The following is a 72,089-nucleotide window of genomic DNA, read 5'->3' as shown; positions in this document are numbered from 1 at the left end:
TAAACTTCAATTAGTTTATATGATGGTTTTATGCTATTTTTCAGCATTATCCTTTTCCGGATTATACACCATTATTATAATATTTAAGTAGCTTTAAAATGTTATGCTTTTTAAAACTTAAAAATAAACACGCAATTTCACAATTCTAGTAAAATCAAGACACTATTTTTTTTATTTATCTTAAGATTCATTTCATCAATTATTCAATTAATAACATTTTAATTCATTTCTAACAAGGGCAACTATATCCATCTGAATAGAGCGTAGCAACACAAAGGATATATTTTTAGTAGCGAAGCTGGAAGTCCTTGCTGTGCATTGTAGTGGGTTGCACCTGTTTAAGAGTCAAAGCATTTCCCATCATAATCTAATTATTATTGTGACGTGTGCCAGATATAGCAGGAGTAGATCTTTCCCCCCGAAAGATATTCAAAATGAAAAAAGACATATATATATTTAATTCTTATTTTTCACTTAAAACTGCATGAAAATGATGATTTTTTAAACTAGTGAAACAATTAAGTATTCCATGAACAAAATTAGAAAAATATATCTATAGACTTAGATTTTAAGCAACTTAACGGTATGACGGATAAGTAGTTATAGAGTAGCTAAACTTCGGATAACTTGATTATTATGTAACTCTCACAACAATAACACAAAAACAATCTAAATTCGATCATAATACGTAGTCAGGGATCATAAGGGAAAAAGTAACAGGATGATTGTCTGTCTGAAGGATCTTGCTAACCGAATTACCGATATGGTTTTCCTTTACAATGATAGTACACAAAATTACCAGTTTGTAAATTAAATTAGTTGTTGAAGCGTTTCAACACTCAAGTTAATGAATCAACCAATCAAAATTCACTACAGTCCCTAAAGTTGTTAAGCTAACGAATAAGAAAACGCTATAATAAAACTTTGGGGACTAGTGTAATAAACAGCTCTCTCTTTCTGAAGGTTGATACTACCAAAGTTAGGAATAAGTTGAATTATCTTTCATCTTTAGAAATATGATAAAAAGAAAGGAAATGAGAAAAAAAGGTTTTTTTTAACATTTGAGAAAAAAAGATATTCTGAAGAATAAATAATGTTATGAAAAAAAATAATAGGAATATCAGAACAAATAATTTTGTTAATGATGGGGGGGAGGTATTACCATTAACCCTTCCCCCCCCCCTTCCAATTAAGGACAATTGAGACAAAATGAAAGAAAAACACGGGGAAAATTTAATCATAAATAGAAATTATTGTAAGTTATGAGGTTATCTATTGATATATCATTACTTGGATGTTGCACCAGATTTTCATGGGCTTTGATCAAGTGAACCACGCTGCTGTCTAAAATAACGATACCTCCTACTCGATGAACGAACAAACCAATATATGAGGTCCATATTAGCAAGCAAAATTGATGACAAATTTCCCCCTGACAATAATATCAACGTACATACTAAATACATTTTTGCTAACAAAAATAATATTTTTACTAATTGGTATGCAATCACTTGCGCAAATAAAAAAACATTATTTGGGTACTTTTTAGCGAATCTTGATAGTTTGTAAATTTAGCAGTGTCCAAACTTTTCCGCCTATTATTTTAACATACATATGGGGTAATTTTTATAACAATTGGGGATATAAATCAATTCGTCCATTGTCTTATCTTTTAATATCTATGCTTAAAAAAATACAATCGTATTCAGCAGAAATGATCACACAACCTACAATACAAATGTTTATATAATCTTATTAATGAAGAAACTAATCTATAATTGACTTGGTCCGTTTGTTTACCAACTTATTAGCATTTTTTCATGTGTATTCACGATACTGATTCCTGGGACGAGTAGACACAATGTTAAGCTATTTAGTTACATATTAATATATTTTTATAGAAATAATATTATATTTCTTTAAAGTGAAGTTACTCAACGTTTGTAAATGTCTGATTTGTGGAGCTTTGCTGTTATGTCTTTTTCATCCTTGTTTTTGTAAAAAAACTACTCAAAAGAAAAAAAGAATACTCTTTAGAATTAACAAGTACTGAATTAAAATTCAAATAACATAGTCTAATTTATTTGTTTAACATACAATAATCTTTTTAAAAAGAACATTTATTTTACTAAGTAATGCAATAATAGGCATTTAAGTTTTTCGATGAAATAAAAAATAATAATTTTTTAAAACGTCTGAAGACTATATTAACGAAATAAGGCCATAGTAAAACGGAAAAACGAACCAAATTACAAGTGGATATATTATTAAAGTTATAAGGAGAACAAGAACCTAGATAATAAAAACCTTTTATATAATCAGAGAAGAAGGGGAACGTTGGACTATAAAATTGTCCTTGTTACCCATACTTTAATAAGACACTTAATGATTTTCGCTGGCCCAAAAACTTTGCGACTTTGGTCTTTACTTACTACATTGGCAAAATTTAAGAAGATATTCATCATTAATTTCAATCTGCAGAAGGGGTTATTTTGTTAATCATAATTGAAGGTGAACATAATTAATTATTCTGATATTCTTATGGAAATATGCATTCTTCTGATATGTCAGTTGCGTGACATTAATAGTTATAGTTGAATGTCTTGGCCAACATTATGACTCTACTAATTAACATACATATTATATAAAACTTTTAACATATGATTAAGGTTATTAACCTTCTATTAAGATAATAACTATGTTACACAATGCTGACATATATGCAAACAACAAGTAGATATAAAGAGTTGTTTCGCTACCAATAAAAAACATCAGAAAAAAAAAAGTTATTGTCTATAAATCACTTTCTTACCCTGCATGAAGCTAGTTACAAAATACACAATAAAAGACTAAGACATAAAAGCTCCAAGATCCAAAAAGAACTAAAAATCTGGTAAAACAGAAGGAAAGTCACTGCGTTTGCCCTAGCTAAAAAAAAATGGGGAATGGAATAAGTATTTCGATTAACAATTAGTAGACAAAGCAGACGATTAAATCATTTAATGGGAGATACGGAAAGTGTCATGTGTGACGTCATTAAAATACCTATGGAAAGTAAGGATAAGAGGAGAAGTGGGAAAGGAAACCCCTAAAAAGATATTAATAGATTGATTTAGACTTATTTTAATGACGCCACACTTGGCACTTTTCGTATCTCCGATTTCATGTTATAATATAAATTTAATGTATCTATATTTTGGATTAAAAACTGCATTTGCTACCAGTAAAATACCAGAAAAATAATACAATTTGTATTAATATTGATCGTTTTTTATATACTTTTTAATTGTGTAATGAAACATAAAATTAAATATTTGTCCTTGCTGTTTGTATACTAATTATTTTCCAAAACACCTTTCCCTCCCATGTTTAAGAATAAACTAAATTAAAATGTAGTAAGACTAAGGATCAAAAAACTGTGTGTCTTAGAGTATACAAGAGGTAGGGGCTATAGTTATTTTATAATAAAACTATGACAGTATAGAAATAGACTAATCACCACAGAAATCATACTGTTATTTTAACAAAGTAAAAGAATGTGGGAATAGACGTAGTATATTACATATGGACGTATTTTTCCGTCGACGCGATTTTATATAGAGAGAAAGAGATATAGGGAAATAAAATAGAGTGGAGAGGGGATAGTGAAAAGTATGGGGGAAAAGAAAGCACGAGAGAAAGAGAGAGAGAGAGAGAGAGAGAGAGAGAGAGAGAGAGAGAGAGAGAGAGAGAGAGAGAGAGAGAGAGAGAGAGGGAGAGAGAAAATTACATTATAGAGATAGATAGATAAAAAAGGAAATAGAAAAATGTATGTACAGAAAAACATCTGAATTAAAAAAAGTAATTAATGTTAATACATTGATAAACAAAGTAATTTGTTTATATATATCAAAACTAGCGACTTCGCCCCTAGCCTCCAGGGGCTATACCCCAAGAGGTAATTTAAAAAAAAAATAGAAATAAATAAATAAAAAGAAAAAGAAAAAAAAATAAATAAAAATTTGAACTCCCCTCACCAATTTTTCGATAGAAAAAAAATTGAGGGGGAATTTTTTGTTTTTTGGGGGGGTTGGGGTGTCCCACCTCCCAAGAAAATACCCTAAAACCACCACAGGACCAGTAGGTATATTCCCTGAAGAGTAGAATCCGATCGGTTCAGTGGTTACCGAGATCTTAAGGGACGGGCAGACTGTTATGGTTATAGGATATTTTATTTTTACATTTAAGTATTGGGATGGTTTTAGGCTATTGTATAACACCGCTCTGTCCCTCTCAGTACAGAGCCTCTGGGGGCGTAGTCGCTAATTGTATATAATCCTCCGTGTTGATAACATTGAGGACAGTTATTTGGCGTAGCGTATTATAAACAGCTTTCCGCGGATATTAAAATAATAAGCATAAGATTAAAATCAGTTTTGTTAGCCCGGAGGGGCCTTTTATCTTAATATTCGTATAATATCTATGATACGATGCTATACATAATTTTTAAATTGAGAATCGGTTCTAATCCAGCAAATATTGATCGGTTTAAACCCATACTGGAATAGTTATTTCTCGCATAGTATTATAAACAGCTTTCCTCGGATAATGAATGTACAATTATAAGATAAAAACCAGTTATAAAAGCCCTGAGGTGTCGAAGACACAGGATAAAATAACTGGATTTAATCTTATGATTGTACATTCATTATCCGAGGAAAGCTGTTTATAATACTATGCTAGACATAGTTTTTTTGTATGGATGAGAACCGCTTCCTATCCAGAAAAGATTTTGTTGGGTTTTCAAGTGTGAAGTTGTATTTGAAATTAGAATTAACAGCACCAAAAATTTATGTTAATTTTGCCCTGGGATGAAAAGCTGCCTCTATCAGAGAAAGGGCAAATTATCGGAAAAAAGTAATTGAAGGTATTTTTGTGTGTCTATTAAGATCTTGGGAACTACTAGAACTTATATTTGGATCTTCATAATTTCATATCCCATTAAAGTCTTCCATAATACTAAAGTAGTCGAATGTATTGTGTTTTTATTAAGATTTCTGAAACCACAGGACCTACCTATAGACCAAAGGTAGGTTTTAATCTATTTTCCAATTGGGTATTATAATTTCCAATGAGCCAAAATTATTATTTCTTTATTGAATTTCAATTTGAAAAAAATATATATATGAATCTTTGTTTTTCATAATATGTATTCATATGTATGTTTGGGGTCAAAAAGCTTTTATTAGGGAGCGCCCTTAATATTTAGATTTAAATAAAAATCCCACATTTCACTTTTAAACCATCTTCAGTGCCCACCCTGTCAAAATTTCGTTTTAAATTAGGTATGTTCTATGTAGTCCATATGACATATGAAAATCGTTAAGTCAATGATTTAAGCAAATCCAGTCGACTAATTAAAACTATATGTCAATAAAATTGTTAGTGTACTGTTGTCGACAGTATGAAAATAAATAAAAGTGATTATTGCTGACATGTTATCGACACAATTTTATTTTAATTATTGAATACAGTCTTATGTTGATAAATGAGAGCAAAAATAGTGCTTTGTTAGACATATTCTCCTATATTAAAAAAAATATTTGTATATTTAAATGATGTGTGGGGGGGGGGCATATTTGGTCCATTTACAAAAACGGGGATATTGCCTCGAATAGTATCTAAGTATGTATATATCTAAGTATGTAAGTGCGTACATAAAGTGCTTTCAAACGCACGCACCTATTTATTACATTCTTAAAGGCAAAGCTACTCTAAAAGTATGAATATTATTATTTATATCTTTCTATTTTTTCTTCATTTCTCTCTCTCTCTCTCTATCTATCTATCTATCTTTTCCTCTCTCTCTCCTTCACTCTCCCTATTTCTCATTCTCTATGTCTTTCTCCATCTGTCTTTTTCCATTTTTTTTATTCTTCTCTTTCTATCTTTGTCTATTTTTAAAGCTTTTCTATAATTATGATCTCTTACTTTATATCTTTTTTATTACTTCCTTCCTTTAAATTCTATCTTTCTTTCTCTGTCTTTCTCTACCTATCTATCTCTCTCCCTCTCCCTCTCCCTCTCCCTCTCACTCTCTCTCTATCTCTCTCTCTCTCTTTCTCTCTCTCTCTCTATGGCACAAAATAGCAAAGATTGTTTCAAACATCTACTGGAAGAATTCGCCTAATAAAATAATTATTAAAATCTAGGTGTATCATGTTTTACAAAAAATATCTTAAGAAATTGTTTCCCCATGAATTTGCCTTAAAGGTGAAATTATTCATTAAATGCTTTCAAATTTTGAGCGCAAGTGTTTTTGGGCGATTTGGCTTTATGTAATCAGTAAGCTACGTCGATTTTTTAGATTTTTAAAATTCCTACAAATTTTGGTTTGCCCTGTGTCCATGGGTTTCTTAGAGGCATGTGGGTTGATTTAAGAATACAACCTCCTGACAAATGTTATTGTTGTCCAAGCACCTCATACAGCACCCAGTACAGCAACACTTCCCCCGTTTTTTTTTTTCAATTTCAATTGAGAATCCTGGTTAAAAGTTGTTGTTGCATAATAGACATATAATTTTTTAACAAATCTTAGGTGACATTAACTTGTATAAGTGTAACTTAATCATGGTAATTGTAGCCTTGGATAGAGGATAACCTAAAGATAACCAACCCTTTGATTGCAGTGCCTTGGTCTGGAAGTCCTAACTATGCATGGTAAGGATTTGCGTCTGATTTAAGCTTAGGCATCTGCATGACTTTAACTATATATGTCATGCACATTACATAGAAGCAGTAGGAACCATTTTTAACATCTTTAGTCATGCCATGATGTGATGTCAGTGATTCAAACATATCACCTTCATGACATGAAGCTGATGCAATTCATTTTAAGCCATCTTGGGTTTATCTTAATCATAGAAAAGTTTTGTGTCTAAATACAATTATGTCATAAAAGGATTCTTTCTATCTATATATCTTAGAGAAAATGAAAATAAATTACTTAATTAATCTAATATAGTATAATAAAGGAAGATACATTTTCCAATATTGTATAACTTTTATTTTGTAAATGCAATATATAAATTTAACTGTTTATATCACTAACCACTTAAATGTTGGAGTTCTCAGGATGGTTTTCGACAATTTTATTTTCAAAATTGGGGCTGATCTGATCCCCCTCCATCCCCCTTTTTAAAAATCTATTAAACAAAAGGGGCACAACCATTATAGAATATTAGAAATGGCTTACCTTTTCTTACAATTCTTTTAAAAACATAAGTTATGTTTCCTTTTTTTTCAAAACTTAAACATTGTTGTTTCACAAAATTCTCTTTTCTGTCATTTAAGTTTAATTTTGTTTTGTCACCACAAAAGTCTTGTGGCTCAACTTGGATATACTTGTCCTTGTTATCAAAAACAAAATTAATTTTTCAAAAGTAGTATTTCAACTTTGATAACACAAAGTTCAAATTTTAGGCACAAGATGTCTATTTTATTCATAAATAATTGCCATTAAAGATAACACAGAGAAAAAATTATAATTTTTTTGAGGATAATCTTTATTTTCTAATTACTTTAATGTAATATCAATTAATAATACAATAAATATATTATTAAAGGTAAAAACATTGAAAGAATTTTAAAGTTTTAATATACTTGACAAGATTACATTCTATAGTAGTGCCATCAGACCATACAAAGGAATCTTCTTTTCTTACACAAATTTTGTTTGGATTTAAAATCCACATCAAGTAAACTAAATCATAACTAAAACCTTAAAGGAAGCCTGCAAGAAATACCACGCATTAACTGCTGAAAGACTGCCACAAGTAGACCAAATACTCAAAATTTGAGGCCTTCAGCTTCTATAACAAAAAAGTTTTAGGCATTTTAAAATGACATTTTATGTACAATGAAAATTTTGAAAGAATTGCAATGCTCATGTTGAAAACTTTGAAATTAAACTACATGGCCTAGAAACAAAATTATAAGCTTATTTTTGTCATAAATCTAGGTTTCCAGTAAATAATTATATTTTTACAATAAAAATACCCATTTTTAAAGTCAAAATCATTAAAAAAAAAAAAGTTTAACTTGCGTTTTACCGAGTGTACTGTAGCCAATCAGAAGGCTGAATCAGCTTAACAACCAATCACAGCTAAGCTTGTATTAGTTTTCCCCTTTGTTTCCACTATGATTTTTGTTTAAAAATGCAATTTAAATCGAATTTTTTTCATAGATTTTGACTATGAAATGTGGTGTTTTTATTGTAAAAATGTAATCAGTTACCGGCAATCTAAGTTTCTGACAAAGATAAGGTTATAATTTTGTGTCTAGGCGACGTAATTTAATATTGTTTTTTCTTTTATGAGCATTGGAAATCTTTCAAAAATTTCATTGTACATAAAATGCTATTTAGAAATGCCTAGAACTTTTTTGTTATTGAAGCTGAAGGCTTTAAATTTGGGGTATTGGGTCTACTTGTGGAAGTCTTTCAGCAGTTAAAGCGTGGTATTTCTTGCATGCGTCCTTTGAAGATTATACCTCTAGATAAAGGTCATTCAATTAAAATTGTGTTTTTTACAGACATTGTTATTCAGGTTTACCACCCCTACCATGTAATTTAGGGCGGGTAACCTATGCATAGATAAAAATTTAGATTTTTATAAAGAGTGGGAAGAACAAAACCTTATCTTTAAATAAAAAAAAAGATATTCATTTCCTTGCAATACAGATGTTACAAATACATGAAACAAGTGTGATAGTGATTACATAATGTATTATAAGGTAAACATTAAATAAATAATAACATGCCATGTAATATTTGCATCTTATCATCATGCTCAGAAAACATGCTTAAAATGCATTTATATGAAAGCCTTAACAAGGAAATTTATATGTAAATATAATTTTTAGTAAATCTATTTCAATGCAATGTTTGATCTGATTGTTGATGTTTGGAACGTCTTACTATTTCTTCTACCAATAACATGTAGTAGATTTAAATTTCTTTACATTTATATCAACTTACAATCTCCGATTAAAGAAAGATAAAGGGCTTAATGAGTTGAAATGTAAATAATCATCACATTTCAAAATCTACCTCTTGTTTTGACTAGTATTAAATTCAAAATTTAAAGGTTGATAAAAGTGTCTTCAAAGAGGGGGGTGCGAATTAAAAAAACTTTTGACCGATATATCCCGCTTGACATCATATTTTGTTTTAATAAAACGTCAATCAAAATAGTTTTGCCAAATGTTGCAACATTTGTCCCCTTTTTTTGGTAATCACCAAAATTCAAAATTCAAATTGGCCAATTCTTGAAATGTAAAAAATCGCTGCAGCCTAATATCTACCCACTGTTTTAACCAATTACATGTAAAAACTTGAAATCAAAACAATTTATCTCTGAAAGAGAAAGGCAAGGCTTTATAAATCCAAATCAGGGACGAGGGGATCGCAATTTTGAAATAGCTTTATAGAAGTTATGATACTCTACATGTTTTTATGGTCTGTAAGTCTGCAACATTGGCAGGCATTCGAAAGGAAATTGAGATTATTAGTTGGTAATAAAATTTAAGTATTAGACAAATTTACTATTACAGTGTCATGTAGAAAAAATTATGCCATTGGTATTAAATGCCATTTTAACTTTGACTAGCAGCTGTGACCCTAGCAACTTATTGCTCTTTTATTCAAAGGCGGACTGATGATGTCAGAAACAGTCCAAACAGATCCAAAGACTTCAGTTAGAAGATAGTTTAAATTAATATACTACTCTATATATTTAAGTAAAATAATAGAAGGATCATGCGCTATATCTAACTTTCTCCACAGGGACCCTTTCCCGATTTTGTATTGGGTCTTCTAAATCAGTTAATAGCATTGGAAATACAAATAAAATTATAAGCAGGCGAAAAGGGTATCTGCCACTTGGGGCAGGAAGTTTTTGAATTATACATCAATACATTACATTTATTCTCTATTATTTATATAATAAGTTTAATAAGATTTATTTTCCATCCGCCAATTCGTGGATTTATAATTACTCTTAAACATTAAATTCTTAAAAAGGCAATTTCAAATTAAACGTTTTTTTATCATCTATAATAAAAAGTAGAATGAGGATTGTCTGAAGCTTAAGATCTCGGTAACTGCTGAACTGATAGAGCTCGAACCATCATGGGAATATAGCTATACTGGTCTTGTGATGGTTTTTAGCTATTATTGAGTTGCTGCGCTTTCTAAATAGTACCTTACTGCTAAAGTAATTATCATGAAAACGTTTTTTTTAATTCTTGTAGGTGAATAAAATGTATCCAAGACAGACAAAGAGACTGATGGACACATTTAGCGGATGATGATTTTGATGATAATATTCAATAAACTTCCTAGGCCTGTGTTAAGATATTTAATATCTAGTTAAAATTCATTTCCTCCTATTGTATTACGGTTATATGACTTTGCCAAAGGACTGACAGACATTTTGATTTATGAAGTAGCTTCGCAACTAAAAATTGCTATGCGAGGGAAAGTCTGTTGGCTATAATTATTATACGCTTATGTAACATTAGATTAACGTGTTTTTTTTTAGTACCGTATCAAAGATACTATATGTACAAGTCTTGTTTGTTAGTATATAATCAGAGGCGTGCAGAAGGAGTGTGTAGGAGAGTGTATCCCCACTAGGAATCCATCATCCCCGTACACCTCATGATACACCCCCCTATTACAGCCAAGGGGGGTGTCAGAGTCACACCCCTCTTAAACTTAAGAGGGTTGTTTAAAAAAATTACAGGGAAGCTTTTTTGACTTTACAGTGAATGGGTGGACAACAAAGGGATTATATCCACCCCCTAACACTAAAAATACACTTTAGCTTGGTTTGCTCTTAGCTTTGCTAATAAGACCCTATAATTTCCGATAAAAAATCTTTGAAAGAAGGTGTATTAACTTTTTTGCTTTTTAGTTAAGATAGCTAGCCGGTTCTTTTAGTAAGTAATAGATGTAAAATGGTCCATAGAATTCAAATATGCAATCGGTTTTTTTGTAGACCTCTTATTTTTGAAGTAATTTAAGTTTTTTTACAAAATAATTCAGTCAGTTTTAAGGTAGTAAAACGCAAAAAAATAAAAGAAGAAAATTGCCAGTATGAACAAAAATAGTAAGATCTTTAATTTGACACCTTACTTTTAAAATTCTGTTGAGTAATTATTGAAAAAATCTATTTTTTTAACCTCGGTTTAATAAAAACTTTAAACCTAAATATTTTCTCAAACAGACATAAAAAATATGGGTTCATAAATACCTTTAGAATCAGAAAAATATTACGAATCCATTCTAAGCAAAATTGAAAAAGTTTTATAATACTATAATAAAAAATATAAGTTTATTTTAAGAATCATAATTTTCGGCTTTAAAGGGTTGACTTGAACAAAACCTAAACAAATGTACATACACTGCACACTGGTCCGAAAACGGAGATTTGGGTCAACAATTCGTTTTTAGCCGTTTTTTGGCCGATTTCGATGCCCAATACGGCAAATTGGGGGTTTTAGGGGTCAGGGAGTCCATTTATGAGAAAAAAAATATATGACCTCGAAGGTCAAAGACCTTTAAAATGACCTTTAAAGTCTGATTTTGCCGTTCTCGTGGTTTTATTGGACATTTAGGGGGGGAAGGAGGTGTCCAATCAAGGCGACACTGAAATACGTTTTTATAGGGGATTGCATTAGCTAAATTTCATGTGAAGTAAAAATTTTTGTAAAATAAACTGGTTTTGCACCAGCTGAATTTCAAATTTTCGCCTTTATTTATAGTTTTAACCCATTTATATAAATATATATATATATATATTATATTATTAAGACATACTTTTAAAAAAGAATTTATTTGATACTTTAAAGTCTTGCAAATTGTAATTTTTAATTAATGAAATATTTAAAATTATTAAAGCCCAAAAAATGTGTTTATGTTTAAATAGAAGCAGACGAACACACACACGAACGCACACACACGAACACATAGTTTCGACCAATCAGAGGCAAGAGATTTTTCTTAATTGTCCAATGAGAACTCAGTATTTTGGCTTTGACCAATAAGAGACAAGGACCTTTGTTTCGACCAATCAGAGGCGAGATTGGCTACGCTAGATTGTGTAGGCAGAAGATTGAATTAATATATGTATGTTTTACGACACGTATATTATTTTTTTTTATAATGCAAAAAACGAACAAAATCGGATGCCATATATATCGTGAAATATGAAGCTAATTACAATATCAACAAATTCTCTTTAATAAAAATGCGGGAAACTCGGAGAGCACTCAATAAGAAAATTTTGCCAAACTTACCCTTATCTTAAAAACTGAGAAAAAAACCACATTTTTGCATTTTGTACCATTTTTTGTGTTATAAATAATTTTTTAACTTATATAGGACTTATTTTAGTTGGACAATTTCCAACATGCGGATATTTGATTTTATCACATTTAAGCAAGTATAGCCAATTTAACAATGTCAATAATACGTTCTTAGATTTTAGAGTTCTGCAGCTTTGGCCACAAATTATTTCAAAAAACATATTATCAACATGGGTTGATATTTAAAATATAGGTGGCCCAGGATGTCTTTGAAGGCTGGCAGGTCAACTTTTGTCTAAATTGATGGGTAGGAAAAATTGAATTGTTGACCCCTCCAGACCAGTGTGCACTGTAACAGATATTTTTTAAACACAAGTAACAATAATGCATTTTTAACTGCATTGTTTTGAAGTTTATAAACAGACTGAAGCATATTTGTTCATAATTTTTCATTCTTTACATGTTATGTAAGTATCACTATTTTTATTGTAGTATCTATTGTATATATTGTATGAACATTATCCTATTTTGTCAATTCTATTGGTTAAGTTTTGAGGTGAAGCTTCCTGATTCGTCAATTTTTGAGATTTTTGATTAGCTAGTTTAATAGTTAAAATTAAGTGTTGCCTGTAAAAATATAATATTTTAGGCCATTTTTATTTTTTTAAGTTTTTACTTTTTTTCAATTTTGCTTAGAATGGATTCGTAATATTTTTCTGATTCTAAAGGTATTTATGAACCCATATTGTTTTTGTCTGTTTGAGAAAATATTTAGGTTTAAAGTTTTTATTAAACCGATGTTAAAAAAATAGATTTTTTAAAATAATTACTCAACAGAATTTTAAAAGTAAGGTGTCAAATTAAAGATCTTACTATTTTTGTTCATACTGGCAATTTTCTTCTTTTATTTTGTTGTGTTTTAGTACCTTAAAACCGACTTAATTATTTTTTCAAAAAACTTAAATTACTTCAAAAAACTTCAAGAGGTCTACATAAAAACCAATTGCATATCTAAATTCTATGGACCATTTTACATCTACCACTTACTAAAAGAACCGGCTAGCTATCTTAAATAAAAAGCAAAAAAAGTTAATACACCTTCTTTATAATATTAATTTTTGGCGCTTTTCATCATGGCCGAAGCCTTTATTTTTTTTTTACAAATCAGGTTAATTAAAAACAGAATAATGGATTTTAGCAACGTTCAAGGGTTTTTCTGAGGGGATAAGGGGGGATTACACCGTGAGGGACGGATAAAAAATTTCATATATCATAAACAACTCGTCGATACCCCCGTGTATATACAGATTTGCTCTTCATTTGTGGTAATTTTGGTCACAATTATTCTTGTTAAGAGACAAATGTCTAGTAAAGATATATATAAACATCAGGGATTAAGAGACAGATCAATAGAAGATAACTTAATCTTAAATCATAAATTGTTCCCTTGTGAGAAAAAAAACTTTTTAATTATTGAGCTCATTAATTCTTTAAAATTATGTTATTCATTTTTTTAAAATCCGCTAGTAAGCAAGAGAGGTATATCCCAATACATAATTTATTCATATGGTCAATCCTTATAACATGGATGCATGCATGCCCTATATTTTGAGTAACTATGACGTCAGAAAAAATTAACAATTAACCAATGAGAAGCCAGTATTCACAATGGTAAAATATATAGCGGCCTCTCATTGGTTAATTGTTAATTTTTTCTGACGTCATATTTAGACACTTTTACTGTTTTCATGGTAAAGACTATTAGATTTATTAACAGGGAAAAATTTGTCGTAAATTTATGTGGCTAATTTATGGACCTCATTCATTGGTCATTTCGTTCATCCAGTAGTATTGGAGGGGATATGGTGAAAGGGGTGGATTAGGGGTTTCGTTATTTTAAGAAGCTGTGGCAGTCTCTTTTTAGAGTACAACAACATCTCCAAGTAATAATATATAGGTTTTTATAGGAGAGTTTTTATTTCTAATAAATTTACTTATTCCTCTATCCCGGTATAAATATACATTTATATAACTTTAGATAGAGTAAGGGCGGTGACAATTGAACACAATTAAATCTTCCCCCGACATTTTACAAATCATTTTGTTTCTTGATTCAATTAGATGAAAATGCTGAGGGTGTGAATTTGACAATTTTCCCCTCGATAATTTTAATTTACCAAAGAAGGGATTTTAATTAAATAGGAAAAGATTAATTAGTCTTGCATTGACCTATCTTGGAATCACTGTTCCCTGTTATTAAGTAAACATGTTTTATTTTTGAAAGCGAAGCTTTTCTATAATTAGGGTCGGTCCGTCTGTCCGTACGTCCGTCCGTAACGGATATTTTTTTTGTTAATTTAGGCATGTTAGAATTGTCCTATCGATTTCAAACTTAGCATGGTGACGTAAGTGACGTACTTCCATTTTAAACATGTCATTTTTTTTACTTTTTTAACGACAAATTTTTATGTGATCCAATCATCCCATTGATCTGATTTTTGGTATATTAATTCATGGGACAACAAAGTGTAATGTTAAAAGCGATGCAACTCTATAATCAAGTCCTAAAAATGTAAGTATGTCCATAAACATTATCCTGTATCAAGCAGTTTTTCAAAAAATTTACTTACAATTTGGGTTCGACTCTTATACATTTATATTATGATTATTCAGTTCTGACACTATACAAATGTTAATGTCCGTTTGTCCTACCGTTTCAGTGATTCGCTTTTATGGATGTTTTCATCCTTGTTTTATTATTAACAGACTAATGACCTTGTTTTCTTATTCTTAGTAGCACAGCTATTCTATAATTAGGATGTTATGTACGTCAGTTCCAGGGATTTAAAGGGATAAGACAATGGCCGATTAATTGATTTACATTTCCAATGTGATGTACAAAATTACCCCTTTTATAGATTACAGTTAGTGAGTGAAACGTTTGGACACCAACCAATGAAAATTCAATAATAGTCTCCAAAGTTGTTAAGCCAGCGAATTTTTAAAAGCTTTATCATAAAACTTTGGAGACTAGTGTAATATACAGCCCAATGTCTCCTCTCTCCCTGGTCAAATCGCTTACAACTATTTTCTGGTGTCAAATTTTGTAAAGGGGGGTCATATAATATAAATCATACTTTAACTAAAAGTTTACAATCTTCCATTAAAAATCCTTGTCGTAAAGTCTAAATAATTATTCTTTAATTTCTTTTCTGCTGAACTTAAAACTTTAAGATGAGAAAAAGAAAGCAATAAGAAAATTGAATACGTGAAAATTATGAATAGTCTTAAAGACGTATTTAAACAGAATGATTTTGACCAATAGTAGCGCAGGTTAGCAGACAACTAAGTCAAAAGTTGACCTAAATACATATGATTGGTTCCAATCTCGTCATAAGTAACGACGTTAAAAATATTAACTACTAATGCTAAGTCGTATGCGCGATATTAATAGTTAGAAATTGGAGATTGCTTTGGCCCGCATTATGTATAACCCCTAAAACCATGCACTGCACTGTTAGGACGTCCAGACAAAGTTCGTGCAATCAAAAAGTTGATTGTCTGTTGTTTTGCAGGGTAGCTTCGCTACTAAATAGTACAGTTAAAAGGGAAAGCAGTAAAGTGAAAAGATATATATATTTGCATTATCCTAAATGAGCAGGGGTGGAGGAGATATTAGAGAGTATAGCATACTGGTACCCAAAGTTTTTTTAATCACGTTCTCACATTCATTGACATGAAAACTTAGAGTGCATATAATAGATCTTGATTGGTTGGTTTAAACTTCCAGTTTCCAAACTTTTCAACCAATGTCTTATCCTTTAAGATCCCTGTAAAGTAGCGAGGCGTGTTTTTGTGTTAGTACGTGTATACTAACAAAGCAATTTTCAGGGAAGCTTTGTAATTTATGAATAACAAGCGGCTTCGCCCCTAGCCTCTAGGGGTTTTGTCCCAAGAGGTAACTAAAAAAAGTAACTCTGATGCTGCAACCCCCAAATTAAAAAAAATTGGAGGGGGGGATTTTTATTTTTTGGGGGGCTGGGAGTGTCCCACGCCCCCAGGAAATGGCCTAAAACCACCACAGGACCAGTAGGTATATTCTCTGAAAAGTAAAATCCGATCGGTTCAGTATTTACAGAGATCTTAAGGGACGGATAGACAGACAGACGGACAGACATCATTCTACTTTGTATTATAGAAGACAAAAAAAAGAAAAAAACGCTTAAATATAATCAAAAGTTAGAAAGAAAGTGGTCAAATATGTAGACTCGAAAAAAACTCGCGACAGGCAGAGTTCGTTCAATAGTTGGAAAAATGCATAGAGCAGCAAAAAAAGAATTGACCGTATACTTGTTACATAATCTGACAGTCGTATGATTTTTAGAGGCACGGCAGTTTTTTTCACGCATATTTTCCAGGAGCGTAGCTACTCTTTAATTAGATCTACTGCAGTTCACGGTAAAATATTGCTGGTAAGCAATATTTCCAAAAATCTATTAATTTTAAAGGCTGCTAGCTGCCAAACGGCTGAACGTACAGATCATACCCGCACACCATTTTAAGCGGCATAAGAAGGCCTACAAATAATCTGAAACAGCCATGATTTAATGATGCACAGGGAAAGCTTCACTGAAGAAAAAACGCGTAAAATAGGTCTTTTTCGCGCATTTCTCTGAACCGCGAGATAATTATGCATTATTGATTTATGGCTATTCCAGATTATTTGTAGACCTTCTTATGCCGCTTATAACAGTGTGCGGGCATGATCTGTATGTTCAGCCGTTTGGCAGCTAGCAGCCTTTAAAATTCATAGATTTTTGGAATTATTGCTTACCAGCAATATTTTACCGTGAACTGCAGTAGATCCCTTTAATTATTGAATGTTGATATTGCGAAAAATGAAAGAATATGATGTTCATGGTAGCCTCCACATTTTTTCTGTTGTTCTGGATGTGAAGGAATTTTTTAAGCATGGCTTCGCTGGATAAGAACCGGTTCTCCGCCTTACTTAAAAATCATGTATAGCATCGAATTACAAACAATTTTCCGCAATTTTTATAATAAAATTGATATCAGTTTTGTTAGACCAGGCCTTTAAATTTTTAATATCCGCGGAAAACTGTCTCTAATATGATACGATATATGTATAACTATTTCTTATATTTTAAGTGGGGTGTAATTCTCCACCTCTTAATACCTTAAAACTTCTGTGAACTAATTTAAAACTTCCCTGAAATTTTATGGCAAAATCGGTCTAGCCCATATTACGAGATCTTAGCCGACATACGTATATAGATTTCCTGTTACATAAGTATAGTATATAGCAGGGACAAGGGAAGGCTATTCTGGCAAACAATGCTTTAGAGCTGATTTCATAGATTTCCAGTTAAAACTAGATGATGAGATTATGCAACTTTTGGCAGAATTTGATAAGAATCTCAAGCATTATTTTATTAGTTTTTGCTCACTTTACTACAAGCCATGCAAAAATGATAGTCAGAGATTAGTTCCATGTTCAGTATTGAGATGAACGAGTTGAATAATGCTTTTTACATATTTTATATATTTTATCTAAATCATAGACTACTCGTAAATTATATGTTTAATAGTGAATAAAATTTATTGAAAATCCCAAAGAGTGGATAGCTGTAATATTTTCAAAAATATTTAAGAATGTTTAGATATTTATCTCATCTAAAAATTTTACATAAAAAAAGTTTTTACGACACCTATCAATAAAATTCTGAACTACATAACTATTCTTTTCCAAATCCTAAATTTTATAATATATGTTGTGGTTTAATTTGGTATTTCTTGACAACTTCTTGCCTCTAATTGTGAAACAAGTTGGAGGGAAGTGGCGAAATGGGTAATGTAAATTAGAAGCTTCCCTGAAATCATGATTTATTATGTACTGCAATACTAAAAACAACTAATCTTCTCCGAATATTAACATTTACAAACTTTTCACAGAATTTAAAATATGGGGAATTTCCCCCATAGTGCCTTGTAGAGCACAGAATCCCCACTTTCCCGACCATTAATTTAAAACAAATTGTAAACGACCAAAGGGGAGGGAGTCTTGGTATAGCATTAAAGAAACCAAAAGGTATAATTCAAATAAGGAGGGGGATCAGTGCTTGATAGGCAAATTTGTGGTAAGGCACCAATATATGTTTTTTATGATTTATATTAAATTAAGTTGATCATCAAATAGAATTTAGTTCTTTATGTTTCTAGGTCATTTATTTTTTAAAAGCGAAGCTTTTCTATAATTAGGGTCGGTACGTAAGTCCATCCGTACGTCCATCCGTTACAGTTAGCTTTTCTCGTTAATCTAAAAAGGTTAGGATTGTCCTTTCGATTTTAAACTTTATATGCTAATTCCTATAGCAGTTAGGTACAAATTTGAAAGCGCAGCAACTCTATAATCATTACTAGAAAGTCCGTACGTCTATTTAAAAGAAGCTTTTATATAATTAGGGTCGGTCCGTAAGTCCGTCCGTACGTCCATCTGTTAAAGTTAGCTTTTTTCGTTAATCTAAAAAGGTTAGGATTGTCCATTCGATTTCAAACTTCACATGCTAATTCCTATAGCAGTTAGGTACAAAATGATAAGCGCAGCAACTCTATAATTATTACTAGAAAGTCTGTACGTCTATTTAAAACAAGCTGATTTTTTACTTTTTTTACAACAAAATTTTATATATTCAAATTATCCTAGTCATCTGATTTGTTTAATACTGATTCCTATTACAACAAGGTATAGTGTTATAAGCGAAGCTTCTCTATAACTAGTCTTAAAAACGTTAGTATGTCCTTAAACAGTAACATGTATTTAATAAGTTTTGTAACAAATTTACTTACAATTTTGCATAGACATATGTTCAGTTTATTCAGTTCTGTCACTCTATGAGTGTTAATGTTCGATTTCCTTCCAATTCAGAGCTTCGCTTTTATAGATGTTGTCATCCTTGTTTTAATAAGTAATGAGCAAAGGATTTTATTTTTGAGCTTTAAAGTAAGATGTTTTTAAGATATTGAATCAATTTGAAACTTTTACTTTAACTTGCTCTAAAGGGTTAATTAGGAAGTGTTTGAAAATGAGCCGAAGTAAAAATTTGTCAAAATATTTTGTTTTTCGTCTTTAAACAGTTACAAATTTTATGGATAGGAAAAATATTTAAAGATTTTATTTTTAGGAAGAATTTAAAAAAAAAATTTTTAATCTCCCTACTGTGTTATTTTTTTTTAAATCAGTCTGCTAATAACATAAATAATCAGGGTTTGGCAGCCGCGCCTCAGCCTCACTTTTAAACCTGCTTGTGAGCAGAAAAAGAAATTTAAGAAAGAAGGATTGTCTGCTAAAGAGCAGTTTTATACATCCAGCTGAATATTATAGTAATAAAATGACAATATCACTGGGGCTTACGTGCGGCTGCGGATCCCTGTTAATAATCTACAAACTTTTGATGAGGTTTAGTGAATTTAGATTAGCGAATTTATACTCAGACATAATTACTACAAGCCCCTTTTAATAATAGTTGAATCATCGATAATATTACACACTCATAAAGTTTTCGTGATTAGATTGCGTGATTTAAATAGACTTTTTGGTCAGAGAAACCTTCCCTTGTCCCTGAGTATATAGAGGTTTGAGAATTAAGAAATTTCAAGATTGCATGATTTTTTATCATAATAAAGATAAAATTTTGAATATAAATGATATAATAATGAACAGTGCACATACTTCGGTGTTAGGGTATTTTTTCTAGGGGCGATTTCTCTTGGGAGGGTGGTGGTGATACTCTTCCCTAAAAGAGGTATAAACCTTCCCATAACCTATGAGAAGTTACAATATAAATGAAAATTATATTGGTTAATCGGTCAGTAAGATCCTTATTACACTGTAAAGGAGAAACATATCAGTTCAGCGGTTAGTATGATCCTTCGATACTCATAGAGATAGACATACATCCTGGTACTTTTAATTTTTAAAAGCGAAGCTTTTCTATAATTAGGGTCGGTCCGTCCGTCCGTCCGTCCGTACGTCCGTCCGTCCGTCCGTCCGTCCGAGATAGATAGCTTTTATTCGTTAATTTAGGCATGTTAGAATTGTCCTATCGATTTCAAACTTTGCATGATGATTCCTGTAGTAGTTGGGTACGATTTAGAAAGCGTAGCAACTCTATAATCATTACCAGAATGTCCGTACGTCCATTTTAAACATGTTGATTTTTCTACTTTTTTAACAACAAATTTTTAAGTGTTTTAATTATCCGTTTGATCTGATTTTTGGTATATTGATTCCTGGGACAACAAAGAAAAATATTATAAGCGAAGCAACTCTATAATCAAGTCCCAAAATGTAAGTATGTCCATAAACATTATCCTGTTTTTAAGCAGTTTTTCAACAAATTTACCTACAATTTTGATTCGACATTTATACATTTATGTTCCGATTTTTCAGTTCAGATACTATACAAGTGTTAATGTCCGTTTGTCCTACCCTTTCAGTGCTTCGCTTTTATGGATGTTGTCATCCTTGTTATTTAAGGATTATTAATCTTATATTTAGTTTAAAGAACGAGTCCTAACTTTTCTGATTTTTTAAGTTAGCTAGTTGGTGCTTTAAGTAAGTAGTAGATGTAAAATGATCCATAGAATTTAGATATGCAATCGGTTTTTTTTGTAGGCCTCTTATTTTTGAAGCAATTTAAGTTTTTTTAATTAAGTTTTTTTAAGGTACTAAAAGAAGAAAATTGCCAATATGAACAAAATCTTTAATTTGACATTTTAAAATTCCGTTGAGTAATTATTGAAAAAATCTATTTTGTTGAACCCCGTTGAATCAAAACTTTCTAATTTTGGAGCTCGTCACGAATAGGTTAAAAAATCACAAAAGTTAGGACACGTTCTTTGTAAGAAATATCCTTGTTTTCTTTCAAGTAAAGTATTTTTTAAACAGCAAGGATTTAGGGATTTGACAATGGGTGATATTTTTATCTTTCCATAAAATTTGGTAGCTGGTAACGTTTTTAGGAGTGGTAAAAGTAAATAAATTAAACCGTAATTGTCCGATCTCTCCCTGTAAAATTGTGATAGTACTTTTAGATCTAAATTTTTCAATTTTTCAGATATAAAATTAATTCAACTAAGAACTTTATTCAACTAAGAATTAATTTATCAATATTTAACAATGTCTTTTATAAAAAAAAGTTATAGGATTTCTGTCTGTTTATCTTAAAACGTTAGGTACTTTTATTGAATTTGATTGGTTTGTTGCTTCAACTAGTAGTGTTAAAACTTTTCTACCACTAATTTAAATCTATGGATGGGTTAATTTTGTTTATCATCAATGGGATGTGTATCAATTTATTGTCCATTATCTTATTCATAAGTATTTCTGCATTTTACTACGTCACAATGTAAAAGTAGTATAGCCTAAGGTTTCGTGATTCTTATTTTATTAATTATTCAAACTCCACATATAGCCAAAAAGACAATGTATTACATTTTATTGTTATTTTTAATGCTGTATGAGCATAACTGTCCAACTGTAAAACAGTATAATAAGCCAATGGATATAGAATCTAGAAAAATTTGTCGTCAATTTAGGTTGCTCTAATCACTTTTTGGTCAGTTCGTTCCCCATGTAATAGTAAAGTAGATGGATGGGGGAATCCTTATTTTAGACAGCTACAAGTTTCACTTTTTAAGAGTACATGATAATCCGGTGTAAGATCCAAGTAGTAAAAATAAGCCAGTATTAAATTAGCTTTCACAGTGAGAGGATGTGTGTAAAAAGTTATGCTCCGTTGGTTTTATACTTTCTTTTTAGTTTAAATACAGGTAGTTAAGTTTACTTGTATAATATATATTACTATCGGCTACGCCCTTAGAGGCCTTCTAGGGCACATGAGGTTAGTTAAGAGGGAAGTCGTATTCCCCTCACAATTTATAAATTTGTTTTTTTCTTGTTATTGGAGGGGGCATTTTTTTTTGGGGGGCGATTTTCTCTTAGGGGGTTTGTAATATCCTCCCTCCAAATTATAAACCTAAATTTTGGTCTTTTTTTAGCCGGTATATTGTTATTGCTTAACCACTTAAAGGAATTGTTTATTAAATGACTGCGTTAATATTTCATTTTTTGTCTTTTGTTTTTAGACCTAATTTTATCCATAGAAGAAACCAATACAGATTTGTTAATTAATATAGTAAAGGTAATTCTTATTTCATCGCATCGTATTTTAGACAATTTGTATTGATTCTATTTTACTATTCGAGAAAAGTAGTCTATAATACAATATAATTTTCAGAATGGCTCAGAACCGGTTCTAATCCAGCGGATATTAATTTGTTTCGAAGCTATATAGTGAAAAATTATTTTTAAATTTTTATTTCTGTTTAGTTGGTCTTATTGTTTATCAGGAATCTTAAGGAATAAGACAATGGACAATAAATTGATATTTACCCCAAATTACGATAAACTAAATCTACCCATTTAAAAATCAAAATCATTAATGGAAAAGTTTGGACACTTAAATTACAATGAATCGAGTAGATAAATAAATTATTTGTTATAGGGACAAACAGTAGAAGTGGTCGAATATTTAAAAGTTAAATGTAAAAAGAAACCGAAGAAGTGTAATAAAAAGGTATTCTTATAATTAATCTTGATTTTTAAAAGCAGAGCATTTTCATGATTAGACCTAATTTATTGGTCAGCTTGTTCGCCAAGTAGGAGGGGAGGGGATTGAGTAGATGTGGTGGTTGGGGGGTTACGTAATTTTACCCAGTCGCGAGTAGCACTTTAAACACGAAAATCTGGTGCAACATCCAAGTAATGATAAATCGATTCTCCCCCCTTCCTCTAAAAAAAAACGTAAATCATTTTTAGTAAATATATTTTAGGACAATTTACACATCTTTCCCAAGCTGTTTTAAGTATCTTACACAACGCACAAAGAGACAGACACAAACAACTACTTTACTTTATCTTATTACTTTATACTGTTACTAGCGGCTACGCCCTTAGAAGCCTCGAGGGGCACTTAAGGTAGGAGGGGGAAAAGTCGACCTCATCCCATTTTAAATTTGAGTTTCAAAGGAGTAAAAAAAATATTTTGGGGGGGGGGAGGGAGGTGAAGACACCCTCCCCAAAAATAGTTCAAAACCTTCCCAGGACCTACAAGAAGCTTCAATGTAAAGGAGAATAATATCGGTTTAGCAGTTAGCGAGATCTTTTGGGACAGACAAAAAACGCTTACTACTTTATATAATAGGATTATTATTTATTCTAGGCACAACATGGAGATTACTTAGAAGTTTATTATGAAGGTTTCTATGTTTTATTTTAATAGCAAAGCCTCTTTAGAAATGTTAATTATTTTGATTTATTTAATGTATAAGAGTAGTGGATTCGACGCTTTGCAGAAAAATTTATTTACCGTCTATTTAAGTTGAAGGAGTTTCTAGATTAATTTCCAATATTAAAGCTTTCTACAGTGTGTTTTTTTTATGAGAACTCTTTTGAAAGCAATTTTACCCCTCTTATAGTTATCAGAATTTAATGATTAATGGCTTATTTTCTTCGTTTTTAATGAAATTAATAGAACATTAAAACAATATTACAGTTTTTGTTTAAAAAGAACAGTAAAATGTAAAATTTAAAACTTAGGTGTCAACATCTAAAAATGATTTTAGCGCATTTGTCTTATGTTCAAATCTTCTACCTTTTGCAAGAATGGCTGCAAAACGCTTCAAAGTTGAGATCTAGAGCTAAAAATTGATACAGTTACTATTGGGGACATGTACTAGAATATATCAAAGTTTGCAGGTCATATCTCAATCAGGGAGGGAGTACTGGCCCCCCAAAGTCGACTATAAGTTTTGAATTTTAGATTTTACTGTATTTTTTAATTAAAAACTGAAATATTTTTTTAATGTTCTATTAATTGCATTAAAAAACGAAGAAAATAAGCCATTAATCATTAAATTCTGATAACTATAGGTGGGGTAAAATTGCTTTCAAAAAAGTTCTCATAAAAAAAAACACTGTATTACTAGAATATATGTAAGTATTTTTAGGAAGGTTTAATGATGAAAAGGGAGATATGTTCGATTCAAATACAAATAAAGCTTTATTTAAATTTGAATTAGGAGCCAATAAGGTAAAAATTTTGTAGCAACACTAATTGTTTTGTAAGTTGTATGTGATGGTATTAGCCATATTATATTTAGCTAAAGATGTTGATAGTTATTTATTGGACCGTATTATAAACAGCTTTCCACGGATACTAAAAGATTAAAACCAGCTTTGTTAGCCCCAAGATGCCGAAGGCACGGGCTAACAAAACTGATTTTGATATTATGATTGTACATTTCTATATTTGTAGAAAATTGGATATAATACATGTATTCAGTATGAATTAGAAACGGTTCTAATCCAGCGGATATTAATCGATTTCGAAGCCAAACTGGAAAAACATACTGCAATTATGTCTGACACCAGCTGCTAATAATGATGGACAAATAACTTTTTAAATATTTGTCTGATAAGTATTTACTCTTCAAATAATAGGTTTAGTGGTTACCGAGATCTTAAGCTTAAGACGGACAGACATCGATATGCTTTGTATTACAAACGGAAGCATTAATAAAAAAAAAATATTTTTCTCTCGTCTCTTAATCACGAATTCTTTCACTAACAGATCTATATGACTATGTATATACAGATAACTATACTTCCTTTTTCAATGACCTTATTCGTCTACTACCAAATTATTACCTGCTACTTGGCTGTGTTAATACACACCACACCATTGGTTGATTTTCAATGACCGAATTGAAAGTGGGCAATTGGACTGTGCGATGGGGAGATACAACCCTTTCCCCCCTAATCTTTCAGTAAGACTTTTTTTACTTAGGTGATAGAGGGATATGAAAAGGGAGTCATTGGAATGTGTAAAGGAGAGGTAAAAATGATTTATTCTATATTGTATAGTCGGCTTACTGTCGGGGAGTTGTTGATTTCTAGGCTGGACCACACAGAGTCATACTAAAGATATTAAGAATGATAATTACTGCTGTAATGCAAGGCACATGATAACAACACATTATTATGAAAATGATATATAATTTAAATTTTAGATCAGAGAATTATTTGTACATCCTGAATATGGTTATAAGGTACTTCTTTTCTTAAACTATTAAATATGTATTCATTTTTGGAGGATTTTCTAGTTGAATTAAATTGTAAAACCACGGTTAGGCAATTTATATCTTTCTTAAATTCACAAAACCTTTTTTATTATATTTTTTTATATAATATTTTTTTTTATTATTCGAGAAACGTTATTTATCGCACCGTACTACAAACAGATATCCGCGAATTTTAATATGAAAAATTACAAGATTAAAACTAGTTTGTTTAGCCCCAAGTATTACGGAAAATGGGTTCTAATCTAGCAGAAATTAATCGGTCTCCGAGCCATATCGGATGATTTTTTTAACCTAAAGGCACTAAATTTTCAACATTGATTCTATTATCATAAGAATAGGTTGACCCCTTCACTGCAAAGTTTAGGCTGCCGGCAGGACCTTGCAGTTTTATTAATTTGTTTATGATTAATGTTTATTATATAAGGATCGAGATCTTGGTAAAATCCCTCCAAATTCCCATCTACACTTTACTGTTGAATTAGTTAATCTCATAGTAAGCAAATTTTTATTATATTTTTATATGTTTATTAGTTGCTTCTACTAAATAGCCTAAAGCCATCCAAATGATGACCGTTCGACGGACCTGATACTGGATACTTTATGCTCTTTGGAAAGGGGTATTTTCAACAAAAAAAATGTGCACACTATCTTATATAGCAGCCGTAAATATCACATTTCCCTAGTAGCTTCTGCAGGCTAAAGGACAAACGGACAGACAAGGCGAATTATAAAGTAGGTTATAATGATTTAAATAGTAATCAAGATCGGGTAGCAGAATAAAGTGGCGTCCAGTATGGAAAATGTGGGTAGGAAGCATAAGCGTGCGGTAAGGGGGTGTAGACGTGGGTCAAAGCTTCCAATAATAAAACAAGGATGACAACATCCATAAGTAGCGAAGCTCAAAAATTATGAATTGAAATTAGAAAAAATTATCATAAAGCAATGTCATACAATAAACATTAAACTTGGTAAAATAGGGAAATCAGACGGACGGATGGACATTGTGAATTATAGAGTAGCGTTGCTACTAATATAAAAATTTTATAGGCCTGTCTGTCTTTTTTATTTACCCTCAAAAGGGATACACACCCCTAGTATACCCTTGAATGCTACTGTTAGGAAGTAAAAAACCTTAATTACATACATAGTAACATATTTATACGAAATAAGAAATAAAGACTTGTAGAACCTGCTTTGCGTGTCAATAACTTTATTATTTTAGGCTGGAAAGAAGTCATTAGAAGATAGTAATGAAAAAGTAAGTATTTTTCTCGTATACATTCGAATCCGGTGGATAAGAACCGGTTCTCATCCATACGAAAAAACTATGTCCTGCATTGTATTATATCTAGCTTTCTACGAATATAAAAATGTACAATTATAAGATTAAAACCAGTTTTTTTAGCCCGTGCCTTCGGCACCTCGCGGCCAAAAACTGGTTTTAATCTTATAATTGTACATTCTATATCCGCGGAAAGCTGTTTATAATACGATGCGAGAAATAACTATTATTTTTTTTTCTACCCAAAGGACCTCCAAGTCCAAGACAATGATCTCAAAAAAGTTTTTCTGTGTGTCACACTATTAGAAGAGCTACTTTTTTAAAAGCGAACCTTTTCTATAATTAGGGTCGGTCCGTCCGTACGTCCGTCCGTCCGTAACGGATAGCTTTTTTCGTTAATTTAGACATGTTAGAATTGTCCTATTGATTTCAAATTATGCATGGTGATGCCTTTAGTAGTTAGGTACATTTAGAAAGCGTAGCAACTCTATAATCATTACCAAAATGTCCGTACGTCCATTTTAAACATGTTGATTTTTTTACTTTTTTAAATAGTTTTTTTCGTTAATTTAGGCATGTTAGAATTGTCCTATCGATTTCAAATTTTGCATGGTGATTCCTCTAGTAGTTAGGTACGAGTTAGAAAGCGTAGCAACTCTATAATCATTACCAGAATGTCCGTACGTCCATTTTAAACATGTTGATTTTTTTTTCATTTTAACAATAAATTTGTATGTGACCTAATTATCCGATTGGTCTGATTTTTGGTATACTGATTCCTGGGACAACAAAGTACAATATTATAAGCGAAGCAACTCTAAATCAAGTCCTAAAAATGTAAGTATGTCCATAATCATTATCCTGTATCAAGCAGTTTTTCAACAAATTTACTTACAATTTTGCTTTGACTCTTATACATTCGCATTCTGATTATTCAGTTCTGACATTATACAAGTGTTAATGTCCGTTTGTCCTACCGTTTCAGAGCTTCGCTTTTATGGATGTTGTCATCCTTGTTCTAATGTATTTCAATAGAAATATAAGAATAGAAGCATATTCTGAACCCTTTTTTTGTCAAATCTAAGAAGGAACATTTCTAGCAGACAAAAGTATTGTTTACTTTCGACTCAAGCTGATGTGGATTCTTAAAAAATGATAGACTCGCTACTCGATAGTGAGGCAAAATTATCTTTGTGAAAAATCATCCAAAAGCACATTAAAATCTACAAAAATTAAACAAAATCAAATGTTAATAACCATTTTAAGATTTTATTTAATTTTTGTAAATTTTTTAATTCGATTTTGGAGGATTTTTCACAAAAATAATTTTGCCTCACAAGCGAGTAGCCAGCCTAACTTTTTAAAAAGAATCCACCTCTGTTTGAAGCTTTCGAATTTAAGACGAAATTTTTGGGCAATTAATTCTGATTCTGCAAAGCTTTCTACTAAGAAAATATAATGTTTATAGCTGACTTTTATCTATGTATGAAATGAAAAAAACATGCGTTCGTAACAAAATGTGTACACAATTTCAACCAATGAAATTAAATGTATGTACCTATACGATTCTCCTATTGGCTCAATCAGACATTACCTCTCTTTCTTAGTACCTTTATTTGCATTTCTTAAGTCAATTCTGTGAAATTATTGGATGTCTATCATCTGCAAGTAGTAGAATGTGTTCATGTCTGTCTAAATTAAATTTTGTGTATCATAGCCTTTGTTTTTCGGATTTTTTTCCTAATCTAAACTACCTTTTACTCTAAAATTATGGACCCCCTTTACTTCCTGTACATGCTAATGCTTTACCTCGTTGATTCTATTTTTTCATTTAAATGTTTTTTACTTATGGACATAATTAACCTTGTAATAATAATTCATCAAGTAACTATTTTTTTCAGGCTTGCTATAAGAAGGGATTCAAAGTTAGATGTCAAGATGAAGAATTATAGGAAATTATGGAATTAGAGTAAGGGAAAATAAGCTCTATAGAATACATTACATTTCTCTATTCATTTCTTATACCTATTGATTTAATAAATAAATTATTTCTTAGTTCCATGCAAACACATATATTTTTAACTCTTATTTTATTTTATACATCTGAATTGGAACTGATGATCTATTTAATAGTGTAACAATTGTCTTCCATCAATAAAATGTTAAAAAAATAACCTGTGTTTATATCTATAATACAAAGTAGAACGATGTCTGTCCGTCTGTCTGTCCGTCTGTCCGTCTGTCTGTCCGTCTGTCTGTCCGTCTGTCCGTCTGTCCGTCTGTCCGTCTGTCCGTCTGTCTGTCCGTCTGAAGCTTAAGATCTCAGTAACCACTGAACTGATTGGGCTCTACTCTTCAGGGAATATACCTACTGGTCCTGTGATGCTTTTAAGCTATTTTCTTAATATAGTTATTAGTATTAAACAGTAACAGTAAAATTTTGAATTTATTTTTCGTGGAAAACTGTCTATATTACGATACATGATTAAACAATATGGCTCATAGTCATAAGCAGTTCTAATCCAGCGGATATTAATAGGTTTCAGAGGCATACTGGAATTATATTATTTCCGTATTCCTAATAATTCAAAATGTAGAGAAAACGCTCTAAGTAATCTTTATCAAGGATCAAAATACACAGAAAAATTGGAATAGAATAAAAGATAGGTATTAACAGAATAATGAAAAAAGGTATTTTCATTAATAATGTAAACAAGTAACAAAATTTGTGTTTTTACTACGAAGGATCTCTATAACTGCTGGGCCTATATAGTTCTCTTTACAGTGAAGCTTCTAAAGGACCTAGGTAGGCTGTAACTATTTTTGAGAAGGGTACTTCAAGCTAAACTGTAAAGCCCATCATCTTCAAGTACCCCTAAAGGCTTGTATAGGTGAACCCGTTATTTTATTTTTACAATTAATCACTATATCAAGAAGAGTCAAGAAAACGGACAACAAATTTTGAAGCAGATTTATTCCTGAGAAAATCACTTGTCCTCTTAGAAAAAATATTTACATAGAACTTTAGCGCGCATATGGTGTAGGTAGTCTTCATTTTCTTATTCTCTGCTTGTTATTTAGGGCCCAAATTATAGTTCTATATATTTTTTCTGTAGTTTTGACCCAACTTTGGGCTTGTCCATATAAGCGCCATATGGGTGTGTGTATTTGTATGTGTGTGTGTGTGTGTGTGTGTGCGTGCGTGTGTGTGTGTAGTGTGGTATGTTTGTTTGCGTGTCCGTGCGTATTTGTTGCACGCTGTAGTAAAACCATGATTAAGCATTTTTTTCTAAACCAAGGATGCCGTTTTTATTATTTTATCAATAAAATATTATAGAATCATAATTTAAAATTGTATTTCTATGGCTGCATTAATGAAAAATATCAAGCTTACCTTAATGCTATTTAACCATTTTAAAAATCACTTGCACATAAATTTTTAATACCGTAAATTAAGCTATCGACTTCGAACAATAACATAGCATCTAACGGGTCTGTATTCAAATGGGAAAGGACCGAAAAAAAAGCCTAAAACCATTCCAAGAATTAAATCTGAAAACAAAATTACCTAAACTAGCCCAGTATCTATTTATAGTTTTTAAAAAAAAGTTTATAGTTTCCACGTTTTGAACTTAATCGGTTTAGTTCTAAGCCAGATCTTAACGGGCAACGAGAAAAAAACATCTTACGACTTTATTTACAGGATATATGCTATCTAAGCTTATTTTATAAATGAAAGAAAACAGACTAGAACCTTGCACGTGCACAGAAATATAACAAAGAGTAGGAGGGTGTCTAAAAACACGCCTCTGACTAAAAGTCTAATTTTAATTTTTTACTGTATGTACAATTACTGAACAACTAGATTTATTTTATTACTTAAATGGTTGAAAACTTTATTTTTATAGTCATAAAAATTTTGTGGTTTTACTAGTAAAAAAAACCTTGAAAAGTAGGGTATAGGCCTTCTGAAGAATAATCTATAATACAAAGTAGAACGATGTCTGTCCGTCTGTCCGTCTGTCTGTCCGTCTGAAGCTTAAGATCTCAGTAACCACTGAACCGATTGGGCTCTACTCTTCAGGGAATATACCTACTGGTCCTGTGATGGTTTTAAGCTATTTTCTTGGGGGGTGGGACACCCCCAACCCCCCCAAAAAATGAAAAATACCCCCCCCCCAAAAAAAAAAAATTTGTTTTTACTTTTTCTTTTTAAATACAAAAATACGAAAAATTAGGTTGATCAAACCTCTTGGGGCAAAGCCCCTAGAGTCTAGGGGCGAAGCCGCTAGTTAAATAATAAGGAAGTACCCAAAAAATCAGAGCCAACGAATAATATTACGTTGTTATAAAACTTAGGGTAACGGATATAAAATGAGGTACAGAGTAGAGGCCCGAAGCAGGTCAGGACAATATTCACGAAATATATCAGAAGCCTATTTTGTATTAAAGTAGGGGAGGGTATATTTGACTGAAATTTATACAAGTTTATAAACACGTTCTTTTATTGGTAGGCTTAAAACTATTTTTTTTAAATTTTGAATGGCTGTTTTAAACTAGTATTCTCCACACTCAAACAAAAATATGACCCACTCTATAATCGTTATCAGAAAAAGTCCGTACGTCCATTTTAAAAATACTAATTTTTTAACTTTTTTACAAAAACTTTTGAATGATATAATTATCATATTCTCTTATACTTAGAATAGTAATTTCTAAAAACTAGGTACGATATTATAAGCGAAACAACTTTCAAATGCTTCCCCATTTTAATGAATTAATTCAAGCTACCTATACCGATGACAAATGTACAAATTCTGTGCAAATTCTACAGAAAATCTGGTTTAAAAAATATCACTATTTACCCCCAGAGATTTATTTATAGGGATAAGACAATGGGCGAAAAATCTATATATATACCTAAAATTTCCTATTCTATTAAAACTATTGTTTGAAATGTTTGGACACTTAACATAAAGAACCAACCAAAGTATTAAGCCAACTTAAAAGAAAATATTATAATAAAACATTGGATACTAGTGTAATTAACAGTCCAATGTCCCCTTCCTCCCTGAATTATCCTTGAAAATAAGCATAAACAGATTGAATACATACAGAATATAGACATGGCAGGGATTAAGGAATAGGATAATGGACTATTGAATTAGCTTCCCCCAAACATTAGTGTGAGAAATTCTGGTTATAAATAGTGCTAAATTTTGGGGGTTGAATGTGCTGTCGAATAATTTTCCATTTCTCCCTGAGACATACAAAGTGATTCAATGCATAATTATTACATTGTTACCTAGCAGGAAGGGAGGACTCATTGGAATAAAAATTTCAGTGGTACCCAAAATTTTATAGCCACGTTATCTTATTCGCTGTGTCTAAAAATGATCTTTAACTTTTTTGACAACCACTTTTTTTATGATAAAATAATCCTATTCATCTCATTTTGGAATGATGATTCCTAGGACAATATTATATGCAAAACATCTCTATAATTAAATTCTAAACATGAAATTCCGATATTCACGAAATTTTCTTTCATTTTGATTAGACTTAAAAATTAATGTTTTGCTTATTAAGTTCTGACACTCTATCAGAGTTAGTGTTCTTATGTCCTTCATCTTTTTTTAAAGATTCACCTTTATGGATGTTGTCATCCTTGTTCTAGAATAAACCAAATATTTGTAGAAAAACTTCGCTTCTTACAAATTATAATACTTACTTAAAATCTAACTTTAATCATATAAAATTATTTTGTTATTTAAAATATACTGTTATAAAAATTACTATTTTATAAATGTCATGTGCAATTTTAAACAATAAATGTGTGTTTAATTTTTGAACATATTGTATATTTATGGGGAAAAAAACATATATACAAGTATATCTAATTCCATATCTAACAAAAAAAAGTGCTTTTCCTCAGCCAGCAGAGAACACTCCCCCGCCCTTTTTTTGGAAGTAAATTGAATAAAATGACTGGGAGCCTATCCATTTTGGGCTAATTTCTGCGTTGCCCAAACCTTGTGGTGCTATCCTGTACCAAAAAAACCTAACCTAAAGTAATCCACAAAACATGACACAGCAGCAAGAGGAACAATTTATCTTCAGTTATGGTTAGGTGTTGGTCCAAGATTCTAACCTACTTAACAAGGGAAATGTAGTGACTCATACAACATACAAAATGACATATTGACTGACAAGAAAAATTGTTTGAGTGGCTACGCTGCTACAAAAATCCTTTTTCCTTATCAGAAACAAAGCTACTTATAATTAGGTTCAGTCTGTTCATGAATATTACCCTACATCGGCAATAAGTCCAAATTTAAAGGAATTTTTAGCAGACAAAGATTTTGGTTATATGTTTCACAAGATTTTCTTCTCTTTCTACTGAATTACAGTTGACTGTTCTTCGACATATAAACGAAGCTGCGCTACTTATGCCTTAACCTTATTTTAAACTATTATTTCCACCTATTAAAAATAAATTTACAACCGATAATAATGCCTTGCTGGTACAGAGCCATTAGAATCAAATTAACAGGACAAGATTTGCCGAGTTTAATCAATATTTAGTAACGCAGCTACGTTATGGTAGTTGTAGTGACACTGATCTAGAAGCCACGGTGATTGGTTGTGAGAACCCTTTGGAGAATCGCGCACAATTGATATCCGCTGTGTTACATTTCAAGCTGACCCGCATGCTCGTGGAAGCTACTCAATTATTTCATATATTTCTCATATGTCTTGGAATGATCTATAACTATTTTGAGGAAGGGTACCACCACCCTCCAAAGAGATGTAGCCCCTAGAAGAATATATCCCCAGAACAACAATTTAAAAAAAAAACTTTTTCTTTTTAAAACTACAATTGAAAGTGTGACTTCTTCCCAGCCTCAAGGCTTTAGAGGCTTCTAGAGTCGTAATCGCAAGTAGAAAATATTTTGATTATAAAAACGACTTTAATATACAAATAGAACAACATCGTAAAACTCTAGAACTTTTCTATGATTAAGGTATTCCTTAAATCAGTAACTAATAGTTTTTTATTAGGCAGAATCCTGTATTTTAGCAATTTTGTAACTAATTAATTATTTGCAATTTTGTTTAGACTTATGAATAAATATCTCATTATTAAGTTCTGACATTCTACAAGTGTTGTTGTGTGTCAGACTGTCCGACTTTAGAGCTACGCTTTTACGGATATTGTCATACTTGTTTTATAAGATTCATAAAAATCAGTAAAATCATAAAAGTAAAAAAAATGCTAAATAAACAAACAAACATTTAATTAATGAAATTCAAATATCAGTAAGCTAAAGGTTTAGATATTTCATGGTGTATATTTTAAGGCTAAAAATAGTTTTTTGAGTATTTTTATAAAAAATAGCGAAGCTGGTAATATTTCTTTGTAATTTTATCATCCACGCCAACGTACATAAGGGTAATTGTATTTAAGCAGAGATCTTAAGGGATAAGACAATAAACGATAAATTGATGTACATTCCCAATGATAATAAATAAAATGATCAATTGTAAACTATTGACTGAAAGATTTTGAACCAACCAATCACTATTGAAGCAGCTTATGGTGCCTTAATAAGAATGACGTCTTACAATACAAATGATTAATTGTAGGTCAGTATACATTTTACGATTGGTCAATTAAAATATGTACTGGTCATTGGTCATTTGTATTGTAAGACGTCATTTTTTATTAGGCACTGTAAGCTGCTTCATCACTATTTAATGAAAGTACAGAAACTTTTTTTAGATAGCTAAACGTGTTGACAAAACATTGTGAATTAGAGGTGGATTCTTAAAAAAATTTGCCCCACTAATCGCTTAGTGGGGCAAAAAATTTTCATGAAAAATCCACCAAAATCACATTAAAAATCTACGAAAATTAAACAAAATCATATGTTAATAACCCTTCTATGATTATGTTTAATTTTTGCAACCAAGCGATTAGTGGGGCAAATTTTTTTAAGAATCCACCTCAGTATAATACACAGTCCAATGTCCCCTCAAATCCTTTATAATGATATCTTATAATCTTCCAAAATCAAGTATCTTAAAGCTTCACAAGACAAAATCTTACTCCCAAGTTCCATGTTTGTCGGATGGAGAATAACTTATCTTATTTTGTCCTATCCCTGGCCCCCTGCATTGCTCTACTTATTCATTGCAGTCTCGTATATCATTGTGAGTGCGTGTGTGTGTGTGTCTGTGTGTGTGTGTGTGTATGTGTGTGTGTGTGTGTGTCTGTGTATGTGTGTGTCTGTGTGTGTGTGTGTGTCTGTGTATGTGTGTGTCTGTGTGTGTGTGTGTGTCTGTGTATGTGTGTGTGTGTGTGTGTGTGTGTGTCTGTGTATGTATGAGTGAGTGTGTTTATTAGAAGGTTTCAAAATTCCTTTTCGTAAATGTTAAGTTTTTTCTAGTGCTTTCCCTCCCTCCCTTGTTTTTTTTAAATAGATTTTAAACTATGGGTGGTGGTATTTTTTCTTATGTCTTAACTCTTCAAGGGTCCCTTACCCTGCGGGGTCTATACCTGAGGTGCTACCCAGTACCAAATATTACCTAAAGTAATAAACTAACAAACTTAAAACCACCACCCCCCCCCCCCGCTAATTTTTAATTTATTTCTTGCTTCTGGATATGTCCAATTGTTGTTAGAGGCATGTTTGAAATTGTCCCTTTGATTTCAAACCTTACCTGAAGATTTCTGTAACAATTGGAAATAATCTTGGATATAATGAAAATCTTAAATAGATTTTCATGTTCTCTCCATTATTTCTCATTTTCTTCTAAAACCATACAAGATTTATACAATATAAAATAAAATTTGTTTTCAAATTTTTAAAAATTGTAAGATTAAGTGATTTAAAAAATTTACCTTGGTAAACCCGCTAGTGCACATTAATGTGCGCACATATGCGTGTATATGTCTGTCTATAAACGCGCGTTATACTCGCTCTCTCCTTCTAAGCGTATATGTATATGTGTGTGTGTGTGTGTGTGTGTGTGCATGTGTGAGTGTATGGTTTCTATCTAAGGAAGCATTCAGTCAGAATAGAGATCCCCACGCTGTGCGGGCTGACTAGTTTTCTGCCAGTCATAGTTGTCCTAATTTTTACATATGTATGTGGAATGACCCTTAGAGTGTTTTTTTTGTTTAGTTATTTTTGAAATTGTGAATTTTAAACGTATTTTTTTCTATTATATATGTATTTGCATTATTGATGTTAAAAATATGTAGTCTTGATGTAATTTCTTTTTTTACCTACATGTTCTTTAAAATATGATTTGCTTAACCTTTTTTGTATTTTTTTTTACATATTTTCTAGTATGCCTTTTAAGGGGTTTTATCGCAAAAAGGCTTTTTCTCAGGATAAGTAATAATAGTTTGTAACATTTAAAGGGAGAAAAAGTATTTTAATAAATAATTAATAAATAATGTTTAATATGTAAGTTTTATAAACAAAACACGATCTCTCATTCGTTGGTTTTGTTTTAGAATTATCAAAAATTGTTAACCATTAATTTTAATCAACAACAAAAGGGATAGTTTTGTTTATTATCATTGGGTATGTATCATCTATTATAAGAACATGTTCATTATAAAATAGACCTTCCTTAATAAATAGTTTGACCACTTCCTTAAAATACTTTCGGGGATTTACTATTTTTTCACGATCTAAAAATGTAGGTTATTTTTTTGCCACGTATGCATTGTTATATTTGAATGAAGTATAGGTATGCTTTATCTTGGGCCGAAAAAGGGGGTATACAAAAAACAATGTTAAATATTATACAGTAAAACAAGGGGGGAGAGGAAGTATAGTGCAGAGTTATTGAAAGAGAGAAAGATGAGAGATTTAAAAGGAAATTTTGGATTTGAGACAGACGGACAGATATTGCAACTTATAGAGAAGCGTTAATTCTAAAAGTGTAACATAAAATTTAAAATGAGAATGCATTTTTATAGTGTTACATCTTTTGTATTTTCCCCTCTTTTAAGTGTTAGACCTTCGATTTGTTTTCAATTTAAAAGTATTTTTATTGGTTAAAAAATGCTTTTTGTTCTCTTAACAATAGGAGCTGAAAACAGTAATTTTCTCTTTATATAAACATTTGTTATACTTAGATTTAAGCCAAACACCGTGGCATAACTACAGACGTTAAAAATGTCAAATATACGACATAAATAGTAGGGGAAATGTCTTGGCCCAAAACAGGTTAGAATTTTCAGACAAAGGTTGTGTGGATAAATGGAAGAGCTGGTTGCCCGAAAGAACTCTAATAACAAGACCTCATTCCTAGTTCAGACAAACAGACCTTTGATTGAACAACTCTTGCGTGGGGGTCCTAAACAATGCAATTTTATGGCTTGTACCTTTTTACCTCCCAAGGCATACCCACAATCTTATCGTTCAATTCACGTGTCCATATTCATATCTCATAATGTTTTATTTTCTTGAGCGGGAGCAAATTTTTTTCTATAAGCGGTTTCTCTTATAAGGGTGTTAGTACCACCCCCCCCCCTCCCCTCCCACAATATAGTTAAAAACCTTCCAGGATCTGTAAAAAGCTACACTGTGAAGGAGAACTATATCGGTTCAGTGGTTAGCGAGATCCTTTCAGACAGACAGACAGATAGACACAGATTCAGTTACTTTTATATAAGGATATATTTTCAGACTATTTTACCAAGAAACTAAAATCACAATGCAGCGCAGCAGTTCAATAATTATGGCCGGACTCGGAGCCGCTACAATGCTGGCTTCAACCGTGGCCGCCGAGGGAGACCAGGAACTTATATTTAACATGTTTTTGCAGATATTGTCATTAAATCTATACATCTATCTATCTTTAAATCTATCTAAAAATGAGTTTTTAAATATCTAACTTATCTATCTAGCTATAAATATTATATTCATCTAACATCTATCGATCTACAAATGACTTTACATACGTATGTTTTCATGTATTTTTCTATATTTCTATCTAATTCTTTCTATCCATATATCTATCTATCCATTTAGCTATCAGTATCCTAGTAACTAGCTTTCCATCTATATAGTTATCCGTCCATCCATCCATCCATCCATCCATCCATCCATCCATCCATCCATCCATCCATCCATCCATCCATCCATCCATCCATCCATCCATCCATCCATCCATCCATCCATCCATCCATCCATCCATCCATCCATCCATCCATCCATCCATCCATCCATCCATCCATCCATCCATCCATCCATCCATCCATCCATCCATCCATCCATCCATCCATCCATCCATCCATCCATACATACATATATACATCCATCCATACATACATACATTCTTTTTTATCTGTCTGTCAGTCTATTTAGCAATAATCAATTCATTAATTTATCAATTTGTCGTCTATTCATCTACCTAACTATTTTATATTGCTATCTATTTTTCTATCTAACTAACTTACTATCTATTTATGAAAAGTTAAATAATAACTACTGGACTAGGCCCCTATGCTGCAAAACGCTATTGAGTTTATGGCCCGCGCCTCCAGCACCAGTGAAGTTTTGACCCTCAACCTCACCAACCTTCTCATCCTGCTGGTTCTCAAGGAATTTATTAAACCATTAACGCCATATTTTGGCAGGTATTGAAAAAAGTGGTAGGGATATTTCACTTAGAGAAATAAATATTTTGCCTTAAACCTTTTTAACAGTCAGAAAAACTTCTATAAACAAGATAATGAAATTTAAAATTGAAAGATCCATGTCAAATTTTTATTATAATGAATGGTGGAAAATTATAAAAAAAAATTCACACAAATTTTATATAGATTTTATTGAATTTAAAACTCTCTACTTATTAACCTATCTAACAAAATATCTATCTATCTATCACAATGTCTATCTACCTATCAATTTGTCTATCTTTTTATATAGATTCTAGTGTCATAAATTTGGCTTATTAATAAAAATTATCCAAATTTAATAAGTTATAGATGCATAATCACTAAGACTTATTTCTACATTATATCTACCAATTAACGCTATTTTCATAATTGTATTTGGCGCACATTTAAATTACTTGTAGATTCACACACACACACACACACACACACACACAAACGCACATTTACATACACACAATTGCACATATACCGAAAAACAGGCTACTAGGCTATTTACTTTAAAGCCGTTCCCAAGGTCTTATTGTCCAAGTAGTATGACAGCAAATTAACAATCTATCTAGAATGTAAATCTATTGTGATCCTATGGTGTTAAATCTTGGAGAACGGAAGTAAAGAACTTTCTTTAAACTACAGTTAGTGAGAGTTTTACTTGCTCCATAGATTAATAAGAAAAAGAATTGTAAGAAGCTCCCTTTTTTGATTGAAGGGGAAAAACTAATAAAAAGACTACATTTTAAAGTCATCAAATTCAACTATTGATATTTTATATACAAATATCATATGATAATATGAGTTAATAACATTATACCATATAGTCATAGAAATTACTTAAATTTAAAGTTTTAAGTGAATGGGATAAATAATGCAAATCAAAGTTGGAAGAAAAATATCAAAAATTCATAAAAAGAAGTATGTATTTTCTTTAAATAGTCTTAGAGTTTCTACTCTTTTTTAAAGATTTTCTTATTTGTTATAGGAATCTCCAAGTATTTATTGAAATCATATGACGGTCCACATTTCGTTTTAAAGCAGTTACACTATGATATATTAAGAGACAGAGAGAGGGAAGTTTTTAATTTAAAAATGTTGTGTATATCTCCTCTTATTAGACATTACTCTATGACAAATTGATAGATAGAGAATTAGGAAGGTAAATAAAATGGAAAGTGGTATTTGATGGTATATACTTTATACCTTCTTACATACATACATTCTACCAGTGTATGTTTTTATATTCTTGTACATTAAAAACATATGTATAGAGTTACTATTATGAGTTATGCCTTTAACTTTTCATAAAGATAGAAAAATAAGGGAGGGAGGGTACATTGGACAGAAACTAGACACGTTCTCTCCTTCGTGGCTAAAAAAGTTATCTTTATTAAATGTTGATTGGTTGGTTAAAACTGTCAGCATCCCAATGTTTCAACAAAAAACTAATTGGCTATTCTATCTTATAATATAAATTATTTAGACATTTTTTGTCTGAAGCTAAAGATCTCGAAATTGCTGGTTCGAATGGGTTGTACTTCAAATATGCCTTGCTATGGTTTTAGGCTATTTTCCTGGCTTCTATCCGTCTTTCCTTATGTGCTAGGGGCTAAGCAACCAGTCTATAAACAGCAATAAGCTATTTATATATTTTATTCAGTTTATAGAAACACTGATTTAAAAAAATTGTCCATATGACTTGAAATTAAATTTAATAAACTTTAACGTGGATCTTAAGCTTTCTAAAATCAATAAAGAACTTGGTTGCTAGTATTGCAATTGATCAAAGGAAAAAGCTTGAATTTAATTTTTTTACAGCAAGATGAACTAATATTGAATTTTTACAATACTCCGATTGTAGATTGAAGTTATTGGCGGAAAAGTTTAGACATGGAAGGTTTGTTTTAACTCAATCTAAGTCTATAAGCTAACGAATGTTTTCAAAATTTATGTAACATTAAAATCCAAGAGAAGATGTTTTCTTTGAAATGGAGAGAAACTTTCAAGAGAAATCGCCCCTAGAAAAAAGTTACCCCCTTTTTTTCCTTTTTTTAAATAACAAACTAAAATAGAAAGGGTTTTTTTCTACCCATAATCTCCCTCCTCAAGTGCCCCGGGAGGCCGATAGTACACATACAAAATAAAAAAAACATATAGAGAAACAAATTGAAAATAGATAGATAGATAAATTTTCTTGCTTTCTAAACTCACCGCCACCAACATCTTAATTTTGACCAGTCATTAAAAACGAGTCATTACGAACCAGGAGACAAATTTTCAAACATTTTTATATATATCTAAATCAAATAAGGATTATTTACATTTACGACGATAACGAATTATGCATAGCGTACGTTTTAGTCAACTACGTGGCATTGAATAAAAGTATTATTGGCTGAAAAAAAATTATGTGAAAATGAAAAAGAATGCATTACTTTACTAGTTGCTTCGCCCCTAGTTTCTAAGGGAGAGTAGGAGAGGTCAATATAATAGACTAAAACTAAAGACATTTATAAATCTCAAAAAAAAGTACAACCAATTCGGACCAGCAATTTCTGAGATCTGTAGCTTCTGACAATAAACATTACTACTTGATATTATAGGACGTCAACATGGCTACATGGCTACAGTTCTTTCTTGATACAATAGTTTAATTAGAACAAATTTTCACACACAAATATGAAATGATTCAAATAAACATTAAAATGACTGAATAGTCTTCCCTTTTCTAGATTTACCACTTTTCCAGTCATGTTGTATTTATTTCTGTTTGTCATTTATGTCGCTAAGTTCTTTTCTCGTATTCATTCGAATACGGTGGATAGGAACCGGTACTCATCCATACGAAAAAACTATGTCCAGCATCGTATTATATCCAGCTTTCTACGAATATAGAAATGTACAATCATAAGATTAAAACCATTTTTTTTAGCCGGCGCCTTCGGCACCTCGGGGCTAAAAAAACTAGTTTCAATCTCATAATTGTACATTCTATATCCGCGGAAAGCCGTTTATAATACGATGCGAGAAATAACTTTTCTCGTATTTATTCGAATCCGTTGGATAGGAACCGGTACTCATCTATACGAAAAAACTATGTCTATCATCGTATTATATCCAGCTTTCTACGAATATAAAAAATCTTATAATTGTACATTCTATATATCCGCGGAAAGCTATTTATAATATGATGCGATAAATAACTATTCCAGTACGGCTTCGAAACCGATTATTATCCGTTAGATTAGAACCGGTTCTTAGCTATACTAAAAATCATATGTACGGTATCGCGACGCATACCCGGATAAAATGTTTCTCCAAGCTGGCTAATATGTCTAAACAATCCCCTACCCTGCAATCTCACAATATTCACCTTTTCTATACCCATATTAATATGCTATTTTTCTAACCCCTTCGACCTTCAGTAGTATTATGTTAATAAAATATCAGCACGTAAGCGCTGCCTTGAATTTAATTAAATATTTGGACAAGGAAACTAATAATTAAAAAGTCTCAGACTTAAAAGGACAATCTAAAAAATTATTAGATAATAACAATTTAAATTTAGCAAAGAAATGAAAAAAAATCTCGAATAAATCATATGAACCATTTTTAAAAATTATGCCAGCATCAGATAAGGAGGGGATGTTAAACTGTAAATTATTCTGTTATCAAACTCTTATTGACATTTTCTTTCAATAATTTGGCAGCTTAAAAACTTTGGGTACTTTAAATCAACCTTCATTGGTTAGTTCAAACTAGCTATATCCAAACAATAATATCAATCTGAAATAAGAGTTATTTTATTTATCATCATTGTTCATGTACATTTAGTAAACTTAAAAAGTAGAATGGGGGAGTTTACCTTTATGGCATGCAAACTTGCATGTAAAGATTCATGTCATTAATAGATGTGATAAAAACTTTCTGATCAAGTCGGAAATATGGAAAAAGATCTTTTTTTGGTGCTTTCCCACAAATTGCAATGAAACCACTCTCCCCCTTCCAACATAAAAATAAGGGGAGGGGGTCCAAATGCATAACCTTTCGGTGCCCATATCTAACTCTACAGGGCTACCTTATATAGCCTAAACTTAGAATCTTTCATAATTACATTCAAACCTTTTTTAGTATTTCATACATGATCCAATTGAGTTTCATGTTAACCAAGGGTATACCAAGGGTCAAACATTTTAAAATTTGTTTGTAGTTGCCAAGTAACTCCATAAGTAGAGTATGTAAGACAGAATGACCATCCGTCACCTACCGTCAAGTTTAATGAAAGAATCTTCTGTAAGTTTTTGAAATTTTAAATGCTTTAAGTTCAATTAGACATATCCTTATAATAAAGTAACAGGATATCTGTGTGTTTGTGTGTTTGTATGTTTGTACCAAAGGATCTCGCTAACTGCTTAGCCGGGAAGGTTTATAACTATTTTGGGGGAGGGTATTCTTGTATATTCACATCCGTAAAAAGTGAAAACTTGTAATGAAACTAGGGATAAATATGTTCATTGTAAAGGGGAAAGAAAGTGTCGTAGTTTAACTCCCATTGTTCCCTCCCTCTCCGTCTCCATATTATAAATCTTATAAGATTTATATGTTATTCTTATTAAAACTTAATTATAACCAAAACAATAATATAATAAAAACAACATAAAATAGAAAAATACAATGTAAGGTCAAAAATATTGTAAGTAAATTTTATATTTTGTAAGAATTTATTAGAGCCAAAATGTAAATTGATTATAATCTTAAGTTATTGACCGATTTCACAATCAAATTTCAGCATCATAATACTAAAAAAAAAAATTTTATTTATTAGCATCAAAAACATTTTCAACGATTTAAATTTTTTGGGGAATTTTCATTTTTTTCTTTTTTCCATTTTTTTTATACAAATTAATAATCTTATTACAGTTTAATTTCAATTTAAAGTATTTCTGAGAATCTTATAATCCTATAATAACTTTATATAGATAAAGATTTTAAACGGTTTAATGCTATTATTTAAATTCTAATCCTATTTCATAATATTATAAATGTACTTGTTGTATTTGATTTGAATCTTACAATGATTGTATAATTATAAACTCTGAAATATGGTTAGGTTTTAAGAGAAAAATGAAGTTAAATTATTTTTTGTTTGTCTATGAGTTCATTAAGGTCTAGAAACCCACCTAACAGAAGGGTCTGATTTTTCCATGAAAGTTATTTATTACATTCCTAGGTTGGTTTTAGGCTATATTGCGGAGGGGTCGTTTTTTGTCTGTCCTTAAAGATATCTCTGTCCATTAAACTGGTATTGGTCTCTATTTTAGGTAATTTTTCTTCCCCTATCTCTTAATTTGAATATGGAGTCACTGGATGCTGAGGGCGAAGTCACTAATCTTAATAAATAAGTTTTTAAATGCTGGAGGGAGGGGGCAAGGGGCGAAGATTAAAATTTGTCCTTGTACTAAGTTTCCAAGGCCAATAGGGAATTTAGCATGTTTACTTGACAATGTAATGAGATAGGGGATAAAGTGATACCTTCTTCAATTCCTGTTATCATACCATCAACATAAAAATTTAGTTGTAAATAGAATACCGTAGTAAGGCAGGCATTTAAAGAATATATTTTTTTAAATTGATGTAAATCCCCAATGCTGATACACAAAATTACTGTAGATTAAAATTAGTGGTTGAAACGTTTGACCATTCAACTTAATGAAACAACCAATCAAAATTCACTACAGTTCTCAGAGTTGTAAAGCCAACGAATAGGAAAGCGTTATTATAAAACTTTGGGGACTAGAGTATCAAACAACCCATTATCCCTCTCTCTCTCTCTCTCTGGTAGTAAGGCATATCTTTTTTTGGTAGTAATTACTAATAACGACCTAAATATCTACGATAAAAATGTTAACTTATAAAAAAATTTAAGTGACTTAATAAGGAATCATACATGTAGTACTAAATAAATTAAGAGGCAGGCTTTTTTATGTAGCATTGTCCTATCCAATTATCCATGGGGTTTTTGATGAGATTTTGAATTTGAACAAAAGACTGTTAATCTCAACTAAATGGCCATTACGTATAAATAAATACCGGTGTGCATACATTTCTGCACATGTTAAACATCATCAATATAGCAAAAAGACAGAAAAATAGCTTATTATAATGGATATAAAATAGTCGAATATATTGACAGGGGAAAATTATTTGTAAATTTAGCTTGCTTATACGGACCTAATTGATTGGTCAGTTAGTTGTTAATCCAGCAGGAGGGAAGGTGATGGGGTGAAGGGGGTGAAATGGAGGGTAACGTTATTTTAGCCAGATGCGAGCATCACATTATCAGAGTACATGAAAACTTGTTGCAACATCCATACATCATCAATCTAGCAGAACTGCTATTTACTATTAAACTTCCACTCCATCTTTGCTTCACTCTCATCATGAAACACCCCATGAACGTTTAATGGAGGAATGGAATTACCCCCCTTTAAATAAAAAGCTTGCACGTCTATGAAATACCCCCTAATTGCATAATTTCTTGCTCTATATATAGTGTATGATACCTTTCGAGATTTTACTTATTCTCCACTTATTCGATTACTGCCATCGTTTTATTTTAAACTAGTGGATGCGCCCCTAGCAATTATTTAAAGGGGTATAAAACCATTAGCCTAAACCATTCAAATGCTTAAATCTAGAAATACCCCCACTCCCACAAAATTAAAAACAAATACATTAGGTTACCCGCCTCAAACCTTTGAAACTTCACATTTTACCCTCCCTCAAAATAAAAAGCTTGTACATCCCTGCCTAGTTTATTGCAACTTTGAGAATAAATTGAGTGTATGTACATTTTTATGCTCTAATGCAGAAGGTATGTTTATACATTCTAACAAAAAATGGGCAATTTTTTCCATGAATAGTGCAACATGGCAAACCAATATTTTATTATTATTTTAGATTTAAAAATACCAGTCAAATGATAAAAAATAACTCAAAATTTTATTTCATTTAAAAAAAATATAAGATATATTTAATCATAAAATAATTTGCTATTGGATGTGATTATCCTTTCTGCTGTTTTGTAATAAAACCTTCAGCGCACTATAGTCAATGTCATTTTGTTGCATTACTGATAACAGACAGGTATTATCATAAATAAATAGTCAATATTAATAGGATTTTAGTCCTAATTATTAGAATACGGTTTTATTACAAAGATTATAATATTAGTTATAATTAATGTTGATTATTATTAGATGATTTAATAATTAGGTCAGCAATAACAACATAGACGTCCAAGGGTCGGGTTAAAGGGAAGTTTACCCCCCTCAAATAAAAAGCTTGGAAATCCTTGTTTCAACAGTGAACCCCTTAATTGTTTTAGATACCTTGCCCTTGCGGGACTTTTTCCTTTGTGAAGGGCTTGACTTAATGAACCAACCAATCAAAATTTGATAAAGGTACCCAAGTCAACGAATAAGAAACGTTTTTCTCGTATTCATTCGAATCCGGTGGATAGGAACCGGTTCTCATCCATACGAAAAAACTATGTCTAGCATCGTATTATAAACGGCTTTCTACGAATATAAAAATGTACAATCATAAGATTAAAACCAGTTTTTTAACCGGTGCCTTCGGCACCACGTGGCTAAAAAAACTAGTTTTAATCTTATAATTGTACATTCTATATCCGCGGAAAGCCGTTTATAATACGATGCGAGAAATAACTATTATACAACTTTGGGGACTAGTGTAAAAACAGTCAAATGTATTTCCCCTCCCTGTTTGTAAATGATTTTTCAACTTGTCCTACAATTTGTTTTTAGAAGGATTGTCCTTTATTGACATTGACAACATTTAAATAAAAACATTTTCTCGTATTCATTCGAATCCGGTGGATAGGAACCGGTTCTTATCCATACGAAAAAAACTATGTCTAGCATCGTATTATATCCAGCTTTCTACGAATATAAAAATGTACAATCATAAGATTAAAACTAGTTTTTTTAGCCGTTGCCTTCGGCCCCTCGGGGCTAAAAAAAATAGTTTTAATCTTATGCTTGTACATTCTATATCCGCGGAAAGCCGTTTATAATACGATGCGAGAAAAAAACTATTCTATGTCATTTGCAGTTTACATACAATCATGGCTTTTTAAATCAAATTTTGTATGTATCTATCTATGGATCTGAACTATCTATCTATCCATCATATTATGTAAAGTAGAAAGTTCTTTTTCGTCTTTATGTAAAACCAACAGCCAGATATCAGGGAGGCATCATATAGGTCCTGAATTGGACGTAAGCTGTTTCATTTCTGATTTTTAGTTTTAGGAAGGATCAAGGCTATTTTTGTCGCCTTCCTAGATGATATGGGCGGAACTGCTATGTATTAAAAAAGTATTCTTTTGCTCTATATCATAAAAATGACAACATTTATTAAATCAAAAAGTAATTCTTTTTAGGGATGCTTTGTGTCAAATAATTAACTTAGAGTATAAACAGATTGATGGGTAGAAAGTAAGATAGACATACAAATAGATATAGAAACAAACAGATAGACAATCAACATAAATGGATGAACAAAATATAGACAGATACATACGCTGGAAGATGGTATATAAGATAGACAGATATCCTAAAGGTAGATAGCAGAATAAATAGAAAGACAAATACATAGATAGATATATAAACAAATGTATAGATAGATAAATGAATAGATAGATAGACATACAGATTTATATATGCCTTCTGAAGTTAAAAGAGTTAATGAAAAACCTTAATGTCTATTTGTTCCGCTTATAATTTTTATTACATTTTTATCTTTTTTCAAATCTAAGCTTTTTAAAACAAGTATTAATGTATCCAAAGAAAGATAACTTAGTTACAAATCTAGCATAAAATCTGTTGATATTTTAACCTTACTTAAAATTCAGTAAAAAATACAAAAAGGTCAAGTAAAGTTTGTTTTTTGGTGGTTTAAAGTACATTTTTACAATGAAAATATGTAATATAAGTGTATGTAAAAAACCGCTAAAACCTGATTAAAAACTCTCTCTTAAACTTTCACCGCCTGCCTGTAGGATATGGACACACATTCAGTAAAGAAAATAATTTTCCAGTATGGCTTCGAAACCGATTGATACCCTCTGGGTTAGAACCGGTTCTAAGCCATACTGAAGAAGCTTTTTATTTTGAGGGAGGTTAAATTAGGAGTTTTGAGGAGGGTAATCTAATGTAATTTTGTAATATTTTGAGGCCGGTAAAATGAGGGGTTTCAAAGTTTGAGGGGGGTAAACAGCCCTTTACCTCCACTCTTGGACGTCTATGGAAATTTTATAAAAATTTTATTCAGCTATTTATAGATTATTTTTCTTAGGAGGGATAATTTAATTTATCATAATGGGGTATTACATTTAATTGTCAATTTTTAATCTTGACCGTTGTTCAAAATTTACTTTTAACAATATTTATCCTTTTTTTGCTTTTAACATTGCACATATATAATTAAAAATATTTTTTAGAAATTACATTTTAATTAGTTGTTAAATTAGAAAAGAAATATTTTTCTTTCAAAGCATTATGAAATACTTTCAACTTTATAAAAAAGCAAAGAAAAAAGAAAATAATTTTCAAAGTAGATAGAAGGCCTAACTAACCATTAGGCTTAACCAAATAATCCTAAACTTAGTCTTACCTAACCTATTTAAGGGTTATTCTATTAATATCAGGGATCTTAAAGGATAGGACAATTGGCGAAAAATTGTATCACCATTTATTATAAGCCAAATTACTCCTTTTGTAGATTATAATTATTGGTTGAAAAGTTTCGACATTGCAAGTTTGGAACCAACCAATCAAAATTCAATTAAAGTACCTAAAGTTTTTTAGTCAACGAATAAGATAATTTGTACTTTGAGTACCAGTGTAATTTAAAGTCCAATATCCCCTCCCTCCCTCCCTGACTAAATTGTTGCAATCCCGTGAGGGTGCAATACTACTATATTCACCCTTCAGAGAATCTCACATTTTTTGTCTGAATTTTAAATGTTAAGACCACATAGTAAGGTCAGCTTTGGGAAAAATGCTTAATTTTTTTTTTTTAAATCCGTAGCATCTTTATAATTAACAAGATAAGAATATGGACGATAAATTGATCTACTCTCCCAATTACGAAAATAGTCATTTATCGCATCGTATTATAGACAGCTTTCCGCGGCTAAATAAACTTATTTTAATATTCTTAGGAAATTTATACATGATTTTTGAGTATGGCTGAGAACCGGTTCTAATCCAGCAGATATTAATCGGTCTCGAAGCCATACTGGAAACAAAAGTGTGAAGCCTCAATGAATTATCTATGTGTCTACAGACGAACAATCCCAAATTGTAAATATAGTGGCTCTAGCATAAAGCGAGGAAATGCAATTTGATATTTGCCTGTGCCAAAATAATTTACATTTTTAGCAACCTGTAAATTGAATAATTTGCAAGAAGGGGGGTTGGGTGGGATACCTTCCATATTTTATGGTAATAAATTGAAAGAAATATGAAATTAACACAGCAAGGTCCTAAAACTTTAGAAATAACCCATTAAGAAAAAAATAACATTTAGGGCGCGGTTAAAGGAACGGCGCGTTAAATTGGATCTTTCCACTCTTCTTTTTTCATCAATAGCATATTTCAATAGCTGCAGGGTTTTTTTAAATTTTAGATTACTAATACAACTGATTCATTTATATGTTTAAAATTATGAATCATGAAATGTAAGGTCATTTAGTGTGTTAGAAATTATTGATATTAGTCACTACTGGAATAGTAGCGACTCTATAATTCCCGACTTCCCTCATATTAGCAATTTGGCATTCTATACTAGACCAGGGATCTAAAGGGATAAGACAATGACCGATAAATTGATGTAAATTCCCAATGATGATAGACAAAATTACCCTTTGTGTATATTACAATTAGTGGTTGAAACGTTTGGGCACTCAACTAAATAAACAAACTAATTAAAATTCAATAAAAGTCCTTAAGGTTTTTAAGCCAACGAATAGGAAAACTTTATTATAATACTTTGGAAACTAGTGTAATAAACAGCCCAATGTCCCGTCTCTCTGAGTAAGTCTGAGTAAGTTTGAGTAAGTCTGAGTAAGTCTGAGTAAGTCTGAGTAAGTCTGAGTAAGTCTGAGTAAGTCTGAGTAAGAATGAGTAAGTCTGAGTAAGTTAGGGGAATCAAGCATATCATTCTTGTTTATTAACAGATTTAAACATTCAAAACAAAGATTAAGTAAATGTATTTATGATATAATGAAAAAATAAATTTTTTACCATAATATAATAAATTTTCAAATAAAGAAATATGATTAACTCTTACTCTATTGCGATTATTTATGTTCTTTTTCATATAAAATGTTTTGGCGCTTTTATTGCTGCGATTCTTTTTTATGTAAATACAAAAAATACCCATATAAATAAATTTTTTTTTAAACTTGTGAAAATTACAAATTACATTGGTTTGGCAAATGCATTCACAATAGCTGATTAAAAATGCCTTAGAATAGAACGATTAAATCCAATAGTAATAACGCTTTGGAAAAAATTAGTGAGTCAATTAAACAATAAGAAACCAGATTAGCCAAGGAGCACTTGACCTCCCAACCACTTCCAATTCAAGTTTTAAAAAGAAAAAAAATACTTAAAGGGTTAATTTGTCTTAGGGGAGATCTCACTTGGGACGGTGGTAGTGGTAACCCCCCCCCCCCCCCCAAAAAAAAAAAAATAAATAAATAAACCCTCGCAGGACCTATGAGCAGATTAACTGTAAAGGTGATCCATATAGGTTTGTCAGTTAGAGAGATCCTTCGGTACACACAGACTGAAACACATCCTATTACTTTTATAGAAGGATTACATTTACTTTTTGGCAGTCACCTTATAGATTAATAAACATAAACATGGAATTTTTTTGAGTGTTTGTAAAGGGTAAAAAACTTGGTCTGACAGACGTTAGGACAACTCCTAAATGTAGACTAACTACACTTCTAAAATTAAACAATGCGTGATTTAAAAGTAAACATAATTAACCTGCAAGATTATTATGTTTGGTCAGGATAAGGTGTTGTTTTAAGGTCCTTAGTAATACTTTTTGTGTTTGAAATAATACCAAATACCATCTATTTCAAGTTATGTTTTTCCTCATAATTAAAAATTATTGTTTGTCTGTCTGTCTGTCTGTTTTTTTATATATTTGCTTTGCTTCTTATTAACATATTTGTTATTTTCACACAAAATTTAAATGTTCGAGAGTAAATTTTAAATAAAAATGACTATTTTCCAAATGTTTTTTATCCTTCATTGACCAATCCACGAATGACCTACCACGTAGCCTTAATATATTATTAGCAAAAATACTTAATATCATGTAAAAACAGGAATGACAACATCCATGAGAGAGCAACTCTAAGGGCATAATTTTTCAAACTAAGCTCATATGAATAACAAGTCAACCCTCTTTATTTTTCCATATTGTAATATCTAACATATAACGCAATTCTCATAATGACATTTTGTCTTATAGGCTTCATATTATATAAAAAGCTGAAGAAAAAAATACAAATAGACGGACGTACAGACTTATACAAACTATAGAGGTGCTTCTCTTCTAAAAATTACAGAGCCCCTAGGCCATACAAAGAGCAGACAAAAAATAGGTAGGTTTTTCCACTAAATGAAATTCCGCAGGGTTTGTACCAAAAATCTGTAAAATAGATAGTTTATTTATTATATTAATTAAAATTATTCATTATTGAGACAAAATGTATTATTATACATTTATTGTTATAAACACTAAAACTATTAAAGTTTATTTTTGACGGGAAGAAAAATAGTTGTTTATCGTATTATAAACAGCTCTCTGAGGATATTTAAATGAAAAATTAAAAGAATAAAACCAGTTTTGTTAGCCCCAAAACAAAACTGCTATTAATTTCATGGTTTTCATTTTAATATTCGTTGAAAATTGTCTGCAATACGAGGCTATACATGATTTTTTAGTATTGCTGAGGACTGGTTCTAGTCAGCTTATACCAATAACGAAATTAATTCGGAAAAAATCACGAAACCTATACGTGTTTTTCAGCTGTCGTTGGGGGGCAACACATAGTAAAATTGACGACCTCTCCATTTGCCCCCCAAATATTATTTTAGAATTATTTTGCTTGTTGGTTATACCTTATTCCTGGGTTCTAGTCCAGCGGATATTAATCTATTTAGGAGCCATACTGTAAATAATATTCTCTATTCAAAATAACACGCTTTGTAAAATCTTGACTCATAAAAAAATCAATGAAAATTGTAAAACGCCTTGATATATAATTAGGGAAACTTCTGCGTAAAAAAGTTTAAAAAGAAGCTAAAAACCTGACATACATAATATCAAGGACATACGTGTCCGTAAATATTAAAAATAGCAAGCCGTCAAATTTAGATTTAAAGAAGAAAAGTAAACAAAAATATAATAATAAATCGCGTCTACATCCTTCAATTTAGCCGAAGATTTTAATCTTATATGTTACAGACGTTTCTTTGGACATATAGACATGATATACCCAACTTAAATAAAAGTTATGCTAATAAAATTATCAATAATCATAATGGTTTAATTAACTGCCATGACAGGCGCTTATCTTCGGTTTCGGGCTGTTCTCAATCGGTGGAGCCGGCAGATCTACAGACGGCGGAGACCTGACAGCCGGAATCACTCAGGAATAGATTCTTAAATTTTATTTTTTATTCTAATCTACGTTTAAATAAAAATGTGAGATTTATATATACAAGGACGTCAAATTTTTTTAGAGAGGAAAGTTTATATGCTGTTTCATAAAGGAAAACCATATCGGTCTAGTGGTTAGCAAGATTCTTAGGTGCAGACAGACAGACACACATACATAGACAACCAATTACTATAAAATAATTTTATATCCTAAGAATCTTAACTAACAGAGCGACCTGACCGGCGGCATGTGCTTCCTGATGTACACCAGCGGCGCCGAGGAGAAGCTGGACTGTGTGATGCGCACTGCCTGTGAGGACCCCTACCTGGCCAGCGACTACCTGACCGCCGCCAAGATGTGGTACAAGATGCACAAGCTCATGCAATCGTAAGTTCTTCTCTAATTTCCTTGAAAACAGTAAAAGTGTCGAACTATGACGTCAGAAAAAATTAACAATTAACCAATAAGAAGCCAGTATTCACTGTGGTAAAATATATAGCGGCCTCTCATTGGTTAATTGTTAATTTTTTCTGACGTCATAGTTCGACACTTTTACTGTTTTCATTTCCTTCTACGGACATTCGTACGCCTGTTAGTTGGCCTGTCCGTATGTCTGTTTGTCTGTTCTGTCCTCTGTAGTTGGAGATGGTTCTTTATGTATTTTAATATTTTATGAACTAAAAATTCTTTAGTTTATAGAGAACGATATTGCTCTATAATTAGTTAAAGTCACCAAATAAAAAATATTTAAATACTTTTTTCTTTGGTATTTGATAACCATTAGAGGAGAAAAGGGCTGTAGATTTAAAGAGATTTGATGATTAAAAAATAATTGGCTATTTTTCGTACAGAAGTTTTTTTAAAGTTTTAATCTTTATTTAATCTTTTAAATTACAATTTCAAATAAATAAAAGACTTTTATAAATCATCAGAACCGCAAATTTTAACAACAGCACAAATTGTCCCTGTGCTTCAATATTATCATTACAAACCTAACCTAAATATTGCAATATCTTCTTTTAAAAAAAGATTTTGTAAGCATTCAAAAGTATTCAAAATTAGCTGGCTGTCTAAACATAACCATAATATTGCAATCTCTTCGTTTAAAATGAATTTGTTAGCATCCAAAAAGGTTCAAATTTAAAGCTTTATGGCGGCTGACGCCTGGCTGCCAAACCCTGGGAAGTACACGACTAATGCTTATAAATTTATAGTGTGCTTATATTACAACTAAAATATACTAAATTTATAGCAAGGTATTGCAAATAAATGAAAACAGTAAAAGTGTCTGACTATGACGTCAGAAAAAATTAACAACAATCCAATGAGAGGCCGCTATATATTTTACCATTGTGAATACTGGCTTCTCATTGGTTAATTGTTAATTTTTTCTGACGTCATAGTCAGACACTTTTACTGTGGCCCAAATAAATTATTGTATATGACACTTTGTCAGGGAGGGAGGGGACATTGGGCTGTTTATTACTCTAGTCCCGAAAGTGTTATAACGTTTTCTTATTCGTTGGCTTAACATCTTTCTGAACTTTGATTTATTTTTTGTTGGTGCATTAAGTTTAGTGTCCAAACGTTTCAACCACTAATAGTAATCTAAAGAAGGGTAATTTTGTGTGTCATTATTGGGGATCATTGTCAAATTCATCAATGAACAATTACTGGAAATAATAATTGCTTTGCTCCATATTGTTACAATTATACAATTGTTTTGCATATTCTTTATTGCGTTTTTGGTTAAGACATAGTTAGCATAAATTTTTATTATTTTTTAGCCGCATTTATGTACAATAACGGAATTAATAGATTATTTTACAGTTATTTAGTATGAATAAGTAAAGGGATAGGCCAATAAAAGAAAGATCTATCATTCACTCCATTTTTTTGGTGAAATTATGTCATTTATAGCTAGGAGGAAAAATTAGACGGATAGTAACCACCATAAAAAGCAGTCACTTAAACACAAGTTTTTACTCCTTTCTGTAAATTAAAAAAATTTGTTAAAAGTTTGATCAGCTAGCTAGTTAAGACAATACAGTTTAAATACAAGTTCCCAAAGTTTTATTAAATGAATGTGAAAGATTGCTAATAAAACTTTGGGTACTATAATAAATTTACAGCCTCCATGGTTGAAAGACATAAATCAATGAAATTGAAAGTTGGCATTATAAAATCATTTTGGAAAGGGCACATAGGCGTCCAAGGGGGGGGGTAATGGGCCATTTGGCACCCCCAAACGATTTTGGGGGTGCCGTAGGCACCCCCAAAATTTTGTGAACAATACCCCCCCCAAAAAAAAATTACCCCTACCTTGGGGGTGCCGTAGGCACCCCCAACGATTTTGGGGGGGTATTTACCCCCCCCAAACCATTTTGGGGGGGGTAATTACCCCCCCCAAAATAAATGTTCTTTAAAAAATTTTTTTTGGGGGGGGGTATTTACCCCCCCCCAAATTGAATGTTCTTTTTTTGGGGGGGGAGGGAGTAATCCCCGCTCCCCCCCCCCTAAAAAAAGTCATAGTGTGACTCGAGCCTTGAGGTGTAATATATTTTATGTTCCTCGTTTGGTCTCCTAATAGTTAATGAAAAGTATATCCTAAATGGCTTTTGATAGTTTATTTTAGGATAGGTTATATTGGTTTAGGTGATTGCCCCACATGGTTAAGCAATTGGCCACCCGCAGGGGCTAGAAATAGAAGAGAAGCTTGTGTGAAAAAAAAGGAGAAACGTCCCTTAAAGAGTGTTGCCACAAAAGGGACTATACCCCAATATAGTCCAACCAGTTAAAACAGTTCTTAACCATGATAACAAAAAATTTAATAGTTTGATCATGTTTTATTTGCTTGGGCCTTTATAAGGGCTAAAACCATCCCGGGGATCTATGATGTAATTGTAAAGCACTGAAGATTCCATAAAATAGATACCTAACTAAATTAAATATTTCATTAAATAATGAAAAAGAATTTCTATAGGCGATTTCTTTTGGGAGGATGTCAGGGTGTCTCAAAACTAGTTATAAAACTTACCAGGACCTATAAGACGCTTCACTTTAAAGTATAATCATATTAGTTCATTGGTTAGTGAGTTAATTATTGTATTTTTATGTTCTAAAGAATGAGATACTACTATATATTTGAATAGTAGTGGCGCCCTTAGCATCTAAGAACTCGTGTTTTCTCAAGGGTAAAAAGGGAGGAGAAAAATAGCCTAAAACCACTCAAAGGATTGACCTATAATAGTGTGGAACCATCATGGGATCTATGTGAAGCTTTCCTAAAAAGGAGAACACAGTATTAAAAGTAATGAAATCTGAAGCTATAGTCAAATAAACCTTACTTACTACTTTATGTTATAGGATAGTACTTATTAACTTAATAGATTAGGTAGGTGCTTTTTTTACATAATTAAATTACCCCCCCAAAAAATTTTATCCCTGGGGTAAATTAGTTTGGGGGGGGTAATTACCCCCCCCAACAGACTTTAGGGGGGGTAATTACCCCCCCCAATCAAATTTTACCCCCGGGGTAAAAATTTTGGGGGGGGTAAAAAAAAATTTCGGCGCGCTTCGCGCGCCATTTTACCCCCCCCAAACACGAATTACCCCCCCCCCTAAAATTTTTTACCCCCCCCCAAAAAAAAAAGCTTGGACGCCCCTGAAAGGGCAGTTTCACTTTAGCCTAAAATAAGTTTTTTTTTGTCAATAAACATCAGAAAATGACATTTTCGCTTAGAAATTAATCTGTTTGTGATCAAAAAGCACTCAGCAATGGTAAAACCTGAACATTCTTAGATTATTAAGTAGCTGAGTACAAAAGGGGTACAAAATTTAACTTTTTTACACGGACACTTTTGACCGTCTGTCGGCCTTGGACAAAATGAAACTTCTGTCTGCCAATTAACATACAAACTATAGAGGCAAACTCATTTTAAAACTCCGATGGTCTGTGGGCATTAAAGGATGAGCTTAGACGTCAATTTATTTACATGTTAGAATCTTCCTATCGCCTTTAAACCTTGCCTGGGAATTCCTGAAATATCAAAAATTTTATAGTCTTAACGTAGACAAACAAGAGAGAACCACAAGGAAATAGGCAAATGATGATTCCTAGGCCGATAAAGCTTTTTGCTTTAATCGCAAATACGAGAACGTCTGTTATTATAATCTTCTTTGCTAGAATGGATGTCATTGTATTGACAAAGCAGCAGTAGGAAACATTTTAATTACTTATTTTTTAATGATTTTGTAAGTTAGAGTCTAATTCAATAACTGTATTAAATATTCATTTGTTTAAACAATAAGTAATGAGACACTTGTATTAACTTATCCATTCATTTGTTTGAATATTAAATCTTACATGGATCTTAAGGGATAAGACAGTGTACAATAAATTATGTACTCCCCCATTTATGATAAATAAAATTACCGCTTTTGCAGATTAAAATTAATTAATAGTTTTGACATTATAAATTGTTTTTTTTGGGTGGAGATAAAAAAAACAGGGATCTAGATGGATAAGACAACCCCTCATTATGATATACAAAACTACCCTTCTTTACATTAAAGTTAGTGGTTTATTATTTTGTCTTTGGCGAATATAATCACTATGTGGATGCATGGAGGGTGGAGACATTGCTCTTTTTATTACACTAAAGTCCAAAGTTTTATAATAATGTTTTCTTATTTGTTTCTTATATACTTTGGAGACTTTTATTTAATTTTAATTGGTTGGTTCATTAAGTTGAGTGTCCAAAAGTTTTGACCACTATTTGTGATCTACAGAAGGAGTAATTTTGTGTATCATCATTGGGGGATGTACATTAGTTTATTGGCCATTGTCTTATCCCCATATATCCCCGAAGGAGATGTGGAAATATGCGGAAGTGAATTGCCACCATGTAATATAAAGAATGTATGTGAAAAAAATGCTTCCTCTTCATCAGGAGCTGGGCTACTCTGTAATTCTTTTATTAACACTAGCGGCTACGCCCCTAGTTGCCTCTAGTGGCACTTTAAATGTTTTTTTTTTATATATTTAAAATATATCTCTGTTGCGTTTGACGTTTATGTTTGCGTTGAACTCTCTTTCTAAAAACGAGAACGTAAAAAATTTTGATTTTTTGTGATTTCTCTTGGGAGGGTGGTGATACCCTCCCCCAAAATAGATAAAAAAAACCTTTCCGGGACACATGAGAATCTACCCTGTTAAGGAGAACCCGATCGGTTCAGCGGTTAGCGAGATCCTTCGGTACAGACAAACAGACAAACATCCTGTTACTTTAGTATAAGGACTAGCGGCTACGCCCCTAGAGGCCTCTAGGGGCACTTGAGGAGAAGAGAGTCGAATTTGATAATTCAATTTCTTATTTTAGATTTTAAAAGAAAAAGTTAAAAAAAAATTACGTTTGACGCTTATTTTTCGTTGAACTCTCTTTCTAAAATTGGTAAAGAAGTTGTATCAACTTTTTTTTTATAGCTAGCCGGTCCTTTTAGTAAGTAGTAGATGTAAAATTTTTCATAGAATTCAGATATGCAATCGGTTTTTTTGTAGACCTCTTATTTTTTAAGTAATTTAAGTTTTAAAAAAAAAAAATTAAGTCGATTTTAAGGTACTAAAATGCAACAAAAAAAAAGAAAGAAAATGGCCATTATGAACAAAAATAGTAAGATCTTTAATTTGACACCTTACTTTTTCAATTCTGTCAGGTAATTATTGAAAAAATCGATTTTTTTAAACCCACGAGAATAAAAACTTTGAACTCAATTTTATCATTTCACAAGTAAAAAAATATGGGTTCATATATACCTTTAGAATCAGAAAAATATTACGAATCCATTGTAAGCAAAATTGAAAAAAAAAGTTTACAATATAGTATATAAACTACAATAAAAGGAATTATATGAAAATATCATATTATATTGTACAGGCAACGTCTTAACTTTTGAATTGAGTATAAAAATGGGAAGGGGGTATAGAGGGGGTAAAGAGGGGGTAAAAAAGGGAGGACGATAGTGTTGCCAGAACAAAAAATACAATTGGCCATTTTTTAATTTTTTTATTTTTTTACTTTTTTTCAATTTTGCTTACAATGGATTCGTAATATTTTTCTGATTCTAAAGGTATATATGAACCCATGTTTTTTATGTCTGTTTGAGAAAATATTTAGGTCTAAAGTTTTTATTAAACCGAGGTTAAAAAAATAGATTTTTTCAATAATTACTCAACAGAATTTTAAAAGTAAGGTGTCAAATTAAAGATCTTACTATTTTTGTTCTTACTGGCCATTTTCTTCTTTTATTTTGTTGCGTTTTAGTACCTTAAAACCGACTTAATTTTTTTTTTTAAAAACTTAAATTACTTAAAAAATAAGAGGTCTACAAAAAAAACCGATTGCATATCTGAATTCTATGAAAAAATTTACATCTACTACTTACTAAAAGAACCGGCTAGCTATAAAAAAAAAGTTGATACACCTTCTTTTTAAAAAATTTAATTTCTCTAGGGAGGGTGGTGGTACTCTCCCTCAAAATAGTTATAAACCTTCCCGGGACATATGAGAATCTACCCTGTTAAGGAGAACCCAATCGGTTCAGCGGTTAGCGAGATCCTTCGTTACACACAGACAGACAGACACACAGACATCCTGTTACTTTAGTATAAGGATAAGACTGTGGTCATAATATCACAATGAGAAGTGTATATTATTTATGTATAAAAGTAACAGAATGCTTTTCTGTATGTATGTTTGTTCCGAAAGATCTCGCATTCTGCTGTACCGATTCTGCTCTCCTTTTCAGAAAAGCATCTCATAAGTCCCAAGATAGTACCTATCTAACAACCCTGTAAAAAATATGAAGTTGTAAAGTGAACTTCAGTATGTAGACAAACATAAAAGAATTCTGTCTAGGCCTAATTTTGAAAGCATCTAAACGGGTTCAAATATGTGGCATTGTCGCAGCTGCCGAGTCCAGGATATAACAGCTAAGAGTAAGATAGAAAACCATATCCTTATTTCTCAGAGATTACCGTTTCATTTACTAATTGGAGTGTAAAACGGACATCATAATTTTAAACGGTCATTGAAAAATGAAACAGTCATGTCACACCCAAGGAAAGATAATATTTTTATTAAAACAATTTTTTAGCTTTGCTAGTAAAATAAAAACAACTAACTGACTGCTTATGAACGAAAATCCGCAAAACGAGAAAAAAATCTGTTAAAATTTTTAATAATTTTTTCCAGCATGGCATCGAACTCGATTGATATCTACTGGATTGGAACCAGTTCTTAGCCATGCTGAAAAATCATGTTTATCATTTTATTAAAGACAATTTTCCACGAATATTAAAATAAAAATCATAAAATTATTCCTGTTTTGTTAGTGCCTAGCTAAACTGGTTTTAATCTTATAATTTTTCATTTTGATATCCGCGAAAACCTGTCTATAATACGATGCGATAAATAACTATTATATTATTTTTCCCTTTTCAAAGTTACACTTAAAATAGCATTAAATAAAACAGTTATTTTATGGCTTAATTTCTTTTTCAATACAAAGAGCAAAAATAGCATAATTATCTAAAAAGTCATTGAAGTAAAATTAAAGAAATGGGGAAAAATGATAGTAAAAATCAGGCTTTACCTTATATAACCTAACCTAACCTGAGCAAAAGAATCTTAAAATAAGTGGGTATCGGCGGGGTTTTCGGTGCTCGACTAAGGACTTTAAGGGAATAAGCCAATACTAGATATAGTTCATAAAGATAATTTTAGAAGGTGGATATCCGAAACCAATTTTTATTCAAATAAGTTATGATAATATCCTGTAGATAACGGGTCATAATGTCTAAGTGTCTGTCCGTCAATATCTACAATTATTAAAAATACCGAGAAATCATAAATTGCTTCCAAAAAATAAAGTCAAACGATAAAATTTACCGATGAGAGGCCAGTATAAATTTTACCATTGGTCAATTATAGTGAATACTGGACTCTCATTGGTAAATTTTATTATGTGACGTAATTTTTTTTTGGTGGCACTTAACGCTATCTCAGAATACCCGATAAAAATAATTGTCTTTTTTGGAGGGGGGGGGGGGGGGGAATTCATAGGGATATCTCTTCTTTATGACTTAAACTTTGAAACTTCGCTAGTAATGTAAAAAGTTACTGTTATTGATAATAACAGATAGAAGTTATCCCAAACAGTTATTGCCGTTGGATACAATGGATACACATGTCAAATTAAGCACAGGGAAAGGGATATTACACCTAAAGAAATTAAATAATTGCCTTAAGAAATAGATTAGTTTTTATTATCTTAATATGCAATTACATACTGTTATAAAATGGTTATAATGTCAGTAATTACCTCTTTAATACTTACAAAATTGATAACTGAAAGACTTCTTTAATTTATATTTAAGATTAACGTTCACTATTCTAAAGTTTAAAAAGTATATTTTAAACAATTATTGTTTGTTTTGTTCATATTAAAGTCAAATTAGTTTCATACATAATTCAGGTGTAGGATAATGGAAGAAAAACTAAACTTTTCATTTTATGGTTTTTATGTATGACTTTGACAAGCGTTGTGCAATTAAATGGTTCCTTGTAAATTTGACTGCTTGGGCTGTTAATTACACTGGTACCCAAAGTTTTTTATTAAATTTTGTTTGGTTAGTCTAAAACTAGTACTGTCCAAACGTGTCAACCAAAAATTTCAATCGTCAGTAGAGGTAATATTGTTCATTATAATCGGGGATGTAATTAAATTTATCGTCCATTGTCTTATCCCTTAAGATCCCTAATTTGATATGTTGATATGATAACAGTACAATAGTTTGACATGGATTGAAAATATTCCATTATTCTCAATAGTCTGTCATAAATCAATCTCTTTGCATATTTAAACAATAGACAGACACATAAAAAGCCTGGAATCTTAGGGGATAAGACAATTGATGATTTATTGATGTACTGTACATCCCCAATAAACCCTTCTGTTTTAGATTTAAAAAAACTGATGTAAAATTTTAACATTGCTAATTTGTACAATCCAATCAAGATTGCTAACGAATGAGAATTTGTGACAATAAATGTTGAGGACGAGTATATACACAGTCCAATGTCCTCTCCCTCCCTGCAGAGACAGTGAGATGGACTGTCCAGTCCAGACTACAATATGAAATGTCATTAACCCATCCTTATACTAAAGTAACAGGATGTTTGTCTGTTTGTTTGTCTGTGTGTCTGTATCAAAGGATCTCGCTAACCGCTGAACCGATCGGGTTCTCCTTAACAGGGTAGATTCTCATAGGTCTCGGGAAGGTTTATAACTATTTTAGAAAGAGAGTTCAACGCAAACATAAACGTCAAACGCAATGTAGAATAAAATATACAAATAAACATTTAAAGTGCCACTAGAGGCCTCTAGGGGCGTATCCGCTAGTAAAACATATAACAATCGGGTGTCTCTATATGGTCAGGAAGGGAGGAGACATTGGACTGTTAATTTCAATAGTACCCAAAGTTTTATATTTACGATTTCTTATTCGATGGCTTCAAAACTTTGGGTACTTTTATTAATTTTTTGATTGGTTGGTTCATTTAGGTATGAGTTTATAATCTAGAGAAGGGGTACTTTTGTCTTTCATCAGTTGAAGCTAATATACTAAAATCATTGCCATTTTTATTATAAATCTCGACTAAAACCATTTTAGAAAATGCTTGACAGGGTGTCTATGTCTAAGAGGTATTGATAAGAAAAGAACCGACGAACTAATACTTTAAGAGTAGCTTCACTACTACAGAACTTCCTTATAAATACTCTAATTTTAGGGAATTAAAAAATTATTAAAATACTTCATAATTGTAAACAATAAATCTTTTTTCAACTAAAAATTTTTATCCAAAAGTAGTGAAGCAAGTACAATTACTATTTGTTGACAAAAGAACAGTAAATTTAAAGTTTTTTCTTTAGAATTTAAAATTGCCACATTTTTTGTGAATAAATCACAGATTATGACATACGTCGAATTTCTAGGAAGTACTACTTCTAAAAGAATGACATACGAACATACCCCTAATAGTAGAATATCGTTGCTAATATTTGTTTTATGTGTTTTTTCATAAAAGTTTTAATTCCTATAGCTTTGAGGCAAAATTATTTTAAAGACAAACGACTTTAATATATGTCATTATAATAAGGAATCTACAGGGGTAAGACAATGGACAATACATTAATATTCATCCCAAATAATAATAAACTAAATTACTCCTTTTTATATTACAATTACAAAGTGGTCGAAACGTGTAGACAATCGACTTACTGAACCAACCAATTAATATTCAAATCCCCAACGTTGTAGTGCCAACGAATAAAAAATGTAGTTATAAAACTTTGGGTACCAGTGTAGTTTACAGTCCAATGTTAAAAGGCTTTAAATTGTTTCTTATTGCGGCGCTACTTATGGACATAATTGTCTTTTCATTTCCTGAAAATTATATAAATAAAGATAATAAAATGTAAAACCATAAATAATGATCCAATGAGAAATAATTAAATAATGATAAAGTTATTTTATGCATCAAATTAAATAGCAAATTTTGTACATTTATTTTTACAACATAATTATCGCTAAAACCACTTTTATTGGATACTTTATAAATAGTATGCATTAATTATGTCATTATATAAAAATTCCTTTTTTAGAATTCTCCATAAGTATGACAGTCAGATCGACGGACAAATAAATTATCTACAGAATGATCTTTGATGAAAAATCTCCACAAAAAATGCAGCCGTCTATATAAAAACAGTCTTGTAAAGATAATTCCTTCCAACAAAGCGTTTAGGACGGACAGACGGACATACATAGTGAACTAGAGAGTAGCTTTGCTACTTATAACAAGGATGACTTATTTAAATGTTTTTTTTTATTAATTATAATTAGAAATGCATTTTCTATTAATAGCAGATAATAAAAAGAATAAAACAAGGATTACAACATTCGAAAAAGCCAAGCATAACAATCAAATATATAAACTGACATTTGGGTGGAGACATTTGGGTGGAGACATTTGACTGTTATACTGGTAGCCAAAGTATAAAATTGCTTGACCTCCATACTTTTATTAAACCTACAGTGTCTCAACTTTTCCTCAATAGATTTAATTTTTAGTTGCATAATTTTGTTTATCGTAATTGGGGGAAGTACATCAACTTATCGTCCATTGTCTTATCACTTAGTTAAATTGCAAGGTTCATAATGTTTAAGGCCTGTTCTAACAAAATTGATGTTTATCTTATAAATTTTAATTTAATATTTGTGGAAAATTGACAGTAATACAGAAATATAAATGATTTTTCAGTATAGCTGAGAACCGGTTCTCATGATATATCAGTCGTTTAAATCTTGTTACCTACCTTCCAGATTATAGAGATGCTTCGCGTCTAAAAATGCAGTAATAACCAGTACATAAATCTAACCATTAATTTTGGTTAAAAAGATCATTTATGCTTTAAATCAATAAAATTATGATTGTACATTTGTGCATTGATAAGCATTTAAATGTGTTTGTATGTGTATGTGTGTGTGTGTATAAGTGGGTGATTTTTAATAAATAAAAGCTTCATATAGGCCCTAAAAAAGATTTTTGACGACTATTTTTAGAAAATTTTCCATCTTTTTCTTTCAGGAAAGGGATGCAAGCAAAACTAATATACATCACTTTCCTTCCCCCATTATTAATATACAGCCAAAGACTTATTTTCACACAATTAAGGGAAGTTAATTTCCAGTATGGCTTCTAAGCCGATTGATATCCACTGGATTACAACTGGTTCTCAACCATACTGAAAAATCATATTTAGCGTCGAAATTCAGTCAATATTTGACGAATATAAAAATAAAAAAATAGAATAAATACCTTCGGCCCCTCGGGATAAGAAAACTGGTTTTAATCTTAAAATTTTTCATTTTTTTATATACGGAAGCTGTCAATAATACGATGTGTTAAATAACTATCATCCGTTGCCTTATACCTGTTTTATTGATAAAAATCCATGAAAAATATTAGAACAAAAAATTACAACACAATCCTTTTATTCTCTTTTCAAAGAGCACAGAAAAATATTTTTAAAATGAATTGAATGATTTTTTCAGCATGGTATTCAATTTGTTTTCACTGCACAAAAACTGGTTTTGAACCTTGTGGAAAATAAAAGTAACTTAGATATATGTGACTATTGGCTACGCCCCTAGCATCGAGGAGCTTTCTTATAATATCGCATAAAACCATTCCAATACTTAGATTTATTACTAAATTACCTAAAACTATCCTGGGACATATTTGAAGCTTTTCTAAAAGGAGAACCTAATTGGTTTTGTAGTTTTTGAAATCCCTAGCTTCACATAAAAAAATCTTACTACTTTATAATGTAGGACTAGTTGCTTCACCCCTAGCTTCTTCAGGCGGACGGACGGACGGACAGACAGACATCAATTTAGTTTGTATTATATATAGTCCTCGAGATAGAAAAGAAAACTATTTATTGCTATCGGACAACAATTGTTAATTAACCTAGGAAGTGATGAAAATATATCCCTATCCTCATACTTAATTATATTTTTTTGCGAATAAAAAGAATAAAATTTGCGAGGGAAAAAAAGTAAAATTCTATTTCGTTATTTTTCACGAAAGTGTACATAAAAAGAAGGTCACTTAAGAAAAGAGTTTTTACAATATAATCAAATTTTATTTGATATTATTATATCAAATTATGTTATTTAAATAAAGGCAAAGCAATCCTTTTAATTTTGTCATTTTTTATCAGCGATTTCTCTTGGGAGGATGGAGATACCCGCCACTCAAATATTTATAAACCTTTCTTGGACCTATGAAAAGCTTCATTGTAAAGGAGAACCATATAGGTTCAGAGGTTAGTGAGATCCTTTGCTACAGACAAAAAAAGCTTACTACTTTGTATAATAAGATATGATTGTATTAATGTATAAACGTTTAGTAATAACAATTTTACAAATATCTTGGTAATTTAGAAAATATAGCTTGCAATGAGTAATGTTTATTTATAACTAGAATATTATCATTGTGAAATAAATTGCAAAAATAATTGCACAAAATTATAGACATGTGTTGATATAATGATATTTCTAAGGTTTAGCAGGGTTTACTAAGTGTAGACTGGCCACTGAATAATAGCCTAAAACCATTATAATATAATAGGTATGAATCCTTAATATGCTTAACATAAAAATAGGCTATTTTAAGTTTTGGGATGGTTTTAGGCTACATTTAAGCTCCTCTTCCCTCCCCCCCCCCCCCAGCATACAGAGGCCCTAGATGCAATAGGCGTAACCACTATTTTGACAAAAAAGACTTTGACTTTGCTCCAATCTAGTTATTTTACCCCGAAAAATGGCCGAACACATAAGCCTAACCTGATAATTATAACGATTTATTCGGGAGATTTTCTGAAATCTTACTGGACGAGTTAGCCATCAAATATACCTAGCTTTTGTAGTTTAAAGTACTAGCGGCTATGCCCCCCAGAGGCCTCTAGGGGTCCTTCAGGGCGAGGTGGGGTGAGGGGAGAAAATTGAGCCCCCCACTTTCAGTTGTAATTTTGAAAGTAAAAGCTTTTGGAAGGAGGTCATTTTTTTCTAGGAGCAATTTTTCTGGGAGGGTGGTGGTATTCTCCTCCAAAATAGTTATAAACCTTTCCGGGATCTATGAGAAGCTATCCTGTAATAGAGAACCACATTGGTTCAGTGGTTAGCGAGATCCTTTGGTACACACTCACAGACATATAAATATTCTTTAACTTTAGTATAAGGATAGAGAAAAAAGCTTTGCTGTTATTGTTTTCGACAATACTGCGACAGCACCGGTCATGGTTGGCTGTTTAGTACCTATTGGTCCTAATCTCGGTCATAAATCTTTAGTATAGCTATCCCCCCCCCCCCCCCCCCGAGAATATTGCGCACCCCCCTTCCACGTGTTATAATCTATTTCCACAGAGCAGATTTTTATCTTTTCACTGCAAGATTTTTAATTTTGCGAACAAACACAAGTAGAATTTTGCATGGATCTAAAGGATTAAGAAAATGACCGACAAATTGATGTACATCCCCCTATGATGATACACAAAATTACCCCTTCTGTAGGTTACAAATAGAAGTTATAAAGTTTGAACACTCAACTAAATGAACCAACCAATCAAAATTGAATAAAGCCCCAAAAGTGGTTTATTATTTTTTGTTAGTGGGGTTAGATTCATCTTTAAAATCGCTATTTTTCTTTTGGTAGTTTTCTATAAATATGTGAGAATTCGCAATAACTATTATTGTACATGTTCTTCACGTAGATTTTTTTTACAAAAGTTTCTTAACTTTCGCTAAAAACCATGGAAACATGGATAACTTAATTGCATACTAAAATAATTTTACATATTTTACTCATAATCATAGTAGGAAGGGCCTCAATCATTTCTTATTTTCATTTGTTAATTATAGCATTATAAAAATAAATCTGCAGTCAAAACAGTACATATTGTCTGAAAAATGTAAAACGCTTTAAGAGGTTCTAAGCTCCCCCTCCCCTTAAAATCTTTGTTTAAAGAGAAAAAGTACCAAAAATGTGGGTGATAGTTTTTCTCTTTCATTCTCCAGTATAATACCATATCGGTCCAGCGGTAAGCGAGATCCTTTGATGCAAACAAACGGACAGACTCAAAGACATCCTGTTACTTTTCTATAAGGCTAAAATGTGCATCCCTGTATAAATCTAAGCGCCATGTAATTGATTTTAAAATTAGGATTACGTAATATTCCCGCGGGGTGGCTACAGGGATAGGACAATGGAACAATTAAACTCTCTTATTGTTAAATAACCCCCACACATTCCCCTCAAAAAAATTTATGTCTAAAAAGGTGTTACATGTATCAAATTTACCCCCACCCTCCCAAAAATCAGGTTAATTTTTCTACATTAATGGGCCCTAAAAGTTTTTAGTTCTTATCATTGTAGCTACGTCATTTCTAGGAGTAAATGTCCTTGTTTTTTTTATCTAATATTTATTATGCTCAGTTTGTACATTTATAAAAAATCAAAATATGATCCTACAAACTTTTATTTATTAGTTTGATAATAAAATTTATATCCTACTTAACCGTCTTTTAAGCTGTTATTTTACTGTAACGTTTTGTCCCTTAAACTGCCATTTCCCAGTTAAACATGTGTTGACATTGATTTTCGATGATTCATGTCGACTATATTTAACCAAAGATAGAGGGAACAATGGGCTCTTTATTACACTAGTCCCCAAAGTTTTATGGTAACGTTTTCTTATTCGTTGGCTTGACAAATTTGATTGGTTATTAAAATAAGTGTTCAAACGTTTCCATCACTAATTTTAATCTAAAGAATGGGTGATTTTGTGTATGATCACTGGGGATATACGTTTATTTATCGGGCATTGTCTTATCCCTTTAGAATCCTGATGTTATGTCAGTCAATACCAGTTTTTATGAAAGCCATGTTGTTTTATATTCAAAAATTTCAAAAAAACAGATCTATAGTATAGATGTATTGTATATACAGACAACTACCCCCCTTTCTTTTTCATAGACCTCTTTCGTCTGCTTCTAAATTATTTTCTGCTACTTGGCTGTGTTAATATAAGCGACACCATTGGTTAATTTTCAAAGACTTAATAGAACGGTTGCTCAAGGTGGTTGCGATGGGGAGATACAGTAATTTCTCCCACTAGTGTTTTACTCTAATATGTCGATTATATGTTAGTCACGACCACTTTTTATTAATAGTCGATATAATAGTTGAAATTGCATATCAATAGAATGCCTACAGTTTTAACAGGGTGCATATATTGAATAGCAGCTCTAGGGGTTAGCAGGGACTATGTCGAAGGTCGCTTGTTTAAGCAAGTGTAACATTATTGTTGGAATATCATTATTGAGTTAGCTACGACTAGTTACTACATTAGAAATTTTAAATTTTAACCCATTTTGAAATGATGTTTTTATTTTCAAAAAAAAATCCCCAATATTTCCTAAATATTTAGAAATGATGGGGGAGGGTGGGGGGGGGGGTGAGGGTAAGGTAAGCACCTAAGTAAAAAAATGTTATCATAATATTTGTTTTTAGATAATATGTCAGCTATCACAACTTTTAATCAACTCATTAATGCCGACATAAAAAATGTTTGATATTTCTACTAATACTAATATGTCAATTGGCCACTAGAGGGTGTGTTAGATTGGGGTGCTGAGTTTTCAAACTACAGATTTATAATTTTTATGGGGTTACTTTCGCTCATGTTATCATCAGAACGGCAAATTTCTTTTTCCATTTTTCCAGAAGGCCTTCGAATCCGATTATTATCCGCTGGATTAGAACCGGTTCTTAGCAATACTGAAAAATATTACAGAGCTAACAATGCTAACGTAATTTTCTATTCTTTTTATTTTAATATCCGCGAAAAGCTGTCCATAATAAGATGCGATAAACAACTATTTCAACTGTTCTTTTTCCTTTATTTTGCTCCCACTATTAAAATAATCTATTCACAATTTTGTTTTTTTGCGAATAGAAAACACTATTCGATGTTGTAATATGTGGAAGGCAATGTACACTACAATTTATAAATAGAAATACACATTTATGGGAACTAATATTATGTTATTTTGACAAATAATTTCAAAAGTTTTTGTCAACTACATTTCTATTAATAGTGATGGTCATAATTGTCATATCATCGATGTCATGTCGTAACAATCGACACATTATTACTACGATGTTGCACCAGATTTTCATAGTACTCTAATACAGTGATACAGCTGGCTAAAATAACCATTCCCCCATCACCCCCTTACCCAATCCCTTCCTACTGGATGAATGAACTGACCAATAAATGAGGTCCATGTAAGCTACCTAGATTGAGGACAAATTTTCCCATGTCAATATATGATCCCCATATAACCTACTGACATGTTGCAATATCATATTTTCCTTATTTTTAAGTCGATAATAAAGCATTACTATTAGAAACTATATCTACAATATAACTTTTTTTGTTGATACAAGAGCAGTACTATAGTTATGTGTGTTTTTTGTTAAGAAAACAAATTGCTTTAAAAGCTAGTTTAATTATGGTTCATCAAACTATTAAAAGATTATATTAAAAGAATAAAAATATTTAAATGAATACAAAATTCTAATTCCCAAACCGTTAGTCTTTCTTTTCAAAAATATAGAATACACCCTTAAGGCTAAATCAAAATCATAAAATTATTTTTATACATACTCAGAAAAAAGTAACAGGGTGTCGTTTATGTGTGTAGGTAGCAAAGGATCTCGCTACCCGCTGACCGATTCCCCTTTACTTCTTCCCCTCCTACTGGATGAAAAAACTGACCGATAAATTATGTCCATGGTAGCAATCTAAATCCCCTGTCATAATATCAGCGTATATTTTAAATTCTAAAAATTTTTGAAAAACCTAACCGCCATTTTTTTTTATTTCAGTGTTGTCCCCTTTGATGAGAAGTACTCCAAGATCATGTATGGCGTCAAGGAGGCAGCTGAGTACGGCAAGACTGGTGATGACTGCTCGGCCAAGTACGCCTGGTAAATAACCAGTCAGGCAAAACCGGTTCAAACACCAACTCAAGAACCGGTTTAAGCAGTCAAAAATAATAAACAGCAACAGATACTCAACAACAACGAAACTAGTTTAAAGCCAACAAGAAATACAGAGTGACCAGTTTAAACTGGTTTAATGCCACCTATCAGACCAGTAAAAAAATCCTAACAACATAAAAACTAGTTTTTAAAAATTTTTATTAGTTGGTTAAATATCTTAAAGAACGGTTTTCAAGATTTATTTTTAAAAAATTTGGTTAAAAAATTCAAAATCTTAAAATAAGTTCTAATGACCAGTATGAAACCAGTTTTTCACCAGTCAAAACCAGTTTTACAACAAAAGTTTTTTTAAAAATCACAAATTGGTTTTGAATAACTACAATTTTATCTTAAAAATAAACTTGCCTAAATTTTAAATAAAATTAAAAATTACCTTTTTTATCCATAGTTACCAATCTCATATTCTTGTTTTATGTAAAAAAGACAAAATCATAAAACACAATTTTGTTATCTCATTAGATTTTTACAGGCATATATTTTACAAATAAATCATAACTTTTAAATCTATTTTTACAGTCAATGATTTTTTTATGTAAAATTGTGTCAAACAATCTAAACTAATATTGTTAATTTTTATATTGTATGTATGATTGTTAAAATAATGTATGATTTTTAAAAAGTGTGATAGATAGATACATTGTACTTGGTTTTTATTATTTAAGTTAAATATTTTTAGCTAGATTTTTATTTTTGTGTCAATACCAAAATTCAGAGCTATTACTTTTTTTGCAGCTTTGACGACGGCTAGCAGTCAAACAACCTTTGACCGCCAAGCCCTAGAAAAAGTCTTTAAAAACCTAGGACCTGAAATTTATAAGGCCTGTAATAAAATAAATGGCTTCCTATTTTGGCGTTGATACTTTTTTGTTATTATTTTTATGGGCAAAATTTCTTGTACACTTTAGGGTACATAGTAAGAGTGTACAGATTCTAAAAATAATTATTTTTATTTTTCCTTTGTAGTTTGTTAATTTTACATAATAAAGTTACAAATGTGCATTTCTGTGTTCTTTTTGTTGTTGAAGTAGCTATGAATGATTATTAAAGGAACCCTGCAAGAAATACACCACTTTAACTGCTGAAACACAGTGCGTTCAAAGTTGCTTTGACTTTTGTGTCAGAACCTAAATTGGGACAAAGTGCATTTTATTACCCTAGGTTAGGTAACTTCAATTCACTTTTCAATAAAATCTAAAATGCAGCCGTTTTTGAGAAAATAAGATTTGAAAATTTCAAATTCAATTTTCATCCCCTAGGAGTTACCGCATAATCATGACAATAAACAAATATTATTTATTTAAAATTTTTAACAAGTTTGCTTTTATAAAGTTCTTCATAAAACCACTCCTAAAGTGAGTTGATAACTTGATACATTGCCATTTTTATCAGTTGCTTTGCTAAGGTCACGGAAATTCAGCCTTAAATAAATCATATATAGAGGCTGATTCATTCATTCATCCTACTAGATTAATGAACTGACCAAAAAATTAGTTTCATGTTAGCAGTTAAATTGACGACAATTTTTCCCCTGTCATAATATCTAAGTACAATTCATATCCAACCTTAAATATATGTAAGATAGTCCTCGAAAAAGAAACAAGAATGACAACATTCAAAGCATAGCTCATCAATTCAGACGGACAAACAAACATTGAATAAGAAAGGGCTGCTCTGCATTTTAATATTAAATAATCTAAAGAAGGCGTCTTAACTTTTATTTTTATAGCTAGTCGGTGTTTTTAGTAAGTAGTAGATGTAAATTTTTCCATAGAATTTATATATGCAATCGGTTTTTTGTAGACCTCTTATTTTTTAAGTAATTTAAATTTAAAAAAAAAAATTCAGTCGGTTTTAATATACTAAAACGCAACAAAAAAAAAGAAGAAAATTGTCATTATGAACAAAAATAGTAAGATCTTTAATTCGACACCTTACTTTTTAAATTCTGTCAGGTAAATATTGAAAAAATAAATTTTTTTAAACGTCGGTCAAAACTTTGGACGTAAA

The 72,089-nt window shown here is 31.2% G+C and overlaps 3 protein-coding genes across 3 annotated transcripts; all 3 read left to right on the top strand.

Moving 5' to 3' along the window:
* Positions 1-22,129: 22,129 nt before the first annotated feature.
* Positions 22,130-24,536, top strand: LOC145331239 (uncharacterized). The gene is made up of 5 exons (XM_080175855.1): positions 22,130-22,200; positions 22,516-22,571; positions 22,935-23,006; positions 23,652-23,688; positions 24,439-24,536. The coding sequence occupies exons 1-5, from the start codon at positions 22,143-22,145 to the stop codon at positions 24,534-24,536; spliced, it is 321 nt and encodes a 106-aa protein (XP_080031981.1). The 5' UTR covers positions 22,130-22,142.
* Positions 24,537-25,281: 745 nt separating this feature from the next.
* On the top strand, positions 25,282-28,919 carry LOC145332208 (uncharacterized). Its single transcript, XM_080177166.1, has 5 exons — positions 25,282-25,325; positions 25,501-25,539; positions 25,997-26,065; positions 26,795-26,830; positions 28,756-28,919. Exons 1-5 carry the CDS (start codon positions 25,311-25,313, stop codon positions 28,804-28,806), a joined length of 210 nt encoding a protein of 69 aa, XP_080033292.1. The 5' UTR covers positions 25,282-25,310; the 3' UTR covers positions 28,807-28,919.
* Positions 28,920-38,375: 9,456 nt separating this feature from the next.
* LOC145331500 (uncharacterized) lies at positions 38,376-71,081 on the top strand. The gene is made up of 4 exons (XM_080176193.1): positions 38,376-38,482; positions 52,233-52,318; positions 52,556-52,713; positions 69,906-71,081. The coding sequence occupies exons 1-4, from the start codon at positions 38,383-38,385 to the stop codon at positions 70,009-70,011; spliced, it is 450 nt and encodes a 149-aa protein (XP_080032319.1). The 5' UTR covers positions 38,376-38,382; the 3' UTR covers positions 70,012-71,081.
* The last annotated feature ends 1,008 nt before the right edge of the window (positions 71,082-72,089 follow it).

This window comes from Acartia tonsa, chromosome 11 (assembly GCF_053477335.1).
Source record: "Acartia tonsa isolate MP-2025a chromosome 11, ASM5347733v1, whole genome shotgun sequence".
NCBI classification, from domain to species: Eukaryota; Metazoa; Arthropoda; class Copepoda; order Calanoida; family Acartiidae; genus Acartia; species Acartia tonsa.
This window is presented reverse-complemented; position numbering and strand designations above follow the sequence as displayed.

Coding starts and splice junctions, on each gene's coding strand:
- LOC145331500 (XM_080176193.1), top strand. CDS start 38,383: ATGCTGCAAAACGCTATTGAGTTTATGGCCCGCGCCTCCAGCACCAGT. Junction 38,483..52,232: donor CATCCTGCTGGTTCTCAAGG/AATTTATTAAAC, acceptor TGCCATGACAGG/CGCTTATCTTCGGTTTCGGG. Junction 52,714..69,905: donor ATGCACAAGCTCATGCAATC/GTAAGTTCTTCT, acceptor TTTTTATTTCAG/TGTTGTCCCCTTTGATGAGA.
- LOC145331239 (XM_080175855.1), top strand. CDS start 22,143: ATGTGTGTAAAAAGTTATGCTCCGTTGGTTTTATACTTTCTTTTTAGT. Junction 22,201..22,515: donor TCTTTTTAGTTTAAATACAG/GTAGTTAAGTTT, acceptor TTTTGTTTTTAG/ACCTAATTTTATCCATAGAA. Junction 22,572..22,934: donor TGTTAATTAATATAGTAAAG/GTAATTCTTATT, acceptor TATTTGTTATAG/GGACAAACAGTAGAAGTGGT.
- LOC145332208 (XM_080177166.1), top strand. Junction 26,066..26,794: donor TTGAATTAGTTAATCTCATA/GTAAGCAAATTT, acceptor TTATTATTTTAG/GCTGGAAAGAAGTCATTAGA. Junction 26,831..28,755: donor TAGAAGATAGTAATGAAAAA/GTAAGTATTTTT, acceptor TATTTTTTTCAG/GCTTGCTATAAGAAGGGATT.